General features: G+C 36.7%; 1 long non-coding RNA gene across 2 annotated transcripts; it reads left to right on the top strand.

Annotated features, from left to right (window-relative positions):
- Nucleotides 6,908-30,521, top strand: LOC110396870. Of its 2 annotated transcripts, none has more exons than XR_002437330.1 (3): nt 6,908-6,936; nt 26,792-26,898; nt 29,175-30,521. It is a non-coding gene; the product is annotated as an uncharacterized LOC110396870 (long non-coding RNA). The 2 variants fall into 2 exon arrangements; XR_002437329.1 differs by lacking the exon at nt 6,908-6,936 and adding an exon at nt 19,061-19,174.

The following is a 61,242-nucleotide window of genomic DNA, read 5'->3' as shown; positions in this document are numbered from 1 at the left end:
GTTAAACTAAGACCCAACTCAGGGCCCCTAATTTAGTGGACAGTTAAACTAAGACCCAACTCAGGGCCCCTAACTCCCTAATTCAAGGGAATTCTGATGCTACTGAATATATTTTCTTAGTAAAATTCATAAGACAGCTACTTAAGTGAGAGGGAATACGAACAGTGTTAGACACAAGTTCAGTTTGCCAAGTGAGAGGGCAGAAAATCACTACTTCTCCTCTGTTTTTGCTTATTTCAAAACTGCAAATGCTCAATGAATACTTCGGTACTGATGTTTGGTTTTGAAACTTCCACTGCTTGCTGAATGCACTGTGAAAATGCATTCCTCCCCTTGATAAGGCAGAAAATAATCATCCTTTCAATATAACAAAAACTAGTCTGTTTTAGTTTAATTGTGCAGTCATTACTCCTGCTGGAGTTGATTATGGTCTCAAGGGAAATAATATTGTGTAGTATTTTATATCCATGTTTGTATTGTATCATTAATTGTTTACTTTTTTATGCTTCACTAATTTGTGGCAAATATGATGGGGCATGGCTATAACATTGCTGATTGAAAAATTCCAAACTAATGAAAAACTGCAAACTTCCGAGAAAATCAGCAAGTTTTCAAACCCACATAATATACTCCATTATTCAGGAGACTGCATATTGTATGTGGAGGATGGGCAGAGAGCAAATACCAGACAGTAGGAGAAAAACACAGAAGTAAGTGGAGAGGGAAAGGAAGATGCAGAGATGAGAACTCAGTCTGGTCTGGAGTTCTCATTGGTGGAGGTGTTAATCTGAAGTGGGCAACCTAAAGGGGGTGATTTAAAGGCCAGTTGACATTATCTTGTACTAGAAGGAGCTATCCTGCTTAACTAGGTTTAGCCAATTGAGGTTTCTGGATATGCAATCACTTGGATTCTGCCAACTGGTAAATAACAGACTTTCTTAAAGAAGAGGCACTCGTTCAATTTAATAGGATAGTAACAAGTGTAAATACAACAAGCAGACTTCCCAGAACCAGTTTACTTCATCTCTGCGTTGTTTACAGGGGACTGTGATACTACACATACGCCTAACATAGACCCTCACAGTGCACAGGGACATCTAATGTCTGAATCAGAGACTGCAGCTAAGTACATTCCTCAGGCTATGGCCACACAATGTAGATAAGAAGCGCACAAGGAAGAGGCTGGAGTGGTGCAGCCAAAGCAGGTATTTAGAGAATTCTCTCACACAGGTGCAAATGTTGCCTTATATAATCAAAATTGAGTATTATTTCAATGAGAGCCCTGAACGACGCTGTCAAGTGAATAAGTAACTTAGATAATCCTGATCTATGCAATATGAAAGCTCACTGAAACAACCTAACACCGACAATCTTCCCCCTTACATGTATTTTGCCAGTGAATGGTACTTAGCTTTAAAATGACAAGAGGTATCTATATGTAAAACATCAGAGTACTGCTTGAATAGGAAAATTATCTCAGCAATCTCCCTGAAGCATAGGAATTCAAGGAAGTGTAATTAGAATAATGTTCAGGGAATTTAGAAAACCGGATTTAATTTTCTGTTCAGCTACAGACATCTTGCATGACCTTCAGAAAAGCCCTTGAGCCAGATCCCCATGGCTGCAGTCTGGAGGAGTCAGGGATTTGTCAGACTTTGATTAGCTTGGGCTTTGTTGAACAGTCTAACCAATTTCCATAAAACTTCCCTACCTCTAGGAGGAGGAACATGTTAAAAAGGGCTTTTACAATAGTGAGGGAAGTAGCACAAGCATTTGAAAACTGGAAGCTTGACTTGCATGTAGCTGTCGACCTTATCTGTAACTTCAAAAGGTGTTTGCAGGGTGTTTGCTCAAGATTATGATTCACTGGTAGTCATCTGTGTGAAAGATAGCTTGTGTGTGGTGTCAGAGCAACATTTGTGTAGTTTGGACAATTGATTGGTATTTTACTCTCATTCCTGAGTTCATATTACTTTAGTAATTGTCCCATGCATATACATTATTCCTGTATTAAATACTATATTTGAAATATGATTAACAACAAATGCTGCAAAAGCTTTTGTTTGTTTTTGTTTATAGTGAAGATGATATCCTTTTAATAAGTTACTGTTATAATGTTATAGATTTCCCTTCTTACATAAGATAAAGTTTTTCTTGAGTTACCAGAAAAGGTAATTTTGAGTTAAAGTTGATGGTTTTAAAAAAAATCACTAACAAAGAAACTTTTAGCTGGTCAATTCTGTTTTCATCATGCAAGGGCTCATCAGTGGGAATTATTATAGAAAACTTCTTTGAAGTCTGATGTTTTTAAGAGAAAAAGACACACTGCCTGTCACTGCCAAGTTAACTTTAATATCTTTCTAGGATTTATGTAACTCTCATTGGCTCCCTACTGCACCAAAAGTAAAAAATAAAAAAATAAATCTCTGACAGATTTCTTTCTATATTCGAAATGTCAGTCGACTCTGGGGATATCTCATTCTTTATAGGCCTTCATTTTGCCTTTAAATCACTGATGTAATGTTTCTCCATACAATTTCACATTCCTTATAAAAATCTATTTGGAAATATCTCTCCTGAGGAATTAAACCCAAATCCTGCCTTTGAACACTTGCTCTGTTTATGTCTCCTATAAGACGGATTTTCAGGTATCATCTTTATCATCTTTTCAGCAGTTCCTGTATCATGAGTGATAGCTTATTTGTAGAGAAGGTAAAGGCTGTTTTAAGTTTCTTTACATAAGTCTAGAACAGAAACTTTACTTTTAGATTCAGAGAGGTTGCTTGAATTTTTTTTGCTCTGCTCCTGTTTGTGCACTTTTTTCAGACTCCTAAAATTATCAGAAATTGTGAAGGCATAGAGTTGTAGATACGGACAACAAAAATCCTATGAAAATGCATTTGTGCTTTAGCTCAATTTGTTTTTAACTTTGATTATTAAGAGACAAGAATAGATGTAAAGTGAAAATTAAAAATAAACTGTGTATTAGTTAGCAATGTTTTCTGCTTAGGGAGATTGAATAGATGGCAAAAAATGGTGTACCCCTTTCTTGATTAAAATTCTTGAATGTTAATGTCTACATTCAGAAATCTGTTCAGCTTCTTTGACATCAAAGGAGCCATACTATTTTACTCATGCATTAGAATAGAATTTGTCCCAGTGTACAAGCAGACATATTGGCCACTCTAAAACACTGATTTTTCAGATTTATTATATTTGTATATAATTCCATACCTGAACTTGAAGGGAACTCAAGGCAATTAGCAAACTGAGCAGAAAGTTCATAGTTGACATATGCAATGTAAAGTGTGTTTGAAAGAATAATTGAATCATAGAATCATTAAGGTTGGAAAAGACCTCCAAGATCATTTAGTCCAACTGTCCACCTACCACCAATATTGCCCTCTAAACTGTCACAGCACGCACGCCGGAGATCACGAGACAATACCAATATGGTTAGGCAAGTGATTCGTTTATTGATAGAACAATCAGACTTTTATGCATTTGTGAAAGGCGTGCTGCAACATGGCGTTATTTGATTGGTTTGCTTAAGCAAGTCTCTGTATGCTCTTGCTGTTTCAAAGTTCCTGCTTTTCCCAGTGCTTTGTTTTCTGCTGTTCTTGCAAGTTACTTGTTTCAAGGCATCAAGGACAACTCAAGAGTCCAGCACGTCCAAGTAAACGTGCCCGTTGTCACGTAGATAGTTTCCCACACTAAACCATGTTCCTTAGTACCACATATTTCTTGAACACCTCCAGGGACGGTAACTCAACCACCTCCCTGGGCAGCCTCTTCCAGTGCCTGACCACTCCTTTGAATAATAAGTTTTTCCTAATATCCAACCTTAACCTCCCCTGGTGCAACTTGAGGCCATTTCTTCTAGTCCTATTGCTGTTACCTGGGAGAAGAGGCCTACCCTCACCTCACCACACTCTCCTTTCAGGTAGTTACAGAGAGTGATAAGGTCTCCCCTGAGCCTCCTCTTCTCCAGACTGAACAATCCCAGCTCCCTCTGGCACTCCTCTTACGACTTGTGCTCCAGACCCCTCACCAGTTTTGTTGTCCTTTTCTGGAAGTGCTACAGGGCGCTGATGTCTTTCTTGTAGTGAGGAGCCCAAAACTGAACACAGCTCTCAAGATGTGGCCTCACCAGAGCTGAGTTCAGGGGAATGATCACTTCCCTGCTCCTGCTGGCTACATTATTTCCGATACCAGCCAGGATGCCGTTGGCTTTCTTGGCCACCTGGGCACACTGCTGGCTGATGTTCAGCTGAGCAGTGGAACTACTCATCTATTATACTGGGGTCTTAACACAGAGCCACCCAGATACAAAAACGTAATCGTCACTTTTGACCTTGTTGAAAATGGAGTTGAGGTTAGAAAATAGCCCAAATAGAAGAGAAATTGTCCTGAACCTACAGTGGGGTTTCCATGTAACGTAGTGGGTAGTACTTAATGGAATATTGTGTTTAGTTCTGTTATCTTTCCTCTACAACGTTTCTTGTGCAAAATCCAGTAACGTATGGAACCATTCTTTTCCTGTTTCTCTTCCACTGGAATAATCTGATGTAACACTGATTTTTCATTTATGGATGCCTGACAATTATCTTGAGACCCCCCCCAGTTAGAAGGTGATAAAATAGGTGCAGAGTATTATTATTACAAGAGGGCAAAGTTTTTTAATGCTTAAAGAGACACCATGAATATTGATTGATTCAAAATGTTAATCTACAATCTGATATTCCTGTGAAACCTGTTTTCTGCACGTCCTGCACTTATTGTACCATCCAAATGATATAAATCATTGACAAAATCCTAGCATCTCTGATAAGCACCTGCTGAATATAAAATTTGAGAAAGTACATTTATCTGTGCATACAAATTCATCTTTGACTCTATTTTGATGTGAATGATTATCCTCCACCATTTCTATGAAGCAGTACAACATTAAAAATTATGGATATGAAAAATTCAGAAGAATTCTGAAATCATTATCTCTCCTGGACAAGGTTGCTGAGAACTGCTTTGAAAGTTTCAGCTCTCTTTTTACGTTTTATTTTATTCTATTTCATTTTATTATTTTATTATTCTGTTTTTAATACAGCTTATTATTCTAGTATTATTCATAAATAGCAACTATTACTAAGCGGTATGCTTAGTCTTTGGTGTTCAAATCCTTTGTTAAAGACAGCTTGGTATTTTACATTATATTTTTAATGAAAACTTGTATACCAGCTTGTGGTTTAAAAGAATGTGTTTAATTACAGTATAGAAGCATCATTTCCAAAATAGAGGACACAGTATTTCTATATATTTTCTTTCATTTTCTTCAAAAAAAGCCAAGATATAAACAGACGCAGCAGATCAGCCCATTTACTTGTCTTCTACCACTGTAACCAATGGCAAATATTTAGGGGAGAAGTACAAAAGCAGAATAAGTAGTAGCAGTGGTGGTGGTAGTAGTAGTAGTAGTATAGAAACATAGAATATCCCCGGTTGGAAATCTGGGCCTGGTGTACCCAGGGTAATGTTGGTCCTTTTGGCTACCAGGGCACACTGCTAACTCAGATTCTAGTTGTAGTACTATTACAAGTAACAGTAATTCTCTAAAGAACTTTTTGAACCTCTGAAAAATGATGCATGTGATCTTTCACACTTCCCCCCCCCTCCAAACAAAGGCTTCATGCTTCAGCAAAGGACACAAACTGAGGATAAGACATACAAATTCAGGCTTCTCGATATAGGGATCTGAACAAGACTTAAATTTCTAAGACATTACAATTCTTTGCATACACTGCATGCAGTGATTGCTACTGTGTGGAAGTATACCACATTTAATATGCTTTCTGTTAGGTGGTATTTGAAACTGTTTTGTATCGTAGCACTGATACATACTTGAACAGAATCACAGAATAATATGGGGTAATAAGAGGTCTTTGGACCTCCTTTTTTTTTTCCCTGTTATCCCCTATCCTTTACAGTTATCTTCTGAGAAGAATCTAGCTCCATCCCCTCTATAACCTTCCATTAACGTAGTTGTAGATAGCAATAACATGCACCTTGCACTTTCCTTTCTGTGTTGAATTAATAAATACAAGAAATCATATGAAGCTTTGGTGAGATAAAGAATGGTCAGATTTTGGTGGTGGTGGTAGTACTGTTTTAAAATGAATGGTCTGCAGGTCTTCATTGTCTTGGCCAAGATCTGACTTGTTGCCATATTTCTGGAGGCTGGTAGAATAGTACCATCTCCCTTTCACTATTTGTTTGTAGATTGATATAGTAGGTTATTAACATCTCTTGAAAATATTTGGGAAAGAAATGCCAGAGCTCTGTCTGGATTAGTGTTGATTTAACTAAATCTGTTTTCATTTCTAAGATTTCATAGACCACATACTACGGGAATCTAAGCCTCTATTGCACTCTGGTTTCCCTTGAATTCCTCATAGAGATATAACATGCTAGAGCTATATTTCTTCTGAGTAGTGTATATTTCTTTCAGAAATTATGAGCTTTATGGTCCACCGTAGCAGGGAAGTAATTATAGATAACACTGAGGCTTTGAAGAAGTGCTGGGACTCTAGTCTCAGCTGGGATGCCTGTTACCTGCTAAGGAAGGATTTAGGCTGAACTACTTGAATATTGAAGCAACCATTTTACTTGAAAGTAATATATCTTAGTATGTTGTACTAACCTATAATCTTCTAGAACTATAAATAGTCTGCATATTTTTCTTGTAATTAGGTTTTCTTAATAATACACACAGATTTTATACATGCATTAGCCAATGTTTTCATGCAATTGATGGAAAATTTGCTATAAGAATATTACTTTTCTAGTTTAAATGAATGCCTTTTAAATAATTTCTTCTTAACATTTTTTCCAGCTCCTTGCGATGTTTGTTTACTTGTATTATATGTTTCCTAGCTGTTAAAGGTAAGTAGAGACGTCTCCACATCTGGGTAATTTGAGTTTGGTGAAGTACTTATCCACATTTTGTGGATTCAGAATTGCATTTTTAAAACATATTTTTGATCATTTTGCAGTAAATGTTCCATAAGTAGAGCTTCTCTACACAATTGTTTATGAAATGTGGAGTTCTGGTTAGGAAATCACTTTGTTTAACCAAGGAAGTAAATTATAATTCTCTCTGATGGTTAGAAAAATTGACTGGAATCATATATTTAATTTGAAAGATAATACGATGTTTTTTGTGAGATCTCTAGTTCATGGAAGATATTTGTCCAATTTAGTTCGTGTTTGTGTTCTTGTTTTTTCTTTTTTTTTTTCTTTTTTTTTTTTTTTTTTTTTTTTTGCATTTTCTTCTCAGGCATAATACTTTTAAATCCTCAGTTACATAACTGAAGCCTCAAATATACCTGCTTATCATTTCTTTTGTTATGATGTTTTGAAAGATTGAGGTGACAAGACATTTCTCTGGTGCATGGCAAGGATTGTCGCTATGAGATTCCAGATTATTTTAGGAAATTATTTGGGAATTATTTTTCTTTTCCTGAATTTGAGTTCATGAAACAGATGAAATAAATACAGAGACAAATGTTTAAGTCTTTAAACATGACAAAATTTTAGCAATGCAGCTGCCTCAGAAGAATAGATCACTCAACTTTATTGCTACTTGTTTTGTGCCATGTTCTAACTTGATTGCAGGTTTGTAGCTTTGGATGAAGTGCATATTATTTTCAAATACACAGAGACATGCCTAGAACACATAATAGGTAAGCTGGGAAAATAAATAAAAGGCTGTAGAACCAAAATCTATTGTCTGGTATCTTTTCAGAGCTAAGGGGTCCATTTTCTGAAGGCTGTCTTACTTTAAATGGCTTGCTACTCTTCAGAAGAGTTTTAAAAAATGTGAAAAATAATGTTTTCTCAGAAAAACTGGCACGAAGGAATAAGCAGATGTCAGCTGAATGTAAACCACTGGGTAATTGGCTTGCTGGAACTTTATTTATGTCAACATCAAGCCAGTTCTGCTGCATTCTTATTCCTAGCAAGTCCTTAAGATTAAGGTAAATTTTCTTATTCATTTAAGTTCAGCATTTAAAATATTAGCTATCTTTCCCACTATTTTTTTTTCCCCCCACTGGTTTTAGCTTATTGATTATTTGAGTTACTGCTTTAATACCTTTTTTTCTTTCACTAAGTTTTTGAGTCCTGACAATGTACATAATTTTTCATGGGAATGCAGTTGTGACTCACGAGCAGAACAAAAGACATGCATACTGCCAAAGGATCAAATCAGGAAACCTGTCCCCTTAAGAGAGAAAATCATTAACTGAATTTCTTATTTGAGTATTATTTCACCAAAATTGTCTTTTAGCTTGAGACTGACTTTTGGGATACTTCTTACGGTAGAAACCCATCCATCTCAAGTCATTCTGTTACAGTGCTAGAGTATTAAACTCTGAAGAATGCCTGCAGAACCTATGTGGTAATTCTCCTTTTCTGAGGATTTGGATTAGGTAATTTATTTTGTATCACTACAGTTTGTGTATACATAATGTGTGACTCCTTGCATCATGCCTTGTATTAACTATGTTGTTTAAACAAATTCTTGAACTTTAATCAGTCCGGCAGCAACTAGTGCTCTGATGTATGTGGGAGCATAATCAGGATTGTTATTTGCCTTAAAGGCTGCAAGAAGAGATGTATATATTTATATAATCATTAATATGCATTAAAAGCTTCAGCAGTTGAACTGAATTAGATTGTACTCTCAAATAACAGGAGGAGAATGGTGCTTTGTTATGCTTTATAGAGAGCTTGAATAGCATTTAGATAAATGCTAAAATTATATTTTTCAGAAGTTAAAAGTTCTTCATCTTTTTGAATGTGAAATACAAATTCATTGATGTTCCCCCACATACAGACTAATTTGAAGAATGTAAAGTACAGGGTCGTGATATTTTCAGAAGGGATACAACTTGTATCTAATATGATATTAATTCTATACTTCCTTTTAAATATGTCAAATTTAAGAATGTAAATGTTTTATGTTGCTTTAGGTGCAAATACATGAAGTCAAGTCTAAAAGTACATATTTTTAAATGCAATGTGATAATTCATTAAAAAATTAGAGAACTGAACTTCAGAGAAAATTGCCTGATCTATTGCACCCACCTGCATGAAAATAAACTAGTACAGGATGACAGAGCCAAATAATTTTTGTGTTAACAGAAGTACCCCTAGGAATAATTTTGAAGTATGATTTTTCATATAATTCTCAACTGTTATGAAAAAAACAACCAATACGTTCTTAAAATCTGTTAAACCAGATCTGCAGTGTTGTGATTAATGGGAAATCTAGGGAATTTGTGGAGCTATCAGGAAAACTACAGTTCCTTGTTCCACTGAGCCAAGACTTGCTCTATTAACATTGAGGGATATTCTGAGGAATTAGTGAATTTTATATTATTTGTTACTGATGAGTGCTTCTGAAGACAAAGTACAACACTTCAATGTTACAAAACTTCCTTTAGTTGTCTTATTAGACAGCAAACATGAACCAGAGTATAAGACTAGGACTGGGAGAAGCTGACTGCATCAAATCATGGGCTGCAAAGCTCTGTGAGATCAACAAAACAGTCCCTCAAGGCTGGTGGGATTTCAGCTGCATTGGCTTCTGCCACTAATTGAAATGCCAGGAAGGGATTGGAGTTTCTTGAAATGTTAATAGCTGTTTGGAAATCTTGCTCTCTCCGCTTAGCTAAACCAAAATGACAGCAGCAGTCTACACAAGTTTCTGTAGCTCTGTCAACTGATATTTGCAGGGATGTCATTTATACTACAAACTCTACTCTTGTTCTTATGAGAGAAGACAAATTTGGATATTTTATAAACAGATTTCCTTGACTGATATGAGAAAGCCTTTGTACTGCAGGCCAGATATATAAACAGCATTCAGAAATCTCCTTTAATATGCATACTTGACTTAACACTGGAAGAATAGTTTAAGCACTCCAGCTAAACCAGTGAAGGTTTGGCAGGCTGATAGAAGCTGCAACTGCAAGCACTGAAGAGTTTCACACCTCAGTGACAGGACAAGCACCTGTAAAGCAGTATAATGAGCTTGAAAGTAAAACATCTATGTTTTTACTAATGTTATATAGGAAAATTCTGCCCAGTGCCTCTGAGTTGTGTTTTATTTCCCTCCCCACTTGTAATACCTGACCATTGTTTCGTACTAAGAAGTCATTACATACCAAGGATCATCACCATGGAACTGTATGAAGGCAATGTAGCTGTGGATGTAAGCCTCATCTAGAGATGTAGCCAGAATATATAGGTGCAGACAAAATGTTATAGCAGAGCATAGCATGGGAAGGGCCTCACTGTCATCTGTATGCTGTCCTGTATACGTAGCTGAAAGCTATGTAGTCTCCTCTGAATCTTCTCCTCCTAAGGCTAAACAAATCTATTTCTCTTAGCCTTTATATATTTTGTGCTCTGCCCCTTGACCATCCTGCTTGCTCTCACTGGATTTACTCCAGAGTGTTTTTTGTTGTTTTTTTTTTTTGTGCACCCTGTGAGCCCAGAACCAGGCATAGTACTCTGCATGTGGTCACACAAGTACTGAATGCAATGAAGCTGGAATACTTAATCAGCATTCAGGTTGTGTCAATAACTACATTAATTCCTACATGTTTTGGAAAATATCTCTAGCTGTAATAATTATTTTTCCCTCGCCCTCCTCTTGAACAAGAAAAATCAAGTCACTCGCTAGTGAAAAGCTTGAAATCTGCAAGAACATTTTATTTTCTAGAATCAGAATAATTAAGTACACATGGTTCCTTTTTTATGGATACAATCAATATATGTCTTCCTCTTTCAGATGAGCTTTTTGGTTTTTGTCATATACTTGCTTAGCACTATTGACCATCAGCTTTCTGTTGTTAGGACTAATCCCCATTTCTCTCAGTGATGTTGATTTTGTTCTTGTTTACTTTCTGATTGATTCTTTCTGTGACTTATCTTCGTAAAATCATTGGAGAAACTATGTAGTGTGTAATTGCTTCTGGGCTATAGCTGTTTCTGAAAGAAATGAGATGGGTGTATCCTGTAAACTTGCAAATTCCAAGACAATATCACAGAAACTTTTTTATTAGGATTCATGATTTATTACTAATTTATTAACTATTCTGTACTAGATATCAAATAATGTTTTGAAATGGTTAATAAGTGACTCAGCTGTGAAATCCGTTTGATTTTGTGATACTCATGGAGCATGTTAGAAGACATTTATTTGAAATTCCAAGTAGAATGATGTCTGAGGCCATGTTTCAGACATTTGCGTACTCATGAAAACTTATTGGAAAAGAGAAATAAGTATATCGATCTCAGTGTCTTAATTACATGCTGGGAATTGACAGAATTCCATTGTTATCCTCAAGATGGTAGAAAACTCATTTCCCCATAACAGCTATTGTATCAAAAGATATTAAAAAGCATTAAGAGGGGAGATATTCTCCATGGCTTCTTAAGCTGACTTCATGTTGTATTTTGATTTTCAAGTCTCTATATTCAGAACAACTTACAAATTGTGAAGAAAAGGGATTAATCTGGGGTGATTTCTGCTTTTTGTGTATAAACTACACTGTGTTTGGGTTCACAGTACAAGCAGTTGTGTTGTCTCCTAGTTAAGAGAGTTCTGAGTGCATTCTGAAGTAAAATACATCTCCCTGGAAAGAATTAGTTTAACATGGTACTTAATACTGTACTTTTTGAGGGTATTTTGCCCAGAAAACACACAGAGGAACGCAGCACTCATCTTGTAACAGGTCAGATAGCTTCTACTTCATTTAAATGAGTGGCTTGGTATTGCAGCATTGTTAAGGTTGATTATTACTGAAGCTGTTATCTAGTATATGTGGTACAGATATGGACAGGTAATTTACGCATTTGTATTGAAGGCAAAGTGCTTAGCATGCTACTTAAGATTAAAAAGCATTTTTTTTGTCAATTGAATGCATTAGAAGGATTTTCACTATAAGAAAAAAGAACTGACAGAAAAATTAATGTACTTTGTGTTGTGTTCCACTTGTGTATAAAAAATGTATATTTGAGTGGGTAATCTTTCAATTTAGATAGAGCTTAACACAAGTTCTCCTTTTCCTCATATTTGAAAAGCATAGTCTTATGATTGTGACTCGTCAACCTGATACTATGACAGACTGTAATTTCTCAGATAAACTTGGGTTTACCGGGAGCACTGCAGAATTAGTTAGAAAAAGACTCTTACTGGAACACAGCACCTTTATTCTAAAATTAATAATTAAAACAAGAACCATAAAAATCATAAGTATAGGTCTATAGCTTAGAGGTAAGGATGTAATTGAATTTCGATGTCTATTATTTTGTTATGTAGTTCATTTCTCTACTTTAAAACCTGGTTATTTAAGCACTTAATATGTGAAACTGATAGTTGAGCTCAATTTTGGTAAAGTATAGAATTATGAATACTGTTGCTTTGTGGGGTGACTGAAACCATATTTTTATGTCTTGGATCTCTCACATAAAGCGTATACTCCAACTGCGTGCGCTGAATGAAGCTCTGCTCATGCTAGACTTTGAAGAAAAGAAACAATAAAGAACAGGAAAGATGGTCAAAGGTACAGGATTGTTTCTACATGAGAGTACACTAAACATTACAGTCTCAAAGCTTGTAAAAAATATACCTGGGAAAGATCTACTTTATTTGACACAAGCAGAAGGGGATATCCAGTGAAACCACCAGACATTATGTGCAAAACAAATGAAAGGAATGGATGGATTTATGAAGCAACTACTAAACATGATAGGCTATATGCAGCTTCTGGCTAAGGAAAGCCCCTTATCTGCTCTTTTCAAGAAGTTGGAAGAATCAGCTAGGGAAAAGCTTAATATCTAGTCTCCTAGAGGCCCTAAGCGCTGGCCTCTGGACAGGGAGAGTATGCTGGGCTAAACAGCCTTTTATTCAATTCTGTTCTCAAAACCATGGGTCTTTTACTTGATGAGCAACCCTGTGGCTTTGGCTGATAGCAAGATCTCTTTAGCATCCATCTCTCCATATAGTTGCTTCTTTCAGAGTCTTCGTGCTCTAGTCACATAGAAAGGCTGAAATGAAATATTGGTAGAAAAATAGAATAATTAAAAATAATAATAGTATGGAATAATAGTGTTGTTATACTCTGCAGAAGTGTATCTACAATAGCATTTAGCTGAGAAATTTTGTGTGGAAACAGAAAATATCTGCAGAATAGTTTTGATAGATTCCTGGTTGCTTCATCTTTTTCTCATCTGCCCACTGGCAGTTCTTCAGCATTCTCCTGTAGTTATGGTCTAGTCCAGTTTTCCTAGGCCTTGGAGGAAAGGCTGAAAACTTGTAATAGCAAAGGAAGAAAGAAATTGGAATAAACAGATGAAACTAGATGGTTATATAAAGGAGGCTAATGAAAAACATTTCAGGACTTTTCCTACTCAGAGAAACCCAGTGAAGGATAATTGTAACAGAAAGTACAGTTGTCAGACGGCTGTTTAGCTTTCACTCTTTTAAATACTTCACACAGCAATAGACACAGGGAGAATCTATTTTCTCTGATGCCTCTGAAAGAAGTTTCTGACTGTACAGCTTCTCTTATTCTTTTGTGGGCCATGTTTTCCTGTTTGAGACATCTTACAGTATCAAAATATGTATAATTAATGTACAGTATTATGTAAATGGAAATAATACATGTAGATTAGCTACATTAGCTGCCTGCGTTTCTTCATGTAGGTGTGTTACTTACACTTACATTCTCAAGGTGATTTTTGTTGCCTGCTATAAAATCTAATAGTGAAGCAGTTGAAAATCTTGATATAATTAACTCTCTTGCTTGGAGCATCAATTCCATGATGGGCCCTTCCTGAAGTATCTTCTGCCTCAAGTTGAAGAAAGCTCAGTTATAGTGGAAAAAAATAATTCTAGATGTTCCACTAGGTTTCCTACTTAAATATTAAGAGTATTAAATCTTCCCTTTACTAGGATGGAAACAGAGCTGGGGCACAGATCTACTTGCTTTATGTTGCTGTAATAAGGGATGCTGAAAATTTTGAGAGTCAATTACATCTTTAAAATATGTCAAAATCCCTCTTGATAGAAAGGTCAAGGGGTACAGCCTCATTATAGATACTTGCAATGCCCTGAATACCTTTATAAAATCCAATCTGTATGACACAGTATTAGAAAACAATAAAGATGTGACCAGGTGAACTAAAAGATTATGGGAGATTCAGGTACACACTTCTTTAAGGTATTTATTTGCCTCATTTTCCTATTACCTTGGTGTTCCTCAGCTAATGTTCATCTCTGGAATTAAAACGAGCACTGATACTTTCATAATCAAGTAACAAGGAAAGTAAAGAGCTATGCATAGAATCCCTTTTGCCTGCTGAAGTATTGAGGTGTGTAAGGTTAGATGCTTGATTCCAGCAGCATCAACAACAGGTGTTGTTAGGTTCCCTTTTTAAGCAATAAAGAATTTAGAACTGTTTTAGTGTAAAAAAGCCACATGTTGATCTAGCTTGATAGAAGATACTTCACAGGCATGCTTTTGAGTTGCTTCTCTCTGAACATCATGACTTGACTTCTTTAAAACATATGAAGGGGGTGAAATCACTGGTTGACAGACAATGTCAGCACTGTACTTCTTGAATGAAAATTATCAGTATGCTCCATGTTGAAGTCAGGGTTTTCTAGCAGCCAATTTGCAATGCCTACCATTTTACAGAATTGCCTTGTTGTTAGGCTTCTTCTCGAGGGAACTGGAAACAAAAGTTCAAACTCCAGTGTCTTGAAGGACTAGGGTCTGCATGAGTACTTGGGGTAAGGCCAAGTGCAAGGTCCTGCATCTGAGTTGGGGGGAATGTCAAGCACACATACAGGCTGGACTGAGAATGGATTGTGGGTAGCCCTGAGGAGAAGGACTTGTTGGATTGGCTGACAGAAAACTCAAGGAGCTCTTTTTTTTTTTACCATTTCCAGTTCCTTGTCTGTCTCTTAAAGTCTATCAGACTTTGTGCGCACTGCAGTCACTCAGCTCCCCCAGCTTGCCCTCTGGCAGAAGCCTCAGGCCACACAAAATTTTCTGAGGGGAACTGGACAGTTCTGCTGTTACTTTTGCTAGTGGTATTCTCCAAGAGCTTTATCTAGCTCTAGGCTTTCTCTGGCCCCACAGTCTATTTGCTCTGTCCTTCTAAAGAGACAACAAAACCATTTTCCAACCACTCCAGATCCCACTGTCTTTTGTTGGAGCGCCCCTGGTATTCACTGTCACTTAGATGGTGAAACTGTAAACAGAATTAGGGTTCAGAGTACTTCATTCCAAGAATTCAGAGATGTAACTTGTAAGGGGTTAGAATCATGTTTGGAATCACCCAGAATCCCGAAATAGCTGAGCTTGGAAGGGACCTCTGGTGGACATTAGGCCCAATCCCTGCTCAATAAGAGGCACCCAAAGCAGGGTGCCCAGGACCATGTCCAGGTGGCTTTTGAAGATGTCTGCAGTGGAGATCCCTCAGTCTCTGGGCAATTTGAGTCAGTGCTCTGTCACCTGCACAGAAAAGAAGTAATGATTATTCATGAGGAAAATGTATATAGAAGAACTTCCTGCATAGCAGTTCCTTAGGGTATCATGGGTTGAGCTTTAAGATGTAATTTTAAAGGCTGTCAATTAATAATGTGCCATAGATTTTATAACTTTAAATTAAAAGAAAATCAGGAAGTAAAACTATTTCCAGTTTCTATAAACCTTTCCCACATGTGAAAGTTCTTTTTAAATATTAAAACTATTTAAACTATAAAATATGATTTTGAGGGCACACAGAGAACTGGTTGTATCACTATGGAGAATTAATGAAGATTATTTGAGAGGGATTATTTTCCCCCCACAATTTTACCTTATCTGTTAAAATATTCATGTAAAAAGTTTGAACTGTTTTTGCTCAGTGTTTCTTTTACATTTCTGGGAATCAGTGTCTATTTCTGTCAATGCGTGATTAGGCAGAGGGAAAGAATTTCCTGAGAACAAAAGTATTATATTTTTAATATAGCAGTGTTTGATGTTTGAACATGTACTCTAGATATTTGTTTAGGTGTTTTTACCACGCCATACTTGCAGAATTTTCTTAACTGTTAGGTGAGAAGAAGCACCGTGATAAGTGTTTCTCTGCATGAATAAGTTGCAGAGAGAGAGAGAGAGAGAGAATGTTTAAGAGATCAGAGGCCAGAGAGTGGGTGTTGTATATAAGATTTTCTTTTGGAATTACCTGAAAGGAATAAGGAGCCTGCAGTTCTTATTATCTAGCAATCTCACTATTCAGATAGAACATCTTTGAGGAGTACAAGTTTCCACAGTACTTCCATCCACTTTTTACAATAGTCATTAATCACTGCTCTGTGAAAATGAGTGATCTCCTGACCCAGGTGCACTACATCTCCTCCTTCAGAGAGACCCTGAAAATAAGCTTTTAGTGACTCCTCAGGGCTACGATTTTCAACCCTCATTATCAGTTAACTCCTTGAAATATATAGCAAGTAGATACTATCTGTTTTAACTCATCTTTATTGTATGTGTACAGTTTAATTGCTAGTGATGCCACAGGCAATACTCAAGGTCTAGTCTCTGATTCCACATATTCACAGAGATTCACTGAGTTGTAATTAGATGAATAGGCTGTGGTTCCAGAATAAAAATCTTGCAGTTTTCTAAAAATTGCTTGGAATCTGTTAGATTTTGTACAGTTCTGGAATAAGATGAATTTGCAAAAAAATAAATCTCAATAGGTATTCTGAAACAGTGAAAGACCTGTGGGTTTTATGGGGAGGAACCACCAGACAAATAAAACTTGGATTTGACCGGAAGTACAGAATTAAAAAAGCTCCACAGACTTGTTTTAGTTTTCCATAATGTTCTCTCAGACCTCAGTTCACAGCTCCAACTATGCTGCTGCTTCTCTATTGTGAACCAGAGCCATAGCAAACTAGACTAACCGTCCAGCCTCCCTCTACTCAGGGCATGGATTTGTTATTACTTACTTGCTGAATGATGTTACTGGGTGCTAACACAGGAGGTTCACCCCCCTGCAGAATCATGATAAACTCCATCCATTGATCTAAATAGGCCAAACAGTATGGGTTTGCAAAAATATGAAGCATAGTTTTCTGTTTTCCTGACTCAGTCCTACAAACTAGTAATGCAGAATGAGAAATGTACATCTTGGGAATCCAGGCAGTTTGGTGCACAGAAGTACTTGGAAGATAAGTAGGGGTGACTTTGGCATTGGTCCCAGTAGAGCATCAATCTGTGCTGTGGAGCAGAGTAAACAGAGCAGAGAAAGGAAGGCTTCCTTGCACCATTAGCAATGGTTTATCTGCAGCTTATCTGCCTATAGTCTGGGAATTAAATTTTTATATGCAGATTGTTCACGCTAGGATTATATGTCTTTTATTCCATTTCTCTCTGGTTAAGTAAAGGGTGATTGCCATAGTTAAGACGGAATAGGATCTGGCAGTCTAAGCAGAAATTCAGTGACTTTATTGCTTATTCACAACAAAATTAGAGCACCTGCCCTTTCTTTCTTTGCACAAACATTTTCCTAGGATAATGCAAGAAATGTGATTATGATTTAAAATGGATCTTTCAGAAATATACCCCTTTGTGTCAGATACTTTTCTGTTCCAAGGGAATTCAGTAAAAATAACCATACCACAACACTGTCTTTAATTAAAACTCACTTCACTTCCATATACTTCCTACACTGAAGTATATTCTCCACTGTAACGCTTTTCTTCGCTTCCTTTTGTGCAACTGAAGTAAAGTCCTTTCATGGAGTTTAAGAAATAAATTTTTCCTAAAGAGGATGTAACAAAGACCTTTCTGCTTTCTTTTGATGCCCTTTACTCATGTTTTCACTAGCAGACTTTTTACAGTGGATGTCGTGCATGGAGCCCTATAGCCAGTATCACAGTCACCACTTTTCTTTCCTGACTGTGCCTCATTCTTTTATTCTCTTCTCTCCTCCTCTGCTTCATCTTTTTTTTTTTTCTCTCCTAAAGCTTTTTTTTCTCCTTCTTCTTTGTTCTGTCATTTCATTGATCCATGCTCAAGTAAAATCCCACATAAAGAAACAATCGCATCAACTTTCATCATTCCCAACCCAGAAAAGGCATGAAAGTGATAACATTGTACATTATATCGCTTTACTGGGCTTTTTTTAAAGTATCAATTACTTAAAATCTGTTGGTTTTTTTTTCTGTTTTATCAAATGGCTTCCAGAAAGAGCTACGATATTAATATAACTCTTAAAAGGATATTTTTAATGAAAACAAAATCTTACATTACATTCATATTTGTTTAGACATGTCCTTAATTATGAAAAGTAAACAACTAAATTCTATTTTAAATGTGTGGAACATTGTAGTGTATGTAAGTAATTATTTAATTTGTACATGTACTCTATTTCCAAGGCAACTATATTATTAATGCTATTTTAAGAACAAATGAGTGTAAAATTGCAGATGTCTTTGAAGGAACAGACTTCATTTAGGCAGGAGGTGGTAATTGAAATAATTGAACCTCACGTTGTAGTTAAGTTTGCCTCCTCTTTCTTTTAACAGTCACAAAAGAATATGGAATTGAGTCCTTTAAACTTCGAGATGAGATTAATTTCCTGTCAACGTACCTAAGATAAAGATAAAAGAAGGAAGAGAGCTTGAAATGCTTCCATATTCTTCCTCCCAGAACAACTTCTGTGAGATCTGCTTTTTCTGACAGTATTTGCCTTTTGGATATGTAAAAAGACTAGGCTGCAGGGTGTCGGATACTTGCAAGCCCTAAGAGAACTCTCATTCCCTATTGGACTGTTGGTGCAGCTGTGCTGCAATGGCTGAAGAAATCTTCTCAATTAGGATTTTTCTTTGCCTTAATGTCATAGAATGCAGGCTGTCAGCACTCACTGGTATGGCTCTAAATACTTCAGCAACAGTCAGCTGACTGGAAGTAGTTGATACAGTGGCTCAGTTTCTTGCTGAGGACTTGCAGCATGTGGGTAACATCTCCTGTAGAAGAAGACAACTTAAGTAATTCATGTTAACTAATGATGGTGTGGTCCCTGTAGGCCCCTACCTGAGGATGAACAGGTAGGACTGTGGAGAGGGAATGGAGATGGGTTGTTGGTCAGCACACAAGACTGGGAGAACAGGGGTTTTGGAATGAGGAGGAGGTCACAGAGGTGACAGAAGAAGGTATGAAAGAATGAGTCATGGTATCTCCCCTGGGATAGTGCTGAGATCCTGCAGACTAATTTAACAAAAGTAATTGGCATATTTGTGTTTGTTGTATACATTCCCAGCTCGAAGCCCCCAGCTGGACAATACTGTTATTCATTCATCTTTTTTAAATTATGTTGTGTGAGGTCCCACTGACTTTCTCTACATCTAACATTGGGGTAACATAATAGAACTTTGCTAAAATGAAGTTTGTTGAATAACAATTTCCTTGTCTGGTTCGTACAGCACAGTGTCCATGCAGTACATCTAAACTGTTGACAAGTTCTATTCCCCTGGGAAAAATGAGTTGCTTTAAAGTTATTAAGATTTCAGTGTGAAATGTGAAATGCTGCCCTACCACGAAAAAAAAATCTGATTGACTTTGTGTAGCTTTCTGACTGATTGTTCCAAAGACAAAAGGAAATACTTTTGAGAAAAATGAGGGGATTGAGAAGAGAAAGAATATTTCTGCTGATTGTTATAGTTTTGGCATTTAGTCATCTGTCAGGATGTTCTTGCTTAGAGGAAAAAAAAGAAACTTTTATGCATGAATGTAGAACAAACCTCAATATATTCTTTCCTACTTGTTCTTGCCTATTTTCATTTCTGTTAGTTTATGTGGAAATGTGTATCTTTTTAGTAACACGTAACAATTCTAATTATACACAGAGGGAAACCACACCCCCTTTTAGTTGTATTTCTAGAAAGCACAAGTCCAGTACAAGATCCAGTGAACCTATATTGGACTTTTCCATTGTTTCATTCACTCTTCTCAATGTTCCTCTTCCACTGAGTATATGCAACTCTGCACTCCTCCCTCCATTGTGCTATGAAACAAACATCCTCTCTCTTCTTTAGAGGAGGAATGTCAGAATGTGAGTACTCACTGCTGATAAAGCGATAAATGTATGTACAGATTTGAGGGATTTCTCTTTGCAAACAGTGTCTTTTTTTTTTTTTTGAGTCTATAGCAAATGACCATGGTAACGTATATGGCTAGGATGGATGATAAAACTTTTGAAATGTACATCAAACTTCAACAACATCTGTGAAATACTACTCCTGTTTAGATAAAACTGTTTATTCCTTAGCTAGTGAGTGTTTCTCACTAGAAAAACCAGCTGGCTGACTTGATTCAGATAGTTGTGAGGATGATGATAACTTCTTTGCTGGAAGACTGCAGTACTAGCATGCTCCAAGCTGAACAGATACATGCCATGTTTTATTTAGAATGATTTTTAATCATATTGACCTAGAATAGCCAGGCAGACCTAACCAAGGCACTTTTGAGACCCCTTTGTCAGAGTGCTTTTAAACCATTCAGTTTATATCATTTTACTTCATGTGGGCTTTGGCTGACTTTCATAATTAGATTCACTTTAGTGGTGACAAGTTTTCTTCTTTAGCTTGGCAACGTAAAAGATTGACTTTCAAATAGAAACATTTTACCTATACTCAGCTTTTGTGAACATTTTACCTATACTCAGATTTTGTGAAATCTGTATTTTAAAATTGTGGTTTGAAGTATAACTTTGGAGTTCACACAAAAATGAGTTTAAAAATGGGGAATATTCAGCTAGCTGAAATAAGAAAATAAACAGCTGAGCATTGAGTAACAGCTTGAATTTTCCTTGTATTATTTTCATATTTGCTGAATATTCTTTTTTAATGTTACACATTCAGCTATGGATTTTCATTTTTTAATTTCATTCTTCAGTAGTGTAGAGGGAAGAAATATCTTAAAAATGCTGTGTTTTTTCCTTTGTTAAGGTCTGGAAAGGCATACTTCCATGAAACTCTAATAGTCTGTGTACTTGAAAATTCAGATCACAAATTATACTAATTAAATCAAACAAACAATTCTCTACATCCTTCCACATAAACACAGGTCCCTTCACCCGCACTGGGTAAAGAAACAGAGAATCAGAAAGCCTTCTCATCAGAAGTATTACTTTATCTGCCTCATTTATGTAAGAGTTATTTGGGCTGCAGGCATTATAACTAGAAAAATGCATTTATTTACATCACAACTTCTCTTAGATTGTTAGAATTCAGTTATAATAGGGACTTCTGGGAATCTAGAAACTGGTAGCTACAGGCAATTCTGTAAAAGTTTGTAAATTCCTCTTGTCATACAGTTCACCCAAATTCTCTGCATCTAGCCCTGCATGACCTCAACAGGAAGTAAATAAATTCTCTCTTCCTGTGGCGTATCTGGAGAGTTCAACTAAGATGGTATTTTACCTACCTAGGTTATCCAGTTAAGGTAACATTACATTGCCTGGCAATTCTTTAAAATGTTGATGAACACCATCTCTAATTTACCTCCTCAGACACCAAGAGCTTTGAGTGGGAGAGAATGTGATATGAACCAGTTTATGAGATTAGGAAGGTTTACACTTAGTATGATTATGAAATAAAATGTTGGTGTAGATGATACATTCCTGGAGGGGAAGAGAGGTGAATGATATCTGTACTGATAGTTTTGTCATTTCCTGTGTCTGAATCCTAACATTTGAATGGAAACTTCAACAATGCTCTTTTAACATAGATTCTTTTGTGTACCATTATTTTTTAATTTTAAAGTCTAGTTGTAGACAATGCATTTGTTTAATTTGCTTCAAGAAAATAGGAATCTGCTTGTGACTAATTTGGGGTCGTATCTTCTTCATTTAGTGAGGAGTAGAGTTTTAGTTCCTCCCTGCAAGCAGCTAAGCAACACAAATGCTTGCTCATTTACTCCCCTCACCTCTTCTCCCAGCTGGATGGGAGGAAGAAATCAGAAAGGCACAATTTGGAGTACTTATGGGCTGAGGTAAAGACAGCTAAATAAGAAAGAAATAATAAAAATAAAGAAGAATAAGCAAGAGATACACAGCACACCCAACAGTTTGGGTTACATTTGACCCTGAAAAAAAAATCTTAATGAATTCAAATTTACTTTTTCAGATTCTGTAGACATGGAGATTTTGAAGGACTGACAATACCAAAAAATCATAAAATAATGAAACCATTTTGATGTAGAGGAATAAGCTATGGTTCAGATCCCTGTGCACTCTTAAGATGTGGAGTGTAGCTTTGCCATTTAAATGTCAAATAGATAAATTTCTTCTTCACATATTTCTTCCATTGTACAAACTGTTTTTGTTAAGTTAGGTATAAATATCTGGAAAAGGGCATTTCCTTTACCACAGCATCCAATCAGTCCATTCTGTCTGCTGCTTTGGAAAGGCTGTGGGCTTGCCAAATGGCTGTGGTGCTGGAGTCTTTAGAAGTTGCCCTGTGTCTTGGGCACTACTGTATAATCCTCAAAAGATTGTCAATAGGTACAGCTTACTGTTTTTCCTAGAAGTTCCTTCAGCTCTTTGGGAAGCATTCTTTATTAAAAAGCATGTTTATATCTCATATATGTTCCCCCTAACTTGGCACCAATGTACAAATTCTTACACCTGTCTAGAAAACAAGAGTGGAGTTTGGCTACTCTACCTGTAAGTCTCTGGGAGCTGTATGTAAGTATCTCATTCACTGGAGCCCAGTAAAGGCTGCCCAGAGTACTCACCAGCCTGGCTCCTTCCCACCAGACTGGATTTGGAGCCCCTGTAGCCATCTCACAGGAGTGGAATACTTAAGCTTAAGCATAGTTTATTTGTTTATAAAGCAGTTTTGATTTGTTTATTCAGGTGTCACTGGAATACTCCTTTGGGACATAAAATCATTTCACTTTGTCTGTCTGGGCCATTTTTGCCCACCGGGAGGTGAGGATTACTTCAGGGGTTGCAGTGGTTTGCATTATTGAACATTCACAGGCCTCCTTTGACAGTCTGAAGTATTTTATCATCTGCAGTTTGTCATGTGATAAGATTCAGTTCCATAGTTAAAATATTGCCTGCTGATTCATGATGGCCAGTAAGTTGCCTCCTTCAAAACTTCAACAGAAGAAAAGAGAAGTGATTATCTTTTCGTAGCCTCTGTGGGTCATGCAATTGATTTGGAGTTGCACTGCAATCATTTTCTAGTGTGGTGTATTGACCTAGCTGTAGGAATGTTTCTTCTTGTTTTGGTATGTTTTAATATGAGTCTGCTAGCAAAAAATAAGCCAGAAGAGAGGTATACAGATGTCTGCAAACCTTTCAAAGTTTTTTTCAAGTAGAAATTTGAACTAACAAGAATAATATTCTCAGATAATCCTAGCCAGATGTTACTGAAAGTCAGGGAAATGGATGTATCTTAAAATTCAGCTACTGTCAAAATAATGATGCTATTTCAGAAATATCTTGGATGTTTTTTTCACCCAAGCTATGGATAATTTAAGCTGATTTTCTTTATTTAAGGTATGTAAAAAGTACTTTACTGCAAAACTTTTAATGATTTTTGAATTGGAGGATTCTTGTTATTCAGAAGAAGAAATATTTCAGAAAAATATTTCAGGCATTGCTTTGCAGTACATTTAGCCAAATGTACTTCTGTAGCCATTTTATCCAGAATTTCCATGGGAAAACTCTAAGCATGCTGTCTCTCATCATGTCTCCTGTATGCTATTACACTTGCACAAAATGCATCTTTGTTGGTAAGGAACTGACTTGAAACTAGGTTTTGTGAGTAAGTTATCTACCAGCTATAGGATAAATTTTATTACCTTTCTAATGCAAAGTATGTAACACTTTTCTACAAAATATATTTATGTTAAGAAGAGAGATTGAGAACAATTTTCTGAGAAATATACTGAAAGGTGGTAAAGATACTCTCCTAGGATAAGGAAGTTCAAATCCCACCAAAAAGAATGTTTTTGAACATAAGTCTTGCATCTGAATGAAAGGTCCTGATTTTGGGCCTCTGGGAGAAAAAGATATCACATCTTTTCCATTAATTCTTTGAATGCCTTCTAAGTCTTCCCCATCTAAGACATAGATATGAAAAAAAAAAGAAAGAAAATGGAAAGAATAAAAACTTTTTTCTGGTTCAAGTTAAGAGAAAAGCAATTCATCCTGAAATTGAGAGGAAAAAAAAAGAAATTGCTTTATTTACTTTGTTTAAGAAAAAAAAACATTTGGATATTTCATAGAATCACTGAATCATAGAATTATCTAGGTTGGAAAAGACCTACAAGATCATCCAGTCCAACCATTTGATCCAAATGTATCTTTTTTTTCCACCTGGTTTTATAATTCATTCATTAAAATGAAAAAAATTGTTTGTATGTAGAGGCAGAATCATAAATTAACAAGCATAGATGTGAAATGAAGAATAAATCATAAACCAAATAGTCTAGAATGTTCTTGATCTCACAATTAACAGGATGAGAGAGTTGGAGATGTAGCTTGAAAAGAGCCATGCTACTTCAGTTATTCTACTTTACAGCATCCTCAGGATGAATGGGATAAAACAAGTATTTCTCAGAAAGTCTGTGGCAATAATTGGTAATTTAATAAAGCACATCTGCAGCTTGGGAAAGTTCCTTCACAAGTGCATTAACAAGAAACTGTACCTCTATCACAGTTATAAATAGCCTTAGATTATTTCATTTTTATCAACCATACTGAAGGATTTGTAGTACTGAAATCCATAAAAAATGTGTAGGGGAAAATACTTAAAACCTGTTTAATAATGGAACTTAAAAATCCTCAAAATTTAAGGTTCTCACAATTTGTCCCTAAATCTTTTATCAGAAGTGAATAAAGGATAAAAGGTGGCTATCTAATGAACAAGGCTCACTGTCTTTATGTAAACTTCCCATGTTAGCTTCTCAAGCATAGTTATATATGCAGAAGCATGAATATGGATTAAGAACCATTTCATTTTTATTTTTGAAATCATGAGCATTCATGTATGGGTATCAAAATATGTCATCTTACACAGGAAATAACAAGATTCTGTGAAATAAATTTAATTATTTTTGACACTGTCTTTTAAAACATGGAATACAGAACAGAATATCTCAGATTTCAGCACATAGGAGTGATTATGATTTTCTCACCCAAATTTAGTTTGATTACATTTTCACATTGTAGGTCAGATTCCACTTCATCCTTGGCTTGACCATTGAGCACAATATCTACCTTTTGCTGACAGTGCAGCTGTGTATCTCTGTGATAGATCACTCATTTAAAATAAGGATGCACGTGTGCTTGAGAACATTACCAAAATAACATTGTATATCACCAGAAGCTAATAGGATTTATGTATTAACCACCTGCCTCTTTGTTACTACCTCATGTTCTCCTGATGTAGGGAAGTATTTAAATTTATTTTTTTCCTCTGGGATTTATGCTTTCTTAAATTGTTCCTTATATTAGCAAAATTCTTTTCATATTATTCATACAAAACTTCCATTGCTTACATTATCTATGCAGCAGCCAAAAGTGAGCAGAATGTACTAGTACAATGAGTAAAGAAATCTACAAAGACTTGCTCTATAATTTTGACATCCTACCAAACTTGAGAATAACAAATACTGTGATATGCAAGGTAAAAAGAAAAGAAAGTCAGGAGAACAATATATTGTTATTTACATATGGTACATTTCTTGAAGATTTCAAAAATATCATTGAGCTTAGATAGACTTACAGATGGAAAAAATGGCTATACAAAGTCTTCTTGAGATATGCACCATGAGTCAGAGAAGAACAAGGCAGCGCTCTTCAGTGTATAGGAATTTTTGAGAGAACTGTAGGAAAATGCCAGGTAATGAGGAGAGGTTATAGAGGGCGGTGGAAGTTTGTGAGGATACTTATTTACATTTCTGCATACACATGACAAGAACAAGGAGATGCTTTTAAAAAAGTTAATAGAAGGAACGCGAGTAGCCATTGGCACAGGAAAATGTGAGTTTTGAACAGAAGGGTAGCAGGTGACTGAAAATAACGTATGGACAATAGCATATCTTTACAGAGTGTTGAAAAAAAAGGAAATTAATATTGTCATGGTTTTGTGATTTTTGTTGTCAGTATTCCACATCATAACATCATGTAAAGCACTGGCAGTTAAAGAGTTAACGTCCTGGTTTCTGCGGACTGCTCTTTCTAGGCGCTTAGTTCTCGGAGAGGGAGGGGAGGAGCTGCATGCCCCAGGGGTCTTTGCATCTGGAGTACGTAGGTGAAGCCGCCTGGCAGAGGGAGAGTTTCTTTCTTTCTTTGCTACGGAGGAGGACGTGGTCCCCCTGCAGCTTACAGAGTAGGGGCTCAGCTTTGGACTCTCTCACTGTTTGATTTGTTGACCTCAATTCCAATATAATATTTAGTAAATTAACGTTCCTCCTCAGATCGTTGCCGCTGTTTTTAGACCCATCTACGATTCCCCTACCCTTTCCCCCTTTTCCTTTTTTTTTTTTTTTTTTTTTATTAAGGGGAATTAATGATTAAATATGGGATCGTTTTTGATTTTTTTTTTTTTTTTTTTTTTAGGGCGTGGGTCTGCCGCATTAGTCACGGGACCGGTCCGGGCCAGCCCGTAAACCACCAACATTTTTTGTTTTTCCCTCTTTTTTTCCAGACTGGTGGGCCTGTGGGCCTGCTGTCCCCCTGTCACGGACACAGATCCATAGATGACACCATGACAAATACGAAGCAGATGCAGAAGGTGATGCCAGGTCAGAAAAGGTACTTATGAAAGGGGTAATTGAGAAGCAAATTGAACATGACAGAAATTATAGTAAGGGAAACCTAGAAAAGAATGGGTGTACAAGTAACTAGGTAACAACAAAAAGTTAAATTTCATAGTGGTAGCTATATATGTTCATTTTGAGTTCTTAAATATTATATTTAGTGGATATTATTCCTTGTAGATAAAGACTTGTTGACTTGGTAGAAACAGCAGTGCTTAAAAGTATTGCACAATAATTTAATATTAGGAAAAGTGATTTCTGAAGCACACTTACGTAGTAGATACGTTTAGCTGTACTCACTTTCAAGAACTGATGGAGGATTTTTCAGTCCTAAAGCTGTCATATCTATTTAAGCTGTCTAAAGCTGTCATATTTGTTGACCGAGATAAGCTCATTGAGTGGGCCCAGGTGAACCTTTGGAGGTTCAATAAATCCAAGACCCAAGGTCTTACACCTGGGTCGTGGCAACCCTCATTATCAATACAATCTGAGGAATGTAAGGATGGAGCACTGCCCTGCTGAAAATAACTGACTTGGGGGTACTGGTCGATAGTAAGCTGGATATGAGCCAGCAGTATGCCCTCACAGTTGCATCAAAAGAAGTGTAGTCAGCAGCTCGAGGGAGATGATCCTGCTCCTCTGCTCTGCATTGGTGAGACCTCACCTGGAGTACAGCGTCCAGATGTGGAGTCCTCAGTACAGGAGATGTGAATCTGTTAGAGCGTGTCCAGAGAAGGGCTGGAAAAGTGATCCAAGGGATGGAACACCTCCCCTGCAAAGACACACTGAGAGAGCTGAGGCTGTTCAGCCTGGAGAAAGGAAGGCTCCGGGGAGACCTGAGAGGAGCCTTTCTATATCTAAAGTGGGGCTATAAGAAAGAAGGGGACAGACTCTTCAGCAAGGTCTGCTGTGATAGGACAAAGGGAAATGGTTTCAAACTGAAGGAAGGAGATTTAAACTGGTTATAAGGAAGAAGTTTTTTACAATAAGAGTGGTGAGGCATTGGAACTGGTTGCCCAGAGATGTGATGATAGTCCCGTCCTTGGAGTCATTCAGGGTCAGGCTGGATGGGGCTCTGAACAACCTGATCTAGCTGCAGATGTCCATGTTCATTGCAGGAGAGTTGGACTAGATGATCTTTAAGGGTCCCTTCCAACTCGGAAGATTCTATGATTCTATTTAGACCATGAGTAAAAGGAAACTGTCTAGCTGGGGACATCAATAGTGGTAAATATGAACTAGTGAAATATACTTTCTATCTTCAGTTCACTATCTTTTCAAAGATATCAAATAATCATTTGCAGGATTTCTGTCATTTGACTGTATTCAGTCCTTACAGCCTGCTGGTCCTAGAAAAGGCCTAGGATCCTATTGGCTCAGGCCTGTGTAGAGCTGAAAGTAAAAATAAGTCCTTGTCCCTAAAAGCGTGTGATTTAACCATGATCTCTAGCTCTTTGTTGCTGTCCCTTATTGTCTTTGATGGTTCCTAATGCTCTTTTTATGTGCCTCTTGAGGTTAGTCTTTAGGAGCTAACCTCTCAGATCCGAATATGACAAATCGTTTCTGTGAAGAACTTTGAAACACAGCCAGATACTGTTCTAGATGATACTCTGTTAAGAAGAATATTAATTTAGTGACAGTTTCCAGGCTGCACAAGCCTGTAATTTCTGTGCAAGATACAGCATATTCTGAAAAAATTACATGATTTCAAAAAGGCAAAAATTCTTGAGAATCCAACTCCCTTCCAGTATTTTTCTAGTGATTATTTAGGCTCAGATTGATAAGTAAACTTTAGCATGAACTTTATCTGTCATTGTTTTCCAGTTGCTGGATCTCATTTTGCCTTTTTAAATTGCTGTTGCAAGGGGCTGTAAGGCAGGAATCCTTGTCTTACGGATATTTGTAGACATCAGTCGAATTATAAACTTGCTTTCTAGTTGATAAACTAATGAGAACTTTTAATTTTCTATATTAAAGTTTCTTCTTCAAGAACTTTGTTGAATCCTTTTTAACTTTTACTAAGTTTTTTTTTTTGAAGCATATACACTACATACCATGACATAATATTCCAGAAATGGTCTCACTATTACTCTTTACAGAGATAGGTGCCAGCTCTTCAGTAATCTATTTGCTAGATTAAGCATCCAGGAATCAGTCATTTCCTTATCTATAGCACTGGGTGTTGATGTTACATTAGGTTATCTACTATGATCCCTGAGTCTCTTTCAGTGTAACTGTGTTTCAGATTGTGGTCTCTCATTTTTTTTTCAGATCTTGTTTCTCTCTGCACATCGCAAGTTCTTCAAAGAACATGTCTTCTGAAACAATCTGATTAATGTGGAATAGCAGCTCCATACAGTTGTTACTGCTAATTTTCATGTTATTTTCAGACTTGATATGTATAGAGTGTTTATTTATTACACATTTTCACTGCTGTTTGAAGTAGTAAGGGAGACGAAATGCAGATGAAAACAAATGGATTAAATTCAAGTGTGTGATGCAGCTACTGCTTCCTGTTTGTCCTATAGCAGAACTTGCTGTTACAAATGGGAGGACTGACTAGTTCCTGAGCTGAAGCATTTACAGATGAACGTACTAAGGTAACTGAAAAAGTGTATCAGCTTACTTGACTATGTTAGATTATGAACTGCAGTGGGTTTGGAGCTGTTGTCTAGCTTCAGCACCTTCTTGTCTAGCAACAGCACTTACTGTCCGAGCAAGGGTGTATATCTTGCATCTTCAGCCTCTAAGTTGAATCCATCAATGTTCACAAGTCAAAACTGCAAAATATGTAGTTGTAAAGTTTTAGGAATAATAACATAAGGTGCATTGTTTGCTGTAAGTGCTCCTTTCATCTGGAAAGGATAATAGCATTTTGTACGATTCTGTTGTGGATCTTAGTGTTGAGGTATGATGAGGATGAGAGTAGTTTTCTGTGAGGAGACAGTGATAGAATGCGTTAAGGCCATGGGATTGTGCTTGCACTCTGTGGAGAAAAATATGTAGTCAGTAAACTTGGCTTTGAACGCTCTCTGTCTGAATGCAAAAAGACTTTCTTTCCATTTCATTTGAGGCACGGAGGATTCATAATGCAGTATCTGCCAGGTGCAAAGACATGATTTCACTGGTCAAAGCTGTTAAGTCATCCAAGTGCTAATGAAGTAGACCTCAAGGTTCTCTTAAAGACTGCTTAATTTCCATCATTAGTGATTAAGTACATGAAGGTTCTTAAGAAAATTGTGACTTCAGAAGGATGAACAGAAAAGCTGTGTATTTGCATGTGTCTATATACAAATGCTTCACACAGTCCGTGTGAAGGCTGTACTTTTTGATGCTTTATGCAACAGCATTTAGAACATGAAATAGGGAATTCTAAAGTGAGAGGAGTATTTTGGAAATGTGCAACTAGTTAGAGGCTAAATTAGAACTATGTTGGCCAACAGTGATGATAATTGGTTGTAAATATATATAGACATTTTAAATTCAGTTTAGAATAAATGTACCCTATAAAACTTGACATCTTCAATAAATTCACAACACATTTAATTAGTCATAGAGATACTTCCATGACATGATAAAATTCTCCTTAAAAAACCAACACAGTTGCTAAATAATACTTGATGGTATTTTCAGTTATTGAACATTATATAATTTGCAAATGACTTCAAAAATTCTTTTTAGCCCCAAAGTGTGTGATGTAACTGATCTGATGTAGTAGCATCTTTACAGTTGTTTTTAGAAGATTTAAAATATTTTTCTTTGCATTGGTATCTAAATTATCACTGTCTTTTTGGGAGCTTCTTGATGAAGCTTTTCTTTTAGGATTTGTACTTAATATATCTTTTCTTTTTTTTTCAGTCACATTTGGCCATTGGTTAAAAAGAAAAAAAAAGGTGAAACAATTAATCAAATCATTTATGAAAAATAAGTTAAGGCTATCATTAGGAGAAGACCTGAAGGCTGACTATGGTGAATCATCAAAGACCAATGTTTGTATGATAGTCTGACCAAGACTTTAACATTGACTGTGACTAAATTGCTCAACAGGTCTGGTGCAGTGCAGCAGTTAACCGGTAGTATAGTTGTGTTTGTTTTGACTAATTAGCTGACAGGTGGAGCTACTTAGGGTATACACAATGCTGCATTAATAGGATGACATTATAGCTATCACTCAAACTCAAATCTTTGCTTTTTGTTTTGTTTTTATTTTACAACTACTGATTTATCAGAAATAATCCCTGAATGCAGATTAATGAGTTGGTATGATTTTGTCCTGATTAACTGCTTATTTCTGTTACTGAGGCCATGGCTGTTGGCTGTTGCATCATAACCAGCCAAGTCAGATCATTAATCACATTTATTATGCCTCTGGTAGTTTATCTGCTTCATCACTCCTCTGTCTACAATCCCTTCTTGGTTAGGGAAATTTAAATGTTTTAAATCTCTAAGCAGCTTTAAACAGATGCCCTAGCTTTTAAAAGTCAAATCCTATTGTACTTCAACTAAGCAAAACAAGCTGATCTGAGCACAAGAGGGTGCATTCAATCATACAAAAATGACCACTTAAATTCTTGTTTCGATCAGCCCCTCAGAGTTAAAAATGTGGGCATCATATTTCTTGAGAGTAGAATTCCCCAGATGTCCAATAGGGTCACACAACTTTTAGGTTCTGGTTCGGTAAGAGTCTGGAAGATGGGACAGTAAGCTTATAGACTGTTTGTTTCTAATAGGAAAAAAATAGGTGTTTGTGTTTTTGTAAAGAAACATCTTAAATGCATCTTCCATAACTTCTTTTCCCTTTTTCTTTTCTGAAACATGCTATATTCAAAATGGAACTTACTGTATTGGAAGTATTTTTAATCATTTTTGGGACAGTCTACATAATTTCAAAGTAGGTAACACATCTCAAAAGATTATGCTAATGAGATATTTTAAAGAACTGAACAAATTTTTTTAAACTTGAGAATGCATTATGTGTATATTGTAACATATATAAACAGGCCTGAATTAAGGCTGAAAACACATTTCAATATGCTTAGTTTTGCTTTTTGATAACGTATTATATTTATATGCACTATATTCTACACATGAATCAAACTCTCTTCTGAAAAAAAAAGAATATTTCCTCATTAACTTTATGATTCATCATGTAAAATCAGAGTCTTACGTTAAATTTCTTCACACTGAATTCAGGTACTGTTGTAAATCATGTAGGAATTTTCGAAAATCAGGGCTGATGGAAACATTTCCTAAATGCTATAGATTATCTTGCATCCTTCCCTGAACACTGTCCATGTAGTGAAGCAGAAATTTTATGAGAAAGAAGGTCTGCTTTGCCAAACAACCAGGCGCTCCTAGACACACACAAAGTCACAAAGAAGCAGAAGATGAACAGTGGGACAGCTGCTGTGAAGTGACATTTTTCAAGATGGTGGTGTTGAACTTCAGATCACTCCCTTTAATTTCACTAAGGAAGTAGGAAAAAATAGAACAAAATTCAGGTGCAGCTGGAGGTGCCTATTTTGGGGCAGTTAGTGGGGATGAGAGTAGATAGACTGAGATGACCGGGTAAGATTTTCTACTCCAGCTGAAAACCTTGAAGCTAAACAAGGTTTAAAATATCTTCAGCAAGGTCCTAAACATCTTTCTCCTGCTGGTGAGTCACAATACTTTGAACTTGTTGAACTAGAGAAAACAACACAATATTTCTGGACATTTCATTGCTACCTTAGAAATCCTATATTAATTTATCTTTACAGACTTAGTATTACAAAATGGAGAGCTCAGTCTAAATGTGAAATCACCTTTTTAACTGAAAAATGAGTCTTTTGTCTGAGCTGCCACTGCAGCATAATTTATCCTGCAGTTATTACAGTGCACAGTCACTTTTCATTTTTTCATTTCTTAAGGTTAATTACAGTTCTAAAGTCTTTTGTACATGTACTGCCTCACTGCTACGTAATTACAGCTTATAATGTATTATCGCTTAATTTTGATTGGTTACTGAGCCTTCTCATGACATATCAAATAAACTTGGAAAGAGGAAGTATGTGTTTCACATTGTTTAGAAAAAAAATCTTTCATGTAGCTCAGCCATGTAAAAGATAAGTACCTTGTCTACCTCCTTGGCAAGGCACTTCCTTTTGTCAAGGTAATTTGATAGGATAATTTGCCCCCATCATTTTCACTTTTCAGTAAGAGATTCACAGGAAACTCTCTCCAGTGACTAATAGAGGTTTTCAAGAGAAATAGCTCTTAGTTATTTTCAAAGCTTACATTTGTGAGTCCACCCAGACACTACAGTTTCAACATCTATGAAATCACTGCTCTCTACAAACCTCCCTCAAAGAATTTCTATATCATTATATTAGTAGGTTAAAAATGTGTGTTTCAGTGACGACGACAGTTGCAGTAATATTCATTATGGTTCCAGTCCTTTAACAAATGTTAAGAAACAGGTCATTTTAAGACTTTACAGAAGATGCTGTCCTAAATCTTAACCCTTTTGTACTCTCCTTAGCAGAAAATAATCATTTTGTTGTTTTTCTTCCATACTCATTTAAATTCCCCTTACATAAGAACAGAATTATTTTACCCTCTTATGATTTTCACCCTCTTATTATTTTTCCAATATATGGTTCTTGTAAGAAACATTTTCTGATGTAACCTTTACAAGTGGCATGCAGAGATTTTCCATGTACTGAAAAGTATTTTATTTGCATAATAAAAGGCAGTTGTAGTCTTTTTAAAACAATGGTACTGAAAAAAATGCTATGAACATAGTTTTGACTTAGTCAAAATTAAGTACCTATTTTAAGTTATTTCAAATTTACTTATCTCTAAAATGGGAGCTGAAAATGACTTCTGGCACAAGTCACTGCTGCAGAAGCTGTCTTTCTTCAAATCAGGATGATGAATAGGACTTCTCAATTTGTTATCCCACAGTTCATAGTGGAGGGGCATACTTCATGACTTAACAGAGCCAAAATTAACAATTTGTTACTAGTGAATGTAATGGTGGCATGAAAATTTCTATGCAGTATTGACAATGATTCTTACTTTTGTATAGTAGTTTGAGCATTTGTTGCTAAAATTACTAGCAAAAACATGAAACGGCTATTAGTTTCAGCCAAATAACAAAGGAATATATGTCTCAGGTTTGCCTAAGGATACACAAAAATACTCATCAAGATTTTCAGTGATTTTTTTTTTAATGGAAAGGTACATAGTGACATATCTAGACATGTAACACTGTCTACTGTACTGAGTTACATGGAGTATTTCTCAGGTTTGTAGCTGTCACAACTATTTTCAGCCCCCCAGGCTAAAAGCATGTCAGTTGCATTTTAACCCAGCTTCCCAGGAGTGGATAAGGCATACTGTGCAGCTCTACGTGATGTGTGAAATAGAGCCAGCATAGGGATACAATGTGCGGTGGCATAGTACTTACCAATAAAATGCAACATTTATGCATTATGACAGAGGTAACAGGAAAGGCCCCAGGAATTAATACTCTGTGGCAGGAGGCCAAGAGTAGACACTGTGTGAAATTAATTAGCAGTGTCATTATTTTGATCAGCAATTGAATTGGAAATATTTATAGCATCAGTGAAGTGAAATCTGCTTTAGATGATCTAACATGAATACTCACTGGTGGCTTAACTTTGACTGTGGATACAGGATAGCTGTATCTCTGCTAAAGGAAGTGCTGTAACATTCCAGATACATCTATGGAAAAATAAGAGCCATATTATCATATTTCCATTTCATACATGGAAGTAAATTTTATACATAAAAAAATAAGTAATCAAGAAATGTGAAGAAATAGCTAGTTTGCCACATTATTTCCAGTGATTGTCATTGAGGCACTGGATTTTTTTTGTAAAATGAAGATGAACAATTTCTAGCATGTTTCTGTGTCATATTTGCCTGAATAGGATATTATTAGGCTCCTTCCAGTTTGACAAACGTATTTGAGCTGTCTGATTATGCGTAAAGGCAGTCATTTCCTTTTCTGTTTTTAATCCCAAATTATACTTGACATTTATTGTTAAACTCAAGGTGCTTCCATGCAAAACTGGTTCACCCTTTGTGAGTGTGCACTTTCTACTGGCTAATCAATAGGTAAGCAATTTACATGGTTTGCAGCTTGTCATTCATTCCCTGGGTTTTCCAGAGAAATCATTGCCTTGGAAAGGCCTTAAAAAGAATTGAAGCAGTCATACATAATTAAGATTTTCTGCCTGTATGTTTATGCTTTACTAGTAGCACACAGAGCAAAAGTTAAAATCTGCATGAATTTTGTTTCTGTAATTTTAAAAAAGTGTTCTGTTTTCTGTTTATATATTTTCATTACTCATGGACAAACAGTTTCCAGAGAGCTAGGAAAAAGAAAGAAAATAGTGGCATCCTTGGTACTGGGTATGCTGTTTTCATAATGTGTGGTTTTCATACTGTATATTGAATCTGAGCTGTGAATGATAGAAGTACTATGGACCAAATGAGATTCAGCAGCGCCAGATGCAATGTGCTGCACTTGGGTTGAGGCAATCCCAGGTATGAGTACAAACTGGGAGAAGAACTCAGGCAAATAATGATAGGACATGGAGGAATAGTTTTAAACTAAAAGAGGGGAGATGTAGGTTACATATTAGGAGGAAATTTTTTACTCAGATGGTGATTGAGTCACTGGAACAGGTTTCCCAGAGAACCTGTGGATGCTCCATCTCTGGAGGTATTCAAGGCCAGGTTGGGTGGAGCCCTGGGCAGCCTGTTCTTGTGAGTGGCAACCCTACCCATGGCAGGGAGGTTGGAACTAGATGGTCTTTAAGGTCCTTTCCAACCTAAGTGATTCTAGGATTCTGTGATTAGATATAAGGAATGAAAGCCACATTTTAATTAATTTTGTATTCCAATGAATGTACTTTTGGGGCATGATTAGGATAAAGCATTTAAAAGAATTATGTTTCAAAATTGCATTTTACCTCTTAAAATTTCAGAACATGATTGAACCCTGAAAATATCTAGAGATTTTACTAGTTCCCCTTTGTATTTCTCTAGACTACCTAGAATTTACTCCTAGCTTGGAGAGAATGGGTTTTGCAGATGCAGACAGTTGATGGCCACCTCCCATCTCTTGTTTGTGGCCTGTAGAAAATTGCAGAGTTGGAATGCATCAAAATCAGGAAGGTTAGTTTAGTTAGGGTAGAGGAAGAGGTAGGAAAGATGATTCACATGCTCACATCCACTGTCTGATATTTCCAATTGCTGACAGAAGTCAAAAAGGAAAAATTCATATTTCATGATCACAGGATGTAGCAAGACTTTATGAAAACTGTATTGATGTTTAAGCGTAGGTTGTTATATTAATAATTTTTTCTTTTCGAATAGCAACATTACTTTTATGAAGTTGATGGCAGGTGAGAGGTCTGCCCATAACATATTGGATTTCCCCCAGTGATCCTTACTTCCCCTTTCATTCAGTGGCATGTTGATGAGAGCCTTTTGTACAAATTGGAAGGGAGAAGCATTAATTTTTTTCTATTCCAAGAGATAAGAAACAGTTTCAATAAGTCAACAAACAGATATTCCCCATTAGAAATTAGCACACACTGCTGCAAGACTGGAAATGTTTGACCAAGTCGGTGTGAGATCAGTAGAGAAATGAAGCTCTCATATCTACGGATGAGTAAAAGCAATAGAGTAAAGGGAAACGCTGCTTGGAATGAAATGCCTAGCTCTCTTTTTGAAGAAATAATGTAGGTATCGTGATTTGGGAGGGATTTCAGATCTGTGAATCCCCAAGTACTGCCAGGCCTGGGGACAACTGAAGGGACACACTTTCTTCTCTCATACTTAAAGTTAGGTGGTCTCTGTGGCTTCCTTCCTGTTATAATTTTTAGAGGGCTCTTCATCACCTAAAAGCTATCTACAGATTCATCTGAAAAGGCAAAGTGTCTGGAAGCTAGACACTGCAACAATGAACACTGCACAATGTACAGAAATTCTTTTTGTGGACTGTCTTTCATTCACCATTGTTTGGCATTGTTGATCATTCTCATTCAGTGCTCCAATTCAGGACTTCTTAAAAAAAAAAAAATCTTCAAAGACTTCCCTGCTTTGCAACCTGTAGCCTTTACATATTATATATAATATTACAAGCACTTGGAGACCAAAGGCTCTCATGCTCAATAAATTTTTTGAGACTTCTAACTGTCTGTCCATCATGAGCCTGATAAATCTTCCTACTTAAGACAATTTAGAACCTTTCAGTAGGCCACTTGAGCTTACAGCATCTTTTAAAACATTGCCTGAAAGGAAGAAAGTAGATGGAAAGCAGAAGACAAATAGCTCTCATTTCAAAAACATATCACAGTGGATATTTTTGAAGTAGCTTATGCCTGTCACAGTTGCAGTCATGAAGCCACCAGACATATGCCTCTTTGCATATACATTGGCTACTTAATGATTAACCTAGGGCTTGTATAGCTAGGTGCAGTTAGGATGAAGCTACCAAATTGTACCCTGAGACTCCAATCTAACAAAGAATGTAAATGTTGATTTAAGATGGGGCAGCAAATCTAAATACCTATTTGAATGGATTTCCTGTTATATATCAGTCATCAGTTGACTGTCTTGTAGAGTTACAGACAACCTGAGTCATATTTATGAGAAAATAAGGGTACTTAGATATCACTCAGAGAAATATTTGATCCTCATTATAGCCAGATGCTGAAGGGAATGGATAATTGGGCACATCATTTTTATGAGTGAGAAGTCTGAGGCCATGAAGAATTATGAGTCTGCAAAACATACTCCTTCAACAACCACCCAAGATTTTGAGAAATACATAGTCAGTTATGTTTTCTGTCTATTAGCATTATAAGATTTTAGACATGCATTGGGTATGAGTAAAAATGGACATTTCTGCATTACAAGAACAGCACCAGTTACTTCATAATCTGACTTGCTCAATGTACTACAGACATGGTGCCAGTAAAATATATACTAAAACTTGGAATCACTGAGAGTAGTTAGTAAACAAATTATCTCTGAAGAGAATCTGGGAGTTTACCCTGCTAAAACAGGCACCTACAGCACAGATTGCTTTACTGCCACAACAGGTCAAAAAGCGTCTGGAAGCAGAAGCAAATTTTTAAGCGCTACTGAAGATGATGTGGTAAATGTTATGAATACAAACAATACAAAAGTTCAAGGTTCCCATTCAGTTAATAATAAAATAACCCTACATGGACTTTTTTCTTTCCTCCTGGAAAGATTGTCATGCCCTGTCTTTGGTTACAGGTGACATAAAGTGAAATCCAAATGACTAGAAAAATGTGTTAAGCTAATAGTGCTACTTCTGTCATTCAAATATACCCTAACAAATGACAGGAGAAAATTCTTCTGCTGAATATTTGTAAGAAAATAAAACACTTTTTCTCATCAGGGAGGTGGTTGAGAACGTGCAATGCAGCCCATTAGCTCACCTCATGGGCTTCAACATAAGGGTTGTCAGATTAGCAAGCATCCTCTCTGAGCTCAAGAAATCCTAGAAACTGATCAAAATCAGTTTCAACTTTCAGCTAGAGAATGTACACATCTTTCTTTCTCTCTTGTGAACATTTTACTCATTAACGTTAAGAAAATATAGTTGGTAAAAATATATTTTTTTCAGGGATATTGAACATAGTTGCAATGATTCAGTGTGAGTCCTTCTGCTTTGCAAAAGAATTTTAGATAGTATACTGTTTTTTTTTTTTTGTATGATAAGCCTAAATTTTGCAGAAATATGTTGACAGGTTTACTGTTGTAAGCAGTTGTAACATGACCTAGTTGTGATATGGGGAATTCCTTGAACGATGGAAAGTTAACCGGAAGTAATTGCATGGAGCAGCAAGATCTGTAAGTTATTTTATTTTTGTTACACACGAAATTAATATACATTTTTAATTAGTTCTTAAGAAAATGATCATTTACAAATAAGAGTTTAATTGTGCTAGTTTTCCACTAAGCATTGGAAGTAAACATGGAAATTGGGTGCTTCTGTAAAATTGGGATAATACGTAACACTAGGAATAATGTTTCTTAGTCCAAATTTTACTAAACATTATTAAACCTTGCCTTGGTTCAGAAGGCTAATCCTTTGTTGTCAAAGTCTTGCCCATTCCTATATCTTTTCCTTCCTTCCCAGCTCTCAGCTTAACGGCAAGACTGGGAGTATGGAAACCTTTCAGTGGGTTTGAACTGTGGTACCCAGTCTTCCAGCCCTAGAAAAGGGAATGTGCAGTACTCTGTGGCTTTCTCGGATTTCTTTCCCAGGCAGGGACTGTTACCCCCAGATCTCACCTGTGGCATGTACACCTGAACTGGAGGGCTGGGAAGTGACTTTTGGATTCACAACAGTTAGATATTGTCATAGGCAGCAAAATTAACCTTTTCAACAGGGTAGTTAGTGTCTGTGGTCTGCCATGCTGTTGTTGCTGATGACTGTGATTCGTTAACTTGTGAATTTCTAAGAAATACCACTGTTAAGTATGTGGAAAGCCTTTACTGTTTGCTTATGAAGGTGAGGAGTGCATTCAGCCCTGTTTGAGGGCATGCATCACCCACCCTCATTAAGACTCTCCTACTGTTTGCTAAGTCTGAAAAAAGCATCAAAGCTTGGTCCTTCTCTTGCATACTGGCATTAACTATCGTTAAGATGAACTCAAAGGTTAGATAGCATTTCTGCCTGCTATGCTGTATTGATGTCATTCTTATGTTGGCAAATTAATTAAAATTATGTCTGTGACAGCTGTTTGTGGAGTCCTTCAGATACAGAAATGAACAGACTTGTAACTAAGAGGCACAGTGAAAAAAAAATCAAAGCCAGAGGAAAAATTATATTCATTCTTGCAGATTGAATTGTCTGAAAAAATTACTCACAAATATAAAGAGCAATTCTGGCTTTCAAATAACAGTAAAGATGATGAAGTAAGCTTAGATTTTTGTTTTGTTTTTGAAGTCTGTTTTATCTACTTGTAACTAAAAAACCTACTCATAACCAAAAGATGTTTCATGTGGTGGACTGTGGTATCCCGTAGCATCAAGAAGCTAAGCAGCTGCAATGGTGCAGGGGCAGTCACTGCAGGAGTGGTAGGAGCCCAACAGCTACACTGCTGGGCTGGGCTACGGGATCTCATAGACATTTTCTTAAATTATTAACTAATGTTTAGCTAGTATCATTACACTTCAATATTGACATGTAGTTTTACTATGCTCTTAGAATGACTGAGGCATGTTTTCAGATGCTTCTGCCCTCAGAAATTAATTTCACTGGAGACAAAAGCTGAATTTTTGTCCATTGCAGATGTAAACGCTGTTATTTTTGTCACGTTATGTGTCAAATGGATGTTACGGTTACCTCAGGCAGTTACTGCAGTTGTTCATGTAACCTAGGAAATAATTACCTTTGTTACCACATTAATTGAAATATAAAAACCAATGTACTCTTCAAGTCCCAAAATCAAATTAATGCAAATAAAAACATTCTATGTTTTTTTTTTCCATCATGAATTTGGATTCCTTTCCCATACATGCAATACATTTCAGTCCCACTTCCTATGCTTCCAGCAAATTTGCATGTATTTTTTTTTCAAATGTGGCATACTGTATGCTACTTAAAAATGTAGTGTCAGTTAAAAAGTGAAAGACATTTCACTATCTAAATACCACGCAGACATTTGTTTTCTTAATGTAACAGTTTTCTAGAGACATTGCTTTATAATGAGGATGATTCTTTATACTGCAGCTTTGACCTTGCAGCTTAGAATTCAATCCAGTCTCTCTAGAATAGTAGCAAGATTTTTTTAAAGAGAGAGAATATTTGTCTTCTCGCTGTTTAGCAGAAACTTTACTTAAAAACCTAAACACACATGGTATGGGCAGAATGAGTGTAAACATTCTACTAATTAATGGGATACTGAGAGACAAACCAATAAGAAGATAATCCCAGATGCTACAACAGCCTAAATTGTCAATTTCTTTGTTTTTTGGTAACAGATTAGAAACATTCATTACTAATTGAAAGAATGACCTGACAAATAATAAACAACTTATGCTGTTATTATTGCTTTTTTCCAACTTTTCTTAATCATATATATGAAAATAAATCAGCATATTAAAAATCAGTATATTGAGTATTAAGTGATTTGGTAATAGTGTGGAAAAAAAGGAAATGTCAGGATAGAATGAAGAGAGACTATCATTAAAAGAAGATGTCTGAGAAGGAAGGACATATCCAGAAAAAGGAGATAAAGGTTTCACATGTTCACAATTATAAGAAACGTTTGAATGAAAGAATTTGATTATTATTCTTCTGGCATAAAGTCATTAGTCAAGGAAACAGATATACCCATAATGATTATTTTTGCTCTCATTTTGTTCTCTAGCTCAGAGATACTCTTAAAAAATAATATTTTATTATAACTACCTGTCTTATTTCTTCAGTCTGTGACAGTTGTACGTTACTTTCTTACAACAGTTCATATGTATATATATACATATATATGTATATATATATATATATATAGTTCAAATTTTTAATGCTGCTACTTCGTGTTCCTGGGAGAATTCTCTCCCTTTTTATTACTTCCTTGCCCAATATTTTCACGTCTTATTTTTTTTCCTTCCCTTGTGTCTCAGTCTGATTTTCTTAGGAAGCCTGATAATCTTATTAACATCCTCCCTGTTTATACAAAGGTACAGATAAGCCATAAAATACAGTCTCTCCTGGAAAGCTGGAGGCTCACCAGTTGAGCCATGCTATCCAGCTGGGCTTCAGTCTGTAGTGTAGGGAGGGTGACAACACCTCAGCTCTGGTTCTGGAATAAAAAGAATCACGATGCCACCAGAAAGCCAAGGTTTCAATGATTCTAAAAGGCACATTTTTAAAAAATTATTGTCTTTCTTATTAACATTACAAACTTTCTTGTTAAACAAACTGGGAGTTTGTCATTTTTTACATGAAATGTATGCGATAGGATATTGCCATACCTTTGAACATCCCTGAAATGTTAGTCTAAGTTTATAACTTTTCTGGGAAGAATTTAATAGACAAAGAGGCAAGACAGAAAAGCATAGTGGCAGAACATCTAATATATGTTAACAACAAGTATGTTAAGTGAGAAGGTAGCAAGCTTCTGAGCAGAAGAAAAAATTTTCATAGAATTTTCTCCCTCCAGCTGAAGGGAAACAGGAGGTGATTTGCACGTGGCTATCTAAAAGCTTTACAGTGAAGACAAAGTTAGTCTATGTCATGACAAGCTTTAATTCTGATGAAAACAAAATAAGGAAAAAATGAAAAAAAAAGTAAGTTCAATTCATGCCAAAAGGCTGCAAAAATTGTGAAGTGACAAGTGAATTGGAATAACATAACAAGTTCAAAGCATCTGGGATGAAGACCCCAGGGAAAATCCTGTTCAAACTCTGCCCACTGATTTCACTGAGAGTAAGATTTCATTTCATTCCATGAATAGCTTACTGAAGAATAGTAATGGAGAAACAGATCAAAGTGTTTTAAGCTGATACCTGTGAAATTTTGAAAGATAACATTTCTTGCCAACAAATCTGTGAATGGTTGGAGACAAGTCAGAGACAGATAAGAAAACAGTAAATTAATTAGTGCAGTTTTTTGTTTTCTTTCCTAGCAGAGAGGCAGAATTTGTGAAAAGATAATATCCTTGTGATTAATAGTGCAGCTTGTGTTAGCAGGTAACAGTTACCTCATGCTTCTCTTGAACACCAAGATGTAAAACTGGAAGTTGTTCACGTGTGTAAAGGTTTTCAGCAGAAATCAATGTATAAACAATAGCCTTAAACCATTTTTTAAAAGATAATCAATGATGAAAACCTCTTAGTCCTTTTTCATAGACAGCAGGGCTACAGACAAAATTTTCAAAACTAGTATCTATGGCAAATGGGTAGGTGTTGGTAATGCTGGAGTTGAGCAGTCCCACAGATATCTGGTGGACCACGCAAGAGGCTGGCTGGAGCTTGCCTTCAGTAAATAGGCCTGCTTTCAGTTACATTGCAGTTGAGCTGAGATAAGATAATAAAGAAGCTTACCCAGCAGGGTACTTTGCTATCACTTTCATAAAAAGTTTTCCACTTTCTCTGCAATCCCTATTCTTATTCTGCTGTCTTTGCCCTCCTGATTTCAGTGGTCAAATCTACTCACTGCAATTGCCTGAAAATCGATCAGCAATTGCTGAAATTGCCTGCTACATGGATGAAAAAGGAATGTAAACGTCAATGATTTAAGAGAAAATCTTTCCTTATGCTCCTGCTTGTTCCTTTGAGAGAGCAATAGCTATCAATGCTGCCACCTTCAGGGAAAAGCTACACCACAAAATGGAGAAGAGCACAAAAACCCCAAGGTAGTGGAGACCTTTGCTGTCCAAATATTGTATGGATTCACATTTGTGTGTTGAGAGGTTTTGTCAGACAATACTGCATCTCAGCTAACAAATTCTAATCAGTTTGTACTGTTATAGTTAGTTTTATTATGCTTCTTGGGAAAGAGCTTTGGCAGAAAGCAGAGAATTTGCTTACTGGTTTATTCCTCCATTTGGAAACTGATCCTGAGAACTCCTTTGAAAATAATATATTTTCAAAAGCTTCCTAAGAGTCTGCTTCCAAAAGCAGTGGTGGACTATGTGCCATGTCTTGAAGCATTAAGACCAGAGCTGATAAAAACTAGGCTGTTGTTCAGCCCTGAACTTTTGTCACTGAAAAAAGCAGAGTTTGACAGCAGCTCTATACTCTGTTGTACTGGGGAACTTTTCAACAGAAGTTGCTAGTCGTGACGAATTATGTTCAATTTTATGAGCAGTGACCACTGGAGAATCAAATTGCATCTGTACCCAAGTCCCACAGCCTGTGCCTTTTCAGGGCAACATGCTACTCACGTGATAGTAGGATTTAAATATGGTTATTTGTGATACACTATAAATTTACTTTTATTAACAAAAGTAGTTTCACGTAGAAGAGCAAAAACAGAATGTCAAGAAAGAGATCTATAGTGATTGACAATTGTCTGTATAATATCCTTAATTTCTAAATAACTGTATTATTAATTATATAAAGCTTAAAATCTGACAGAATTGCTACCACTGATGTTCAGAAGGTATGAATTCTGTGCGCTGATGATCAATAGCAACACATGTCCTTCAAACTAAATTAAAAATTGAGTAAATATCTTGCAGAAAGTCATACTCCTAGGAAACAGGGAACTTGTGCTGCAACAAAATGTATTGCCTCTTTTTACCCATTTAGCTGAAATTCTGTTAGAAGCAAGATCTGATGAGAAGAGTCAGCACTCTTTGATGTGGATTTGTTTATTTGCAAAGAAATCACAAGGTATCCTTTCCCTGAACACAGAGAATCTTCTTTTCACATAGCTCCAAGGATATTCAGATAGCTTTCTGGCTAGGAACTCTGTTTTTCTTTCTTTTCCTCACTTTTGCCCTCTCTTCTGCTTTGTTGCTTCCAGAAAACCATTTTTTAATTTCTAGTTGGTGCTTTCTGCCATTTCTGTTGCACTTCTGTCGGAAGCAGCAAGAGGCTCAAGCACTCTTAGTGAAGATAAGCCTTATAAAACCTTACCTTTAAAACTGCAGAAACTTTGGCAAGTTTATGTTGGACATAGCTACACAAACCCTGACTTTGCAAAGGCTTTGATGAAATTATATAGGCTGAGTTTCACATGGGGGGAAAAAGGCACATTCTTGATGAGAAAGCTTGGCCCTGCAAAATTTCATGGGCCTTTTGCAGAGTCAGGGACCAGTAGGACTTCTGTAAGAAAAGATAAATGCATCTAATATTTAAATAAATATATATTTTCGTCTTGCTATGTTCCCAACTGAACTGTTCTCCTGGAATTTTTCCATTAAGATGTGACCTCAAGCAGCCATCTGGCCTGGAAAATTTCTGCCCATTTAGCTTGGCAGTGTTGAAAAAAAAAGCTAAACAAGGTGCTGCAATGGGAAGTGCCTGACATTACTAATGGACAGTGCCAACAAATGTGCATAAGGGTCACTAAAAATTCTTTAATGTATGCATGTGCAAATTAAACACAGTGGCAGATTCCAAAATGCTCTAATCACTTGGCTTGTAGGTACTCTTGGGCAAGCCTAATGCGGAACCTTGCTCTTTGAATTAGTCAAAGTGAGAGTGGTTTAGCCCTATGTTTGATGCTTGTCGGGGCAGGGATATTCAGCAGGCTGCTGAGGGCACTGTGCTAGCAAGACTCACTGAATGGCTCATTAACTGCTGTTAAGATATCTGGCTCCATATCCTAAAGTAGGATTTTTTCCACTAGTATTACTTCCCTGAGAGACATAAAAACATTCTACTGCATATTATGGAAACCTCATGTGGTTCTTGGTTTCCCTTGGTAGCACAGCCTGTGCAGCTGGTTCTTGTTTCTCCTGTCCTGCTACAATTTTCTCTCTTTCTTTGTCACCTTGGCAGTGAAATTGAACATATTGCACTTCATAACCAAATCTATAACGATAAAGGAGTCAAAATTTTTATCAGTTCAGTTTAATCTGAACTTTGCTTTAGCAATTGTGACAAACGATGAGTAACTTAGCTTACTGTACAGCTGCTTTTGTTGGAAAGAAAAACATGGAGGGGAGTGAACACAAAAGAAGGCTCTTACATGACTTCAAAGGAATATGTGGTACTTGTCCTGTAGCCATTTTGATTAAAAGATCATGTACTATTTGGGACTCCATTATCTGGGGTAATGGTTATTTCTTGCTCTCCTGGCTTAAAAGCTGTTTAGAAATGTTGAGCATTGTAATAACCTCTTCTCCTATCTGACTGTGGGCTTGTTAGCAGAAAATGATCTGATGTAAAAAAAATGGAAGGTATTACAATGTGTCTTTATTAAAAAGGAAATAATTTGGGTAAGAAAACCTGAATTAATTTTAATTCCAGTCAAATTTCTACTACCTTTTTTTCTAATAATTGTAAATCTTAAGTGGACACTTCTTATTTATAAAGTTCATTTTGTAATAAACAGGTATGATTTTGAATCTAAAATATTTGTTTTCTGTAAACAGATTGCTCATGCCTGACTATTCTCTGATGAGGCCTTTATTTGTAAGATAAGTTATTATTTCTCTTTTTCTGAGAGAATTTTCCTGCCTTTTTCCCCCTCATAGAGCCTTATTTTACTGTTTTTTGTTTGTTTGTTTGTTTGTTTCTCCATTCTAACGAAGACTTAGTTGAATGGTGATTCTCACAGAAAGAGAGTCATGGCAAGCTTCTTTTTTGAAAAGTTATGTGCATACCTGCATTCCAGCAAAATTATTTTCTCATGTCTATGCTTATGTTATTTTCCTTATACATTTTCCCCCTTCTTTGTCACAGAATTCATGCCAGCTAGATCTCAGATACATTGGAACTTAGACTCAAAGTGTTTGAGATTATGTGTACTTATTTAAAAATGTAAAAGTGAAATAAAACAGTGACAAAAGTCAAACTTAAAATTGGAAACTGGGTTTCTGTTTAAAGCATCCTAGTGAAAAGCAGGAGGCCTGGGTACAAATCTCTGCATTATTTCAGATTTACTGGGGAACCTTGGACAAGGTCACCAAAATCCTGATTCATTGCAAGAGGCTGTAGATCTTTGTTTGGGCAGGAATGCCATCCTGAATAGGAGTGGGATTACTTATACATGTGCTTAAGGATTTTGCCATACAGTAGCCTTAGTTTAGCCATGCAGCTTTTGCAAGCATGTACATAGCACTACCTCTTGCTCACTCTATCCCTTTGCTAAGGTTTCCTTTTTTATTATTTATTTTATTTTATTTTACTTTATTTTTATGCCCTGGATTGTTTTGTACTATGTGTTTGTGAGTAATACTGCAGCCCAGTGTGCTGGAACTGTATTTAGTGTTAGGACTTCTAGATGCTCTTGCAATAAAAATAATAATTAATAACCCTTGCAAAAAGCTATTTAAAACTATTTACAACATTTCAGCTAACAGAATATAGCTTTTGTCCTAAGTACCAGCATGTTGTCTTCTTTGGCACAGCTACTGTAATATTTTCAGGTGTAATGAACACTTGTTCAATTACTCAGTACCCACCTGTTGCTACAGCGTAACAGGAATGAAGACATGGGCAGAGCTTGTCCCACTGCGTGGTGTATGCAGTGTCAGCATTTAAAAGAACAAAGTTTCTAGTTGTCTGAAGGCGTTTATGTGCTGTTTCTAATGACTCAAGAATAGAAATCTGATTTAAAAGATGGGCTTTGCTACCTAAGAATGTGAAATTCTCAACAGTTTACTGTGAAGTAATGTAAGTGGTTCCATTATGGCAATACCGTGTCCATGCCCTAGCTCCTTAAGTAAGATGGTGCTCACTAAAATACCTCATATGAATAATTAATTCATTCACGTTTTTAATATATTTAAACTTAAATACACAATATATAAGTATGCATATGAATAGCCTATGATGTATATCAACCCAGAATATATATGATTTTTTCTAATAAAATTTATTATTGATTAGTATGTTGGCAATATCTTATTTGCCATCATGGAGACAACATTTTGGTGAAGCCTTTCTGTTGAATATTTCAAGTAATTAACCTTTAACCTTGTCAGTGGAAGGGTTTTGTTTAGGTTAATTAGTCACATTCTCCTTCATTAGTTTACAAATTCTTATTGTCTTCTGTTTTGATAATCAAAAAACGAAAAAAAATCATGTTTTTTTGAGTTGAAATTTTCCTTTCTATATTTGAATTTAAATTATTTTGTACAAAACATGATGACCAAAGTAAGCACTACCAAGGTGGATGGTTGGCTTAAACCTGTAGATCAGATTTTATTTGTGATTGTTTCAGGAAAATAAGTTTACATGCTGAATTTAAGGTGCAGAGGATCTTCCGGAGTTCTCTCTAGTTGTAAATAACCTATCTAAGGATGCTAGGAAAGCTAAGCTTTTTCATTATGAGATCTTCTTCACTAGGGACTGGAAATGCGTCTACAAATAACGAGTCCACTGCTTGAACCACATTCTCAGTTAGCATTAATGTAAACAAAGGAAGAGAAAGACAAGGGAATAAGTATGATACGTCTCAAGAGTTATGATTGAGAGGCATCAGTGACAGAAAACATGAAAGCTCCTAGATGTTTATTGTATATCTCCACCTAAACACGATCCTTATGTGAAATGGTGTGTATGAATTTCTATTCTGAAGGGTGACGAAGAAATATATATATATATATACATATATATATATACACATCCAATTGGGAAAATATTACTGAGGAAGCCACTAGACTAAAGTCAGAATAAACTTTCTTGATGAAAGTTTTGTCATTCAGTATAATGTAGGTATAATACTTCTTAGCACAGATAAGACTCAGGCTTGTCATATTTCAGATACTGTAGAGAAAAACAAGATTAAAAGTCTCTTATCTGTAATATTAATGACTTACTGAACAGGAGTCAAGTTGGAATGCTAATTTACTGGTTAAACAGTGCCTGACATAGCTTTTAGTTAAATTAATACAAAGAATGTCTGTCTTTTCATGTTGTATTGATTCTACATGTCCTACCATTTGCTACCATACCCATAGCTATGTTCTCTTTAACAAATTCCTTTTGAACAGTCCTAGTATTTATGTTCTTGAGTAATTTACTGGCAATATCAGCTGCAGCTACACGTGTGGGGAAAAGCAGTGCCAAGCAATTTTTGCTTCTCCCCATTGCACTGTTTCAATTCTAGCTTAGTGCTGTAAAATATTACAGCATCAGCTATGTAGCTGCACTACACAACTCCCTTTTCCATATAATGAGAGTCACAATATGCAGCAGTCAAGTAAGTGCTGTATCTCCCCTTTGTAGCTAGTCCAGGCAGGACAGCAGAGTGGTGTTTTATTCTTGTCTTCTAATGGGGTACTAAAGTGATAGAATTCTGTGTTTATCACCAAAATGCCTGCATTTCAGGCTTAGCTCTGATTCACTGCCTACTGCAAATAATGTCTTTGCTTTGTCCTTGAGCATAGTCAAATTAAAACAGAACTAGAAAATTCTCTATTAAAAGCATTTCAGAGTCTGAACCCAGGAACCTTCAAGCCCACACGCAAAGCTCTCTTAGTAAAGCTAAACGCACAGCCTTACCAGATGGTAGTTAGAATAAGCTGCTATACTATGTGTGCACTGCCCGGAGAGGAGGAATAAGAAAGAGGGTTAAACACTCCTATCTTACAAGTACATTATGAAGGCGGGAGATCAATGTAAAAATTTTGGGGAAGATTGTTGGGTATGCCTAAACTGCTCTCAAAATTTGTCTCAAGAGAAATGCCGAAGTACCTCCAGGTGGCCTACAAGGCTGTCTCATGCAGCCACCAGTGTGCTGGGGCAGGTAACACCCATGGAGAGCTGAAAGGCAGCATCAGGCCATTGCTAAAGTGTGTTTCCCTAAGTGGCTATTGCATGGTTAATCAACCTGTTTATTTGTGTTGCTGGGAGCAGTCCAGAATAGGTGATAATTCTTCCCATTCCCTGAAAATAATTGGTTTATGGAAGAAACTACATAAAGCAAAGAGAGGCCTCAGCAATAGTTTCTCTCTGTAGATGTACATCTGCTTTGAGAAAAGATCTTCAATGAGGGAGCTTCTGAGAAAAATATTCTTGATTTCTTTGGATAAGCTGAACCTAGAAGTGAAATTGCTCCTTATTCTACTAACAGGTTAACTCTAAGGAGATTGATGCACAGTTTTCAGCACTCATGGTATCTGCTAAATAAGATTTTCAAAAACATAGGCAGTTTTAGTCAAGGAAGGGAACAAATAAAATCACAGCTACTTTACAAATAGATCTGAGAGGATGTAGTGTCACTTTCTTTTTTTGATAATTCACAGACTTTTAATTTCTGGAGAAAGAGGCAGCTTTTTCTGTCTCTGTGTTGAGCAGTATATTCCTTACACTGAGTGATAAATGGGTATAGAATGACACAGCCACCTAAAGCTCACCCAAAGGGTGTTTGACCTCCTTAATTTGTGTCTAATATGGATCTTCCAAAACCCATTTTGATTTCTCAGGAGAACAGCACGAGTAATTGAAAGAATATTGTTTCATGCAAAACATAATATTCATAAAACATAATTTGTTTGTTTTTGTGATTGTGTTGTCCAGAGATCCAGGAACATATGCATTTGCATTAGCTCTTTTTGTCTAAGGAAAAATTACTGTTTTAACAAAACAAATGCTAAATCACTGTTAATTGATTTTTGTGCTTTGTTTTATGCTGTTATTTTTTTTGTGCAGATTGATTAATTTATGTGGTGTTTTTAAACAGTACTAGATTTCTTCCCTCCTCTAAAAAATACTCTTAACATCTCAGGATTACTGCCAGTTGCACATTATACAGCACTGCATGTTAAACTCTTCTGTAGTGCACCGCACATTGACTGTGCAAGCCAGTTTCTGCCTGCACGTGGTGTCCTCAGCAAACTAGTTGAAGTCTTCTTATAGAGAGTGCGTATTGCTCTGTAAATAAATTTCACATTCAGGATTCTAGCAGAGCTCAACGACAGTACAGATATGAGTCAGTGAATTCTGGGTGAGAACATTCTGTTTATGTGAGACTTACATAGAATGTAATGATTTTGAATTGCAAAGGAGGCTTAATCCTGAAATGAAAAGCAGTCTATTTCTATGCATTTAATGGAAGATAATTGAAATGGAAGTGTATTGAGTGATTTGGAAGTAGACCCTACTAGATCAGCTTGCACAGGAATCAGTTTGGGGTCGACCCTACTTTGGGCAGGGAACTGGGCTGGGTGATCTCCATCCAGAGGTCCTTCCCAGCCTACACAGTTCTATGGTAAAAATAACAAGCAGAATTTTTGATAGATAAAGCGTGACACACTTAAAAAACATTTGTTGCCTCTATGGTCATCATCTCTGCACTTCTGTGGGAGTTAGGATTCCCTGGGTAACAGGATGTGAATAGTGGACTGCACTATCTACGTGGTAGTGCTACCATGTGGGCTATGCTTTTCCACTTCTCTGCAAGATGCCCTCCAAAGTCACTTAGGTTTCAGAGCATTGTGCTTCTGGCAGAAGCTGTCATCTACTTGGCCTTGTGTTTGAGCAAATATACTCTGCTGGAAGCTGGAGCATGGTAGGTGTGCAGCACAGATAGAGCCACAGAGCCATGCCCAGAGCAGCCTGGGTGTAGCAGGGAGTGCCAGCTCAGGGCCAGCCTTGAAGGATGCTAGCTGTTCTCTGCAGAGATGCTTATGGGCCTGCCTGTGTACTGTTCTCTCCATTAGTTCTGGGAACAATGTGAAGGTGAATGCCATCCCATGCCTCTGCCCAGAGCCAGTGTTGTCTTAGAAGTTTGTTAGCATAGGCTCTCTTATGGCAAATATAGCAGTACTGCTCATCAACCATAGCTGGCAGCAAAAGCAAGAGAGATGGAGATGAGATGGAGTCTCTAGAGAGCCAGGCTGTGTGCCACGGTGTTCATGGCATGACGGATCTCTGTTGCAGATGAACTACTCATGATAATTAGGTAACTGCATGCCTCAGCTACTGGATTTATGTTTGTGGCAGAGGAAGCTTCAACTTATACCCAAGCTCCCCAGTTGTCTATGTTGTCCACATATTGACTAATCCTCTGGTCTAGGTCCATTTGACTTCATCTTTGAGTAGGAAACCTTGGAAATGTCCTGCTGTGCATCAAACTGTGGACATTACAACCCCAATTAGTTTGAAACACGTAATTTGTCAACATTGAGTGTAAATACCAAAGTAATTTGTCAACACTGAGTGCAAATACCAAAGTAATAAAGAATTTAACATTTCAAAGTTGTCCGTAAATGTAGAACAGTTCTAAAGCTTGGTTTTGTCATTATGACAGCCAGCAAAGACTTAACAGAATAGCCTGTTGAATTATTATATTTGGTACTGATAACAATTATTGTTTTTGCAACTGTTACTCTCCCTCATTTCTGGTTCCTTGCATAGATGGAGAGAAATCTGTCCTTCATTTGTTACTTCTGTAAATTTGTCATGTTGCAACAAAGATGGAATTTTAAAATATGTAATTGTAACTGTCCACAAGGTTCAGAGAGAAAAAAGGTAGTTTGGCCTACTAAAAGTAACTTTGTTTTTAAAAGATCATTTTGATTTCAAAGTGCTAGTGATCTTTAATTTTGCATTTATTGGATTTCACTTCTATTTGAATACTAGTGTCTGTGGAGTCCAACCAAATCTTGTTTGCTTCTAGTCATTTATTGCCAGATGTTCAAGAATCACAAGTAATAAATGTATTTTAAAGTGTTATGATTATATTAATCCTGAATACTCTGAACGTCATCAAATCTTGTAAAATATAATGAGGTTATAAAACAAAATAGCTTTAAAAGCATGAATATAGTAGTGGTAATTTGAATAAAACATAGGAAAAATACTATTCAACATAAAATTAAGGATATTTGTATGCAAATTTGAGTTGCAGTCAACTAGTAAAAAATAAAAGCTTAAATAATAACTTGATGTTTGTAAATAATCAAAAATTTTGATCTGTAAATGAATCTCTGGAGTTATTGACTGCTATTTTCCTCTTCAAATGCCAGTTTACATATAAATGTAGGATATAATCTTTGTTATGATCTCTGTTGTGATGATAATCATTCTGTACTATTGTTCAGCATAGCATCTTGATTTCTCTGTGCAGAAAACTGTGTGAAAGAGCTCTTGAATCCTGTATTTATTGGACTTTACATGAAACAGATTATTGGAGTCAGAGTGAATCTACAGAGTATTTGCAACAGAAATGTATGTTGGGATCTTATTTGCTCCACTTGGTAAGTAGGCACTGCAAGGCAGAGCTGATCCAAAGCTTCTCAGAACTATGTGAGAAACTGCATTTTTTCACCCCAAAGGTAATAAAGACAGGTGTTTTTTTTTGTTTTTTTTTTTGGTCTGTTTTAGGAAAATTAATTTTTTGTTGATGACATGGGCTAGGGAAGCTTGAAATGGGCAGTGGGTTAGACAGAGCAAAGCTAGTGCTCAGATCCTGAGGGAAAAGCTTTCTCTAGGCAGTCTGCTGGTAGAGGCAACCACCTACCTTGTGTTTGTCTAGAGCAGGCCATTTCATTGAGACAACTTTAAATGTTTCTTTGGAAGAGATTCATTCAGACTGCTGCAATGAAATTGTACATATATGTCAAAAAAAGTTGTGAGGAATTTGCTGTGTATTTTCTTTAGATTATCCTGAAAAGGGGAAAGAAAAATGAAGATAATTGTAAGGGTTATATTTTAAATTGTGCTGACTGAAGTTTTCCAACGTTTGTTTCTGAACGTATTTTATTTCTGTAAAGTACAGTTGCAAGAGCTATTCAACATTTTATATAGTGTTCTCCCTGGATTCCAAAGAGAAAAAATTTTGAGGAGAAACTGTAGTACTTTCATTTTCTATTATTTTATTTTTCTATTATTTCTACTATTTCCTATGTGATAAATATGTCAAATAATTTTTACGAAAAGAAGGTGGGAGCTGATGCCTACAATTTCACTTTCAGGTTTTATCTTGGATGTAGGAAGATGACAAGAAAGGCAAGCAACAGCAAAAAAATATTTTGCAGTCTCTTCCCTTCATCAGATGACTACACTTTTCCCTCTGTTGGTTTTCTGTCCAATCACTGCTGCTGGCCTGATCTGCATGAAAAAGAATTCCTTGTTAGAAATAAATAGCTGAAATACTCAACAATGATAGGGGGAAAAGCAATGCCTTGATACAGTAGCAAGGAGTGTTCTTTTCGAACTTCAGATGGAAAAGATGAAGGTTTTCTTCTCTGCATAGGGAAACATCAATAGTTAAAGAATAGAAATTCATCTGCAGATCAAAATAGCAGATATAAGAAGTCTTAGGTGCTGCACCTCTTAAACTGTTCAGCTTCCCAGACTTAGGAACCCTTGGGAAAGGGCAGTGAAGAGTACTTCTATAATCGGAGTGTTGAAATTGCATTGCTGAGTAAAGAAATCCTTCAAGCATCTTAGACCCAGAGCAATTAGTGAGTTCTTCACTCTTTATCAAATGCATTTGTCTCGACATACTGAAATAAAACTGTGACAGGAATCATTAAAATACCTGTCGAAGACAGGGTAATTCTTGTAACATCATCTAATATATCTTCAGAAACTAGGGCTGACAAATGTTATGCTAAACATTAACTTTTATGTCTCCAGAATTTGTTATGTATTTAACTTTAAAATTTTTGTATGACAATTTTACATTTCCTTCTCTCTCTCTCTCTTCTTTCTCTCTCTCGTCTCCTTCCACTTTTGCTGATTTAATTGCTTGTTTTTCACTTTTCTTCTCTGAAAAGTCCTTTCCTCTTTTTGCAAAATACTACATTTGTTTTTTGCCAAAGAATAGGCAGTGTATCTGACCTGTAGGTTCACCATTTTAACATTTATAGGCAGAACTGTGTGATTTCTGTTTATCAGTGCACAGAGTTCTGTTGAGTCCACGCACTTTCTGAATAGTTAATTCTCCCTTTCAAGAGTGCAGATTACAAAAGTGAACACTTAATACGGTAATATAATTTTAAAAGATAAATATACATTATCATTAAAACTTTAGCAAAATGTATTCACAAAAGGGGCTACATTTCAAACATCTCAGATCTAAACACTGAACTTCATATTTAGAGTATAATGTTTAGGTTTTAATTTATAGATTTATAATATATTGCTGTTGAGCGATGTATAGGTTTTAACACCAGAAAGAGACTGTGAGCAGCACTAGAGATGAAATAAAATATGTAATTTTAGTCTGTCTCATCATGAAAACTTTCAAAACAAAATCCAGATGTTCTGGTGCCATTGCATGATGACCCTCAATTTTAAAAATGCGTATCTTATTCCATATTTAAGGTGTCTAACTATTTCGTATCATTAACTCTAGTTATGTTTATCTTCTGTCCCTGACTGCCTAAACAGATGTAATTAGCACCCTAAATCATTTTTATTGACTGAGAGTACTTTATCAGATAATGAATCAGCAGACCACAAACCCATCTCCTTCACATAAAAAGTATTAAAATAATTGAGACTTCATTTACATAGATGCTTAAGGGGTTCATTGAACTAGGGCCTTGAGTTGTCATATCTCAAATGCATAGGTCACTCTGAAAGTAATATCTCCTACTAATTTCCATGGAAATACAACAGATACAAAGAGCACAGTAACACTTTTTGATAGAGAAAATTCTCAGCTACAAAACACTATTTTTCAACATAGTCACCACTGTTGGCTGTCCATTTTTGCCAGGAGTGAACAAGAGCCAGCATGCTGTGCTTGTAAATATGTGTCCAGTGAAGGTGACCCACTGTCACCACTGCTGAAACGCACCACCCACCACCTCACTGTGCTCCACTGTTTGGTCTCCATCAACATTCAATAAACATCAGTGAATGTCACTGGGTGCCATTTTTTCCACATGGACGAATTCAGTGGCACAGCTTTGCTTCATATGCACTTCCATGTCAGACATCATTGTGTCAGACTGCTCCTCTGCTGTCATCTGTTGCACAGAAAAAACTTGTGACAGAATACTGGTGGGAAGGTTCAACTTCTACTGCCTTGCCAAAAACATCTGCCTCTGATGTAGGGGACCAACATAATAAATAGGAGGCATTACTTTCGGAGCAGCCTTTGCATATCACTTATTTTTTATCACAGAGATATGTAAAAAGATGGAATGCATACATCTATACCAGAGTAATTCAACTAATTTTGCTCTTTTCTGTGATTAGCATAACTCATGGGAACATGGACAATGTCTAAATTCAGACAGATTGGATAATATTTTTACCTCCTCCTGATAGTGGATTGTCTGGACAAATATGATACCAAATAAATCTCATATCAACAATTATTAGTCCTTTAAAACCCCAAGCTTCCTCAAGGGAAATATTCATAGTAGAATACTAGCCTTCTTCTAAAGCTCTCAAATTTGACACTTTTGCTACGTGTTCATATGTAAACTCAATTATAGAAAATATCTTTGTAGGACCTTGATACTGTCTGAAGTAATAACTGGCTTCAAAGCATTATCAGTGTGTTAGAAAGATCAGTGCTGACACACGAACTTGTTTAAACAATATAAACAAATTTTGATAAGCCTTTTATAGACTTTTATAGACTTAAAGTTCTTTGACAACTACAGCTGCACAAGTAGCTCTTTGTTTTGAGTTTAGTTAAATGTTATACTCAGAATGACCTTTAGCATTTGTATTTGTTTAGATGTAGCTATTTCCAGTAGCTGTCCAGTACTATGTTTAGCCCTTTTCTCCTTCTTTGTACTCTAGCTTGTAAAACAAATACCATACTCATTGTTGATCTTGGCTTCTTGTTCCTACCATCTAATATTTTCTGTTTCTGTTTTGTTACATCTGTTTATAAATCCAAACACTGAACTTGATGCAGTGGAATTGCCAGGTCACAGCCTGAACCAACGGTTGAGCACCAGGTGAGAAGATGTGGCTAACCCAGGGAGCTCAGGTGTAAGCAATGCACCTGAGTGACCAGAAGGGGTGGAGCCTGAATCCACCCCCTCCTCACCCTCATTTAAGGGTTAGCAGCAGTGGGACTAGCATCTCTCTGGGTGGAGATTGCACTTCTCTTGAGCTGTTATGGGTTGTTGGAAGGGGTGAGCAGATTTTCCTTATTTATTACTTTTTATTATTTGATAGTGCCTGTTTCTCATTTGAGGGCACTGTCATCACCTTCTTTTGCCATAAGCTTGTTAATTGTGATCTTCCCTCTTTTATCTCAGGTTGAATTATGTCTGTAATATGCTGTTGCAAGTTTGTGTACTGTATGCCACGCATCTTCCGTACAGTCCATCTAGTGGTTACCAACTATGTTCTTCTACTGTATGCTGGAATTTATTAATAAAACTTCAACTTGCTGTTCAATACTTAATGTTATCCAAATATAAAAAGCCTGTGAAACTGTGCTAAAGTGCTTCTGTATGAAGCATTCAGATCATTAAGAATTGTCTTCCCCTGTAATAGGTTTTTCTTTGTGTTTTTTTCTTTGCCGGACTTAACTTCTTTTACCATGATACTCTATTATGTCACACTACTGGACATCAGCAACGTTTTACAATGATAACACGTTAATCTGGATGTGTTTGTTTTGTTTTTCTGGCGAAACAGACCCACCAACTTTTTAGGCTAGTCCAAGTAAGAGCAGGAGGATCTCCAAAGGCAAAAGAAACAGTATTGCTTGTGCTGGTTCAGTGAATGCTAAAGTGGCAAGACACTGAGAGAATTCCTAGCCAAAGCCAGGAATCATGTCAGTAGTACCAATACAGACTTCCAGTTCTGCTGTAAGTTACAGATTATGAGATAAGAGGAAACGTGCATCTGAAAAACTGTCCTTTGCTAAAGGAGGGGCCAGTTGAATATATTTTGGATATTCATAACTTGGGCACAGTGAACTGCAAAGAAGATGCCGATTCATTTGAGAGAAGGCCAGAGGCTTTCAGAGAGCAGTGAAGATTAGCTACTCATATCTCTGTTATGAAGTGATTAGCTGGAGAAGAGGCTCCTTGTTCTCTTTGCAGTCCCATGAAGAGATCACCTTCCTAGGGGTCTGTTCCACTGGCATCTGACTTTTGTGTTAAATCTTTCCCTTTGGTTATGCTGGGTAAGTGATACATCTCCTGCTTCAGGGTTTTTGTTTGTGTGTGTGTGTGTGTATGTGTTATCCATATGCCGTCCGCATTTTGTACAGTAATAAATGTTTCTGTTAGGAAGCATAGGAAGAAAAACTTTCAAATGTGACCTAAATGTAATCACCTAAAGCAATTATTTAAGAGTGGAAATTTATGGGTTTTGTGTTATCATTGGGTCACTGTAAGAGAACCAGAGTAGAAACTTGGATTTCCTTCAAAAGGGTATTGAGGACTATCCCAGCCATCTCCAACATCTTTCTTTGTCTTAACTATCTTAGTAGTAACATGCAATAGTGGCATAATGCAACAGGAGTTACTCAAAACTTGGTACAGAGTTCTTAAAAAATGCAATGTCTCCATAGACTTGTACACTTTTAATAGCACTTAAATGTGTTACCTATTTCCTAAACATTTGTGTTTGCATGGTAACTGTCAGCTGGGATCTTGCTGGACATCCTAAGTTCAGGGAAGTAGGCATGTATTACAGAAGGTTCCCAGTGGTGATGGTTACAAGATCTTTTAGATGGTAATGGACAATGCTTCAGTTCTTTTTCTGATGCTCCTGGCTTTTTAATATTACTTCTGTTATCAATAAGCTATTCTGATTTTCTTTTTTTACAACAGATTTCTCTCAAATCTTTTTTGTGTAATGGGTGCAGATACACAAACCTTCACGTGCTGCCCCTAACTTAAGAAATATTCTTTTGTGATTTCTGTGGGTCTGAAACATTATAACCCCCACTGCTGCAAATGTTAATTTTGTTAAGTTGAAGGGCAAAAGGTAGTAGAATGTGGGGGGGAAAAAAAGCAAATAGGAAAGAAAACACGTGTAGAACTGAAAGAGAAGGAGATGTGAAAAGATAGGGAAAGGAGCAAAGGATGCAAAACAATGATTCTAAAACTGCAAAATGTTTTGCTCACCAGTTAGTACTACAATTTTCTGAATAGATATTACACAATAATTTTAAAAAGTTTGTTCTTTAACTCTGCATTAATATTTTCCCTTCTGTTATATCAGTGGCAGTCCTGTTGCACTTGGAAGAGAACGTATATTTTTATATTTTATTTAAAGACTGTAATGAAAAATATAAAGTGGTAATTGAGTTCAATTTCCCTGCCTTAAAAATGTAATCCAGATATAGTAGGACTCTTTCCCCAGTTCCAATTTGCTGTACATCTTCCTACTGTACCTAAATATATCTATTTTTTTTTATGAAAGATTAGTTTCTGTATCAAGACTGTGTTGCTGCTTGCTGTAGGAACCGCCTCTGTTTAATGGTATTACACTGTGGAAACAGGGCATACAGATAGAAACATTGCTACTTGTAGTTAGCTGTAGGCAGCTACAATTCATGTAATTCCACTTCTGAAAGGTTGTCGCAGAATATATCCTATTTCATATTGAATAGTCTGCTCTTTGGGGATTTTTCCAACTTCAGTGTATTATGCTACCTTTGCAGGAGAATATCCCTTTTCTATACTTGTCCTCAGTCTGAGCCATTACGTTTGAATACTTATTTAAAATACTTAATAAAGGGTTCTGAAATCAATGTATTTTTATCAGACCTTGTATTCGAGTAAGTAACTACTAAACCAGTCATGGCAGTGAATTCATGGAGAGTATGGTTTTAATGCTTCTTGTTCCTATGTAGTTCCATTTTTCTGTAGTTTTATTTGAAGACGCAGATGCCACTCTTTTTAAACATATAGTGAGTTGCTTGCATAAAACTGACTAAATATGTCTCTTAAAGAAATAAAAGCAGAACTTTTATGCAAGCGTATAAATGCTTTCTGAGTTACTAAGTGATTTAAGAGTTTGGATCAGCCTTCAATCTGAGAATGAAGTAATTAACTTAATTTGCCTGTTTATAATTAAGTACCCCTTTCCCCCAGATATTTTTATCATGCTTATAGTAAGATTTTCTAAGTATTAATTACTTCACTCTATCACAGTGGAGCTTTTATTGCTGAACATTTTTGTGATCAGTGTTACATAAGAGTGTTTCTGTGCCACGTCACTTGCAGCCTGGAAGGCCTACTATGTTCTGGCTGCATTAGAAGAGGAGTGGCCAGCAGGGAGAGGGAGGTGGTGGTTCCCCTCTACTCAGCTCTTGTGAGGCCCCATCTGGAGTACTGCATCCAGGCCTGGGGCCCCCAGCATAAGAAAGACGTGGAGCTCTTGCAATGAGTTCAGAGGAGGGCCACCAAGATGATCAGAGGGCTGGAGCACCTCTCCTATGAAGAAAGGTTGAGGGAACTGGGCTTGTTTAGTTTGGAGAAGAGAAGGCTCCGGGGAGGCCTCACTGTGGCCTTCCAATACTTGAAGGTAGCATATAAACAGGAAGGGGATCAATTGTTTGTGAGGGTGGATAACGATAGGACAAGGGGGAATGGTTTTAAACTAAGATGGGGAGATTTAGGTTAGATGTTAGGTGGAAATTTTTCACGTGGAGTGTTGTGATGCACTGGAACAGGTTGCCCAAGGAGGTTGTGGATGCTCCATCCCTGGAGGGGACAAGGCCAGAGTGGACGTGGCTCTGGGCAGCCTGGTCTAGTGGCTGGTGACCCTGCCCATAGCAGGGGGGTTGAAACTTAATGATCTTTGAGGTCCTTTTCAACCCAGGCCACTCTACGATTCTCCTTTCTTCTTCAGAAATCATAGCCTTTTCCTACAAGGAAAATCAAGTTTCCTTGGTGCTGCTGCCATACTAGGTTCAGTAGTAGATCAGCACGTCACTAGATCCTTGGTGCTTGTTGGGCAGAAGATAAAATTAAATGTTCGAACATCAGGATATGAGGCAGAATCCAAAGGAAGTCTGCTGGTGTGTTCCCAAGTCAAGGGGTTGGGTTTCTCTAGGTCCTTTCCTTGACAAGTGCAGTGGCAGTAGCTCCTTGTGCAGCTTGCTCAAATGCCCGTCCTAAGCATGCTTACCATGACACCCAGACTTCCATACCATAGTAGAAATTCTCCCAGCCTGAGTAAAATTGTGCAAAAATTATTCTACTGCTGCATTTCTGCTTGCTGAATGCTCTCAAGATAGGAAGCATAGACAGCATTCTCCCTCTGAAGTATTTTGTCAAAGAAACCAGAATAAAAACATTCTCTTTCCTCTGGCCCAGATGATATGCTTGGACAGCTAGAACTGAACTGTCCATTTGTGGATGGGCTGAAAATCTAATTAAATTCCTGCAAAAACTGTGAGTCTCTCTGTGTACCAGCAGTGTGAATGGCACCTGGGCCAGAATGTCCTGGGCACTGAGATGTAATTGCACATGCTGCAAAAGGGTTTAAATAGTCCCTTAGTAGACTTTTAGCTTCACCAGCTGTGGACTCCTCAAACAATTTCTGGCAGAGTCTGGGAGTAAGCATGGGTCAGTGACCATTACTGTTGGGTAGTTTGGATCTGTTCATGCTTCTGGAGGGTGATAACATTTAATTGTATGGACATGGGCCACTCTGGGGCACCTGGCTTTAGAAACCTGAGCGTTTCCTAGCCTCACTGCTAAAGAGTGGTTTGGAGGAAATACTTGGTTTACTAGTTGTGGCCCATATGTCCAGCAGGATCATCTGA

Source organism: Numida meleagris, chromosome 3 (assembly GCF_002078875.1).
Source record: "Numida meleagris isolate 19003 breed g44 Domestic line chromosome 3, NumMel1.0, whole genome shotgun sequence".
NCBI lineage: Eukaryota > Metazoa > Chordata > Aves > Galliformes > Numididae > Numida > Numida meleagris.
The sequence above is the reverse complement of the archived record's forward strand: the minus strand, read 5'-3'. Positions and strand labels throughout refer to the sequence as shown.